At 50.5% G+C, this 71,567-nt stretch overlaps 1 protein-coding gene across 1 annotated transcript; it reads right to left on the reverse strand.

Moving 5' to 3' along the window:
• Positions 1 to 14,075: 14,075 nt before the first annotated feature.
• Positions 14,076 to 32,929, reverse strand: LOC103630320 (E3 ubiquitin-protein ligase KEG). The gene is made up of 15 exons (XM_008651385.2): positions 31,884 to 32,929; positions 29,123 to 29,470; positions 28,817 to 29,047; positions 28,444 to 28,569; positions 28,034 to 28,367; positions 27,801 to 27,958; positions 27,212 to 27,369; positions 26,918 to 27,039; positions 26,671 to 26,805; positions 25,288 to 25,412; positions 24,868 to 24,972; positions 18,255 to 18,488; positions 17,154 to 17,487; positions 16,043 to 16,231; positions 14,076 to 15,966 (listed from the first exon to the last, which is right to left on the reverse strand). Exons 1-15 carry the CDS (start codon positions 32,606 to 32,608, stop codon positions 14,407 to 14,409), a joined length of 4,884 nt encoding a protein of 1,627 aa, XP_008649607.1. The 5' UTR covers positions 32,609 to 32,929; the 3' UTR covers positions 14,076 to 14,406.
• Between the last annotated feature and the right edge of the window lie 38,638 nt (positions 32,930 to 71,567).

The raw sequence follows: 71,567 nt of genomic DNA on the forward strand, positions 1-71,567 counted from the left end.
ACTTTGAATCCATTTGCAATAAGAAAATCTCTAAGGCATTCATACCATGCTCTTGGGGCTTGCTTGAGCCCATAAAGCGCCTTAGAGAGCTTATAGACATGGTTAGGATACTCACTGTCTTCAAAGCCGGGAGGTTGCTCAACATAGACCTCTTCCTTGATTGGTCCATTGAGGAAGGCACTTTTCACGTCCATTTGATAAAGCTTAAAGCCATGGTAAGTAGCATAGGCTAATAATATGCGAATTGACTCAAGCCTAGCTACGGGTGCATAGGTTTCACCGAAATCCAAACCTTCGACTTGGGAGTATCCTTTGGCCACAAGTCGAGCTTTGTTCCTTGCCACCACACCATGCTCATCTTGCTTGTTGCGGAAGACCCATTTGGTTCCTACAACATTTTGATTAGGACGTGGAACTAAATGCCATACCTCATTCCTCGTGAAGTTGTTGAGCTCCTCTTGCATTGCCACCAACCAATCCGAATCTTGTAGTGCTTCCTCTACCCTATGTGGCTCAATAGAGGAAACAAACGAGTAATGCTCACAAAAATGTGCAACACGAGATCTAGTAGTTACCCCCTTATGAATGTCGCCGAGGATGGTGTCGACGAGGTGATCTCGTTGGATTGCTTGGTGGACTCTTGGGTGAGGCGGTCTTTGTTCCTCTTCCTCCTTGTCTTCCTCATTTGCATCTCCCCCTTGATCATTGCCATTATCTTGAGGTGGCTCATTTGCTTGATCTTCTACTTTATCAACTTGAGCTTCACCCTCATTTTGAGTTGGTGGAGATGCTTGCGTGGAGGAGGAAGGTTGATCTTGTGCATTTGGAGGCTCTTCGGATTCCTTAGGACACACATCCCCAATGGACATGTTCCTTAGCGCGATGCATGGAGCCTCTTCTTCACCTATCTCATCAAGATCAACTTGCTCTACTTGAGAGCCATTAGTCTCATCAAACACAACGTCACATGAGACTTCAACTAGTCCAGTGGACTTGTTAAAGACCCTATATGCCCTTGTGTTTGAGTCATAACCAAGTAAAAAGCCTTCTACAGTCTTAGGAGCAAATTTAGATTTTCTACCTCTTTTAACAAGAATAAAGCATTTGCTACCAAAGACTCTAAAATATGAAATGTTGGGCTTTTTACCGGTTAGGAGTTCATACGATGTCTTCTTGAGGATTCGGTGTAGATATAACCGGTTGATGGCGTAGCAAGCGGTGTTGACCGCCTCGGCCCAAAACCGATCCGAAGTCTTGTATTCATCAAGCATGGTCCTTGCCATGTCCAATAGAGTTCGATTCTTCCTCTCCACTACACCATTTTGTTGAGGTGTGTAGGGAGAAGAGAACTCATGCTTGATGCCCTCCTCCTCAAGGAATCCTTCGATTTGAGAGTTCTTGAACTCCGTTCCGTTGTCGCTTCTTATTTTCTTGATCCTTAATCCGAACTCATTTTGAGCTCGTCTCAAGAATCCCTTTAAGGTCTCTTGGGTTTGAGATTTTTCCTGCAAAAAGAATACCCAAGTGAAGCGAGAATAATCATCCACAATAACTAGACAGTACTTACTCCCGCCGATGCTTATATAAGCAATCGGGCCGAATAGATCCATGTGTAGGAGCTCCAGTGGCCTGTCGGTCGTCATTATGTTCTTATGCGGATGATGAGAGCCAACTTGCTTCCCTGCTTGGCATGCACTACAAATCCTGTCTTTCTCAAAATGAACATTTGTTAATCCTAAAATGTGTTCTCCCTTTAGAAGCTTATGAAGATTCTTCATTCCAACATGGGCAAGTCGGCGGTGCCAGAGCCAACCCATGTTAGTCTTAACAATTAAGCATGTGTCGAGTTCAGCTCTTTCAAAATCTACTAAGTATAGCTGACCCTCTAACACTCCCTTAAATGCTATTGAATCATTACTTCTTCTAAAGACAGTGACACCAACATCAGTAAAAAGACAGTTGTAACCCATTTGACATAATTGAGATACGGAAAGCAAATTGTAATCTAAAGAATCAACAAGAAAAACATTGGAAATGGAATGGTCAGGAGATATAGCAATTTTACCCAAACCTTTGACCAAACCTTGATTTCCATCCCCGAATGTGATTGCTCTTTGGGGATCTTGGTTTTTCTCATATGAGGAGAACATCCTTTTCTCCCCTGTCATGTGGTTTGTGCACCCGCTGTCGAGTATCCAACTTGAGCCCCCGGATGCATAAACCTACAAAACAAGTTTAGTTCTTGACTTTAGGTACCCAAATGGTTTTGGGTCCTTTGGCATTAGACACAAGAACTTTGGGTACCCAAACACAAGTCTTGGAGCCCTTGTGCTTGCCCCCAACATATTTGGCAACTACCTTGCCGGATTTGTTAGTCAACACATAAGATGCATCAAAAGTCTTAAATGAAATGCTATGTTCATTTGATGCATTAGGAGTTTTCTTAGGCAACTTGGCACGGGTTGGTTGCCTAGAGCTAGATGTCTCACCCTTATATATAAATGCATGATTAGGGCCAGAGTGAGACTTCCTAGAATGAATTCTCCTAATTTTGCTCTCAGGATAACCGGCAGGGTATAAAATGTAACCCTCGTTATCCTGAGGCATGGGAGCCTTGCCCTTAACAAAGTTGGACAATCTTTTAGGAGGGGTACTAATTTTGACATTGTCTTCCCTTTGGAAGCCAATGCCATCCTTAATGCCCGGGCGTCTCCCATTATAGAGCATACTTCTAGCAAATTTAAACTTTTCATTTTCTAAGTTATGCTCGGCAATTTTAGCATCTAATTTAGCTATGTGATCATTTTGTTGTTTAATTAAAGCCATATGATCATGAATAGCATTAATATCAACATCTCTACATCTAGTACAAATAGATACATGTTCAACAATAGATGTAGAGGGTTTGCAAGAATTAAATTCAACAATCTTAGCATGAAGAATATCATTTTTATCTCTAAGATTGGAGATGGTAGCATTGCAAACATCTAGTTCTTTAGCCTTAGCAATTAAATTTTCATTTTCTACCTTAAGGCTAGCAAGAGAAATGTTTAATTCTTCAATCCTAGCAAGCAAATCATCATTATTATCTCTAGGATTTGGAATTGAAACATTACAAACATGAGAATCAACCTTAGCATTTAAACTAGCATTTTCATGTCTAAGGTTGTCAATCATCTCACGGCAAGTGCTTAGCTCACTAGATAACTTTTCACATTTCTCAATTTCTAGAGCATAAGCCTTTTTAACCTTAACATGCTTCTTTTTTCCTTAATGAGGAGGTCCTCTTGAGAATCCAAGAGGTCATCTTTTTCATGAATAGCACTAACCAATTCATTTAATTTCTCCTTTTGAGCTATGTTAAGGTTGGCAAAAAGGGAACGCAAACTATCCTCCTCATCACTAGCATTATCATCACTAGAAGATTCATATTTAGTGGAGGAGTTAGATTTAACCTTTTTCCTTTTGCCGTCCTTTGCCATGAGGCACTTGTGGCCGACGTTGGGGAAGAGAAGTCCCTTGGTGACGGCGATGTTTGCGGCGTCCTCATCGTCGGAGGAGTCACTTGAGCTTTCGTCGGAGTCCCATTCCCGACAAACGTGGGCATCGCCGCCCTTCTTCTTGTAGTATCTCTTCTTCTCCTTTCTTCTCCCCTTCTTGTCGTCGCCTCGGTCACTGTCACTTGATATAGGACATTTAGCAATAAAATGACCGGGCTTACCACATTTGTAGCAAACCTTCTTGGAGCGGGACTTGTAGTCGTTCCCCCTCCTTTGCTTGAGGATTTGGCGGAAGCTCTTGATGACGAGCGCCATTTCCTCATTGTCGAGCTTGGAGGCGTCTATTGGTTGTCGACTTGGTGTAGCCTCCTCCTTCTTTTCTTCCGTCGCCTTGAATGCGACGGGTTGAGCTTCGGATGTGGTGGGTTCGTCAAGCTCGTTGATCTTTCTCGAGCCTTCGATCATGCACTCAAAACTTACAAAATGCCCGATAACTTCCTCGGGGGTCATTTTAGTATATCTAGGATTACCACGAATTAATTGAACTTGTGTAGGGTTAAGGAAAATGAGAGATCTTAGAATAACCTTAACCATTTCGTGGTCGTCCCATTTTACACTTCCGAGGTTGCGCACTTGGTTCACCAAGGTCTTGAGCCGGTTGTACATGTGTTGTGGTTCCTCCCCTTTGCGAAACCGGAACCGACCGAGCTCCCCCTCGATCGTTTCCCGCTTGGTGATCTTGGTGAGCTCATCTCCTTCGTGCGCGGTTTTGAGCACATCCCAAACCTCCTTGGCGCTCTTCAACCCTTGTACTTTGTTATACTCCTCTCTACTTAACGAGGCGAGGAGTATCGTTGTCGCTTGAGAGTTGAAGTGCTCGATTTGGGCCACCTCATCCTCGTCATAATTCTTGTCCCCTATGGATGGTACCTGTGCACCAAACTCAACAACATCCCATATACTTTTGTGGAGTGAGGTTAGATGAAATCGCATTAAATCACTCCACCTAGCATAATCTTCACCATCAAAAGTTGGTGGTTTGCCTAATGGGACGGAAAGTAAAGGTGCATGTTTAGAAATGCGAGGGTAGTGTAGAGGGATCTTACTAAACTTCTTACGCTCTTGGCGTTTAGAAGTTACGGAGGGCGCGTCGGAGCCGGAGGTTGATGTTGATGAGGTGTCGGTCTCGTAGTAGACCACTTTCCTCATTCTCTTTTGTTTGTCCCCACTCCGATGCGGCTTGTGGGAAGAAGATTTTTCCTTCTTCTCTTTGTGGTGAGAAGAAGATTTCTTCTCCTTCCCTTTGTTGGAGGAGCTCTTCTTCTTCTCCCTCCGTTTGGTGCGGGACTCTTCCGATGAAGTGCTCCCGTTGCTTGTAGTGGGCTTTTCGCCGGTCTCAATCTCCTTCTTGGCGTGATCTCCCGACATCACTTCGAGCGGTTAGGCTCTAATGAAGCACCGGGCTTTGATACCAATTGAAAGTCGCCTAGAGGGGGGGTGAATAGGGCGAAACTGAAATTTACAAATATAAACACAACTACAAGCCGGGTTAGCGTTAGTAATAAAGAAACGAGTCCGCAAGAGAGGGTGCAAAACAAATCCCAAGCGAATAAGCAAGTGAGACACGGAGATTTGTTTTACCGAGGTTCGGTTCTTGCAAACCTACTCCCCGTTGAGGAGGCCACAAAGGCCGAGTCTCTTTCAACCCTTCCCTCTCTCAAACGATCCACGGATCGAGTGAGCTTTTCTTCTTCTTAATCAAAACGGGAACAAAAAACTTCCCCGCAAGGGCCACCACACAATTGGTGCCTCTTGCCTTGGTTACAATTGAGTTTTGATCACAAGAGCAAGTGAGAAAGAAAGAAAGCGATCTAAGCGCAAGAGCTCAAAAGAACACGGCAAATCTCTCTCGCTAGTCACTAAAAGGCTTGAGTGGAATTGGAGAGGATTTGATCTCTTGGGTGTGTCTAGAATTGAATGCTAGAGCTCTTGTAGTAGTTGGGAAGTGGAAAACTTGGATGCAATGAATGGTGGGGTGGTTGGGGTATTTATAGCCCCAACCACCAAATGTGGTCGTTGCTGGAAGCTCTCTGTTCGATGGCGCACCGGACAGTCCGGTGCACACCGGACAGTCCGGTGCCTCCTGCCACGTCATCGTTGCCGTTGGATTCTGACCGTTGTAGTTCTGACTTGTGGGCCCGCCTGGGTGTCCGGTGCACACCGGACATGAACTGTTCATTGTCCGGTGCACCGGTATGGGCGCGCCTGCCGACTGCGCGCGCAGAGCGCGTATTGAATGCGCCTGCAGGTGACCGTTGGCGCGGAAGTAGCCGTTGCTCCGTGGTTCACCGGACAGTCCGGTGCACACCGGACAGTCCGATGAATTATAGCGGAGCGGCTTGAATTAAAGTCCGAGGCTGGCGAGTTCCTGAGGCCGACCTCCCATGGCGCACCGGACACTGTCCGGTGTACACCGGACAGTCCGGTGAATTATAGCGGAGTCGCCTCTGGAAATTCCCGAAGGTGGCGAGTTTGAGTCTGAGTCCTCCTGGCGCACCGGACATGTCCGGTGGCACACCGGACAGTCCGGTGCGCCAGACCAGGGGTGCCTTCGGTTGCCCCTTTGCTTCTTTGTTGAATCCAAAACTTGGTCTTTTTATTGGCTGAATGTGAACCTTTGACACCTGTATAATCTATATACTTGGGCAAACTTAGTTAGTCCAAATGTTTGTGTTGGGCAATTCAACCACCAAAATTATATAGGAACTAGGTGTAAGCCTAATTCTCTTTCAGTCATTTTTTGCAAGTTTGGTTAACTTTATAGAACACATATGACACAAAAATATTATAAAAATGTTTTATGCTGCACCTAATGACACTGGTTATAAGTACTAATATTATTTTCTATAAAATTAATTAACATAAAAATTGAGCTATGACAACTTTAAGATTTTATTTATTCAGTACATAGTTAGTATTTAATATGACGACTAGTTTGACCAGTTTTATGATATAAATAGTCCATTACTTGAACATTTTTGCTAATTTATGGTTCACATTAGATAACTATATATTTATAATTTTTAGGACATATGTATAAATACTTAAGGTGTATTTTGCACAATTATTTTGAGATTAGATCTATTCAATAATCCCTACACATGCATATGTCTAACTACAGTTCTAATTTTTATTTTAATATAGGTATTAACTTTTTACTGCTTAAATTAACTTATATAAGGAATATTTTGCTTTAGTATTCAATCTCACATGGTATATTTTTGGAATTTGACCAACTAAAAACTACTTCTATATCAGGTAGTTCACTATATAATCGGTCCACTCTAGCCTAAACGGGATATTTGCCAAGTCCGACAGGTTTTCCACTTGTTTTCTTTTCCAACAACAATGTTGCATTGTGATGCACCCGCTTCTCAAGAGATTATGTTCTACTAGAAGAGTATCATCAGGGGTTCTAGAACTATGATAAGGTCTAGGGTGATGTTATTTCTAGTGAGTTGCTGGTAGATGTCGTCTATCGTTTTTTAGTTGTCACTTGGTTACTTATGATGTCAAAACTATCCTATGAGTTTAACTGTTGTGATCTAGTCGTCTATGTAGTTACATCAATGCTTATTTCAGTTAGGTTTGTAATATAACATCTACATTTACGTGTATTTCGAGCACCGTGTTATGTGATTTTTGGCATATAGATGTTACGCACTCGGTTAGTTTTTTTAAAAAAATCAGGTATGATAAAAGTGAGACTTTAATGGTAAAGTTTATAGGTCTAAAATTTAGGGTAACGAATCAAAACAACTTAGGGGGTGTTTGGGAACAAAGTTTTTCTGCAGTTTTGGAAGAATACTGTAGTATTCTCAAATACTGCAGTATTATATACATAATGGTGTTTGGCAAGCTGCGTAAAATCTCTGTTTTCAAAACTGAAGTATTGCAAATACTATAGTTGTTTTAAGGCATTCTAAACTTAGCTCTGGACCTCAGTTTTCAAAACTGCGGTATTATAAACTACGGTATTGTCATAACTAAAGTATAGTATAGTATTTCAAAAACTGTAGTTTTCAAAAACTTTGTTCCCAAACAGGGCCTTAATTGCATTAGGGTGACCATTTTAAAACCGAGGACTAAACCCGAATAGAATAGAATGAATTGTCGGTGTTTTCAAGGGTTTGTTTCAATCTTACATAGGCTATATTTCAGGGTATCTATGGCTAGGGTTTAGTTCCTAGCCTTGAAGACCCGAATAGACCGAATATATGGAAAAGCTCTTAATGTGTTATGATATTATTTTTGTGTTTTATGAGCTTATTAGATAAAAATGATGATATCATATTAACTAATGATAAGCTATGTGTGTCATATATTCGTCAAACTTCACCCCAACTGATAAGTGTTGAACTATCTTCAAATTGCCCACCACTAATTGCGAAAACCTCGTTCAGGAAAAAAAAAGAATCTTCAAAATCCTTCGATATATAGGACGATGGAATTTGGTACCCAGGGGCGGAGCTAAGGTTGGTTGTTAGTGTCAGCTGGCACTGGTAACTTTTTTTTTGTAAAATCAATGAAATTTTCTTTTTGGTATAACTGTTCATGTATGTATATATAGCTGACATCGGTGTCTAGTGAAACTGAGGCCGGTGGCTTCTTGATGAGCTGGCTTGGACCCGGCCTGTTGGTACCGAAGGTGCCGCGTGGAGGGAGAGGGACAGACAAAAGTTGGAATGGGAATTCCAAATCAGCACGCATTTCTTCGTCGCCAGTTCCGAAACCGGCGACAGTGACAGGAAAACCTGCAGCGTGGAAGAAGCAGACATCAGCGGAGACACGGACGCCCAAAGAAAGGAATGTGGTGAGGAAAGCGGCTTTGCAACCCCCCCTAGGCCCAAAGCGCCGATGCTCTCGCGACGTTCTTGCATTGCTATTGCTTGTTGGGTGCCGTGCTAGGCGGCGTCGTACGTGCTCGCTTGCTGCTCGCCGAACGAGTGTATAGCTCGCATGCGGTTCACCGACACCTCCGTACGCTCGCTCACTGGCATAAATAAGAGCGGGTTGGTGGCCGCCGCCTACCGCCTACGTACGCCCCAAAATTCAATTTTTCGTTTCACCGTACCGCAGTGGAGTGAAGTGAACTGACACGCACACTACCGCTTCCTTCCAGCTGCGTACAGTGCATGCAGGCCCGCCCGGTCATTCAGCAAAGGGTCACGCGCTGCCTGTGCTGTGCTGTGCTGTGCACGCTAGAGAGGCAGTACTGTACTCTAGCTAGCTCAATCATCGGGGTACGGCGCGCGTGGTTCCGGCCGGGCGAGCGAACGAGCGAGACAGCGAGCGACGTTGAGCGTCTGCGCGTGCCGGAATGCCGGTAGGTATATGCCAGGTGCTCTGCTTAAGTACGGTGTTTGAGGGGTCGCGCGGTGGCAGAGGAGCTGGCTGTGGAACTGCTGGAGCGTACGTGTGCGTCTGGCCATTGCTTGGCGCCATGCATGCTTGGAGTCCGGTGGTTGCGTGCCGACAGGACGTACGGCCGGGTAGGGGTACATACATGTACATGATTTTCGCTTCGAGTGCACACCACCATCTATACCGACGCGGCGCCAGGTGGTGTGGGTTCGTGGGCGCCACGCCACGCGCACCTGGTCGGGGTTTGGCGCTTGGCTGGCGCGGTTGGCGCCGCGCGCGGACGGGTATGTGTGAGATCCATCGTCCAGCGCTTGCAGCAAGCAGCTAGGCCGCCCACGTCTCTCACTGGAGCATGGTTTTGACAATCCGGAACTTGTTACTGCCATGCCAATTCCACGTCATCTTCACCACTTTGAAGCCCACACCCGTCTGCTGATGCTGCTCGATCCACACATGCGCCGCGCCTTTTGGTGTCAGGCTGCTGCTGCTGCGGCTGCGATCTACATCTACTCTACAGTATAAGTGTATAACGGTAAAATATTCTGTCGCGCGCGCGGCGTCCCGTTCCCCTGCTACTGCTAGCTAGCTTGTCGGCTGCAGCTAGCACCCATGCACGTGCCACGCTGGCATGGCCACCCGTACGTCGCCGTCGCATGCAGGACACGATCGCACAGGCACAGGACATACTCCTATATGTACTACACCTACCACAGTAACTACTACACGACAAGGCAGGCAGGCAGCAGCTAGCTAGCTAGCACGAGGCCGAGCAGTGCGTCGCTGGCTGGCTCTGTGGCATGCATACCGGGGGCGCAGGCAGGCAGGCATGGGGATCTGCGTGCAGCGGCAGCCGTCATGCATGCACGCACGGCCAAGTGTGAGCGGCTAGCGCGCACCCAGGCCAGCTAGAGCTAGCTCCTTGGGAACAGGTCGTCGTACTACCTCACTGTCACTTTATGCTCGCGCTGTTGGCTTAACGTGATCAGTTGGTGATTATAACGATTTCATTACGCAACGCAACGGGTTGCTGTTGGGCCAGCCAATGCAGTTCACTAATTATATATATATATATATATATACAGGACATTCACAGGAGTATATATATAATTGACATCACAGCTTCATTTCGTCTTTATTTGCTGTCGAGAGTGACAACCTATGCATGTCTCGATGATGGACCAGCTGGGAGGAGTGCTAGCTCGACAGCTCATATTGATCGCGTATAAACCCATCATTTGCCATGAGCCGCCGCCGGCGGTGTTAGCGCCCGGGATTGATGGGGCCGTTGCATTGGTCACGAGTTCTCCTCACATATATAGTCCTCGAGATCGATCGATGTAAATTTTATAGAATTTAGTTAGAAAATTATAGACCGTCCTCTCAAGTGTCTTAAATATACTGCACCTCTCATAATCTAAACTTAGGTCTTTAATGTTGTAGCAGAATATTTTATTGATGCTCTAAATTCTATAAAATTTATTTAAATAATTATACGATATTTTTATAGCTAGGTCATGTTGTTAGAGATGCTCTAACGACATTTTCTTTTCTTTTCTCTCTCTCCCAATGACGATGGCTATGGCTCTTTAATTTATAAGACCACAGACGCATAGTAAATCTACATACAAGCAAATCGTGTCCAATCCCAAGGACAGAAAAAGACACCATGTTCAGGTGTCATTAGTCAAAGGTACGACTTGCAGGAATGGAATGGAGAGCAGCTGGAAAACAGTTTCAATATCCTCATGAACAAATAATACAAGTAATAATTACAGGGAACCATGTGCTGTGCTACATTGCTGGTCACGTAACGTTTTTCAGGAATCAGGATATTTATTTGTCCCCCCCCCCCCCCCCCCCCCCAAGAACCTCTTCATCGTCTCGATCGATTATTGCCGGCGTTTTCGCCACGTACTGTACAACGGCACATGTATAAGTATAATGATGAAGACCATTGGCATTTGAAAAGCAGGCAATAACAATCGTTTCTTTCTTTGGGGGGGGGGGGGGGGGGGGAGAAATAATAGTAAATGTCATCAAGAAGTGGATTATTGCCAGTAGTTTATTAGTGTAAGAATCTGTATGACACAAGCCACATTTGTGCGCTCCAGAACAGCAGCTCGGAAGGCGCATGGTATTCTCGTCCAAAGGATCTCATGTAGAAAAACCCGTGACCACCGGCCAGCTTAATTTGCACACCGCGGAGAAGTCACCACCGCCGGTGAGCAGTCACGCTCAAGGATATGCGCATGCATGCATGCACGATAACGATAACGACGACGATGGCAACGCAAGAACGGAGGGGGCGGCGATGCGTCAACTACCTCCGAGATTTTGATATTCGCCACGTACGTGTTCCAGCCAAAGGACTACCGTCTGTCCAAAAAGAGTGTGACAGGTTGTAGATTGAAGCCAAACTATTTTTTATTTAACTAGCATATATATATCTCATGTCAATGTTATGATCGCAAAGTGTGGAAGAGAGAGATCGACGGTGGTGGCGGCAGCGCAAGTGAAGAGAGGGGGATGTTGGAGTCGCGAGGGAGCGAGAGAGGGGGATAAGCGATGAAAAGAGAAATGATCCAAATAATATTGTCCATTGAATTTGAGTAAGTGTGAAGGTACGGTATTATCCAACGATCTGAACTGTAGGTTTTAACGGTGTGTTAAGTTTGAGTACAATTTGTTTGGTGGATTTAGAAGAAGTTATAGGTGTGGAGGTGATTTGGTCGGGCGGGTATTTTACAAAAGTTAAAGCGGTGGATTATGAAGTGTTATAGATTATAGATATAGATTTAGCTAGCTAAGATTATAGGAAACGATAATAAAGTTTGTGTGTCAAATATGTTTAATAATGATAGTTAATTTAACAGAGGGGTCTAGGGTTTGTAGGGGGTGGAGATGGGTTCAGTACTTGAGAGGATGAGAGGGGGTGGGAGGAGATTAGCAGGATACGACGTGGAGCGGTTGCTGAGGATGGGGAAGACGAAGATAGAGGTCAGGTGTTCATAGAGAGTGACTCGAGAACCTGACCTCATAAACATAGAGAAAACCAAGCAATTGCGTCGGAGTGTATACTCTTATAAGATAGGGTTCAGAGGAGAGCTAACTCGACTCAAGCCGGACATGCGTTCTCCATCACACACCCTTGTGCAGCCACTGGATCGAATTGTATGCTGTGCCAAAAGAAAGGACAAGTTCAAGGTCGATTGCGAGTAGCAATCATGCATTCCATGCATCAGCATGGGCGAAGCTTCTATACTCTGACCAACTACGAGATTCGATTTTTTTTCCTTCTTTTTTGTGTGCAGTTGGTGGTGTAGTGCTGGAGTAGTTGGTCTCTGCACCTTTTTTTTAATTATTTGAGGCAACAAACTATATAAGATACCTGGCCTCTAGCCTAGCTGTTCAAAGATAAGTTGGACGACGCGAATAGTTGCACATGCAAATGACCACAGAAGTAGGAATAACAGGGACACGCATGTCGACCTCAATCAGAAACCAGCAATGACGTTTTTTTTATTTTTTGACCATTTAACATTTTTATACCTTCACGATTCGTGTTTAGGCCACTTTTAATTGGGCACTGGAACCCAGATTATCTGCAGAAGTTGGTAGCCAAACATTAGGGAGCCGGACAGAAGCAGCCTGGGAACTTCTGCACATGCCAGCCCGTTCCAACCGCAGGCGTACGTCAAACCTGAAAACCCCATATATATTAGATATATATAGCGCGCTAGACGACGCTCCACCAGTTCCAGAGCATTTGGTTGGTGTGCAAGGTAAGGTACTCCTCTATCATCCGCTTGGGCGTGCATGTGCGCAGGCCATCTGTTTGCATTAGCGCAACAGAAAGGGGGGGGGGGGGGGGGGGGGGGGGGGGGTAAAATAACAGTATTACGCACCAAAAGGACGAAAGAAAAGATCAAAGGTCGTCCCAGAACAGATCAGAGCCTCAAGTAAAGCGAGGGCCTGTTTCGGATGCATGGCCAGCCCAGGTTGCTTGGGATGGCTAATCAGGCTGTGATCATTCTTTTGGCTGCAAAAGTAACGGAACGCAACGCAGTCTGTGCTGTGTTCATTGTCTTCCAACCGGCCAGCGTGCTGCTCCACTCTGCTTTCATGTTTGCCTCCATTAAGAGCGACTGAATATCTGTATAAGTTGCGCGTACATCCAGCTGCCTGGAGAGGAAAGCGAAGCCTACACTAACGAGTAAGTCTCACGTGTTTGCACTTTGCAGGATGTAATTGGATACCTTTATCTGGAGGACGCCCATTGGATGTCTCGTTTGGCATGTGAATGTGGGGTTTAAAGCTTCAAAACTTGTACCAGATCTCATGAAAAATATTGCAGAGTTTAGATATATAATAATAATAAAGTACAAAAGTCGAACAAACATGCCTCTTTTTGCAAATGAAAATGCGGTTGGTAGCCTGATCTCAACTACTGCCACAGGCACTACCAAAAGCCAGACCAGACCAGACAGAGTTGTTCATAGTATAGACCAAAGTAGTGGTGCTTGGGTGCAAACTCTTTTCTTCCAGAAAATGCATTGTGTATAGCGACAGTTGGATTGAGCAAAGGCTTAGCTCTCAGTCCTCTTGAAGCGGATATGGTTGTTTGTTGCACGCACTACAGGAGAACGCCCGTGACGTTGGTGGGGGCAGTCTGCAGTGCGAGGCTTAATCCATGTCTCAATTTATGTTTATTGTCTTTTGGACGAAAATATATTGAAAGAATAGTAGATTCAATAAAGCTGGTCTGGGGCGTGATCGAATACTGACCCGCCCTGAGGGCACGACAAGCCCGGGGTTTGACGCCAGTGGTGCACCTGCAGGATGTATGGTGTGGTGTGGTCAGTGTGGTTGTGCGTCGGTGGTGGCCATAAGATTTAACTAAAGGATATGCTGTAAAAAAATTTAGACATTTCAATAAAACATCTACCAATTTGGTTAATATGTATTGCACTATTATCATTGCACAAGACCATTGGGTTTGTGGTGTGAGGTGGGCCGAAAGATGTTTTATCACAAGACTATTGGGTTTGTATTGTCAGGTGGGTTGAAAGATGTTTTATCTAGTAAATGTCTGAAAAACGTCGAGTCCGTTGAGCTTCAGTCCACACCGAGTCGGCCCATCCGCCAATCAAGTAAACATACAAGACCACTATCAATTAAATTAATGTTCAGGTCCGAACCTGTACACTGGTATATGATACACTGAAACCCAAAAAGGTGTCAGGAGGCATAATTATACATGTAAACCAAAGAAGAAAAAACTAGGTGATGGTTACCAGCTCTACACTATCGTTGTCTTCTCATTCCCCGGTTATCAACATGAAATACACCCTGGCATGCCGATGCGATGATAGTTATGTGCAACTTGCAAGTCCACTGCAGGTTAAGATTTTGCTAAATTTGAAATGCTGCAAAATGGATGGGTGCAATATATCAGATATGGTATCGAAAGAATACCACAAGCCTATGAACAAAAAGCCAAGCCATTAGAAGCCTCCGTCAATAAGTGGACATCATCAAGAACAATATCAGCAGGGTCCCCAATCCAAAGTCTATCCCTCCACCGAAACTTTATCCTCAGCTTTCCATTTGCATCCACACCTACAACCTCGCCTTTGCTCGCGTAGGTCTCCATCCCCCAACCCCATCTGGGGGATACAAGACCAGGTCGTATCCTTACTTTGTCACCTTGTCTGAAGGGCCTCACTTTTTCCACCTCCCATGCTTTGCATAACCATAGCCTCTCGCAGAAGCAGAAAGCAATCCAGAGCTCTCCATCATCAGCCCGGTGGACCACCCCTATGCTGCTGTGGTTCACATCACCCCATTGATAAACTGGGGTTCCAACGGAGTCCTTAACCTTTACCCAATCCCCAACACAGACTTCCTCCTCCTCCACTTCTTCCACCTCTGCTGGGTCTATCAACCAAGCCCTGGCACCAGCTGGTGTATGAATCCTCAGCTTCCCATCTGCGTCAATAGATGAGATTGTCCCTATACTTGAATGATTATGGTTGGACCAACCAAATCTTGGCTGGCGGATACAGCCTCTGATTCGAACACGCTGCCCAACAACAAACTTGCTAACTCCTTCAAGCTGGCTAGAAGGCCCAATCCACCTTTCCTGCTCACCACAAAAAGCAACATGAATGGTTCCATCCCAAGCATCACCTTGATATCCCACCCCATGCACCACACCAATGCTACCAGGTTTGAGCGATCTCCATTGTTCCACATCGTTCGTCAGCCTAACCCACTCTCCAACCTCAAAGATATTCTCAATTTCAAGATCTGCAGGGTCGCCTCTCCACAATCCAGGCACACCAAAGAAGGCAACCCTTACCTCTCCATCAGCATGTACACCAGCGATGACGCCTCTAGAATCAGGGTTCGCATCTCTCCATCCCCATCTAGGCTCTGAAATTCCAGCACGGAATCGAACATGCTGACCAATTTTTAAGGTCTGCACTTTCTCAATGTCTGTATTATGGGTTAACCATTTCCCATTCCTGAAACAACCTGCTAACTCCAAGTAACCAGAGTCCTGAATGCTATGGACTACTGCAATGCTTATTCTCCCAACACTATTCCAGTCATAGGTAGGCCTGCTCCCAATACTTGGTTTCAGGCGGACCCAATCTCCAACTTCAAATGCTGAAAGCCTCTCAGCGTCACCAGGAGCAACCTTCCACAAGCCTTTTCGGCCAGAAACCTTGATATTTAAAGTCCCATCCATGTCAATCCTTGATATGGCTCCAATAGTAGCTGCAGTTTCACTTAACCACCCGAGGCGTGGCTCAGATATGGAAGGTGACACATGAACCTTCTCCCCTACTTCAAATGGCTGTGCCTTCTCGACATCTGCAACCGAGCAAAGAAAAAGCCTGCTTCTGAAGCAGAAAGCAACACCAACATCCCCATCATCTTGTAGACTATGAACAATCCCAATACTATTACGAGTCACATCCTCCCAACCATATTTGGGTGAAGGAACTGTTGCTTTGACTCTAATCCAATCGCCAACCTGCAAATAGAAATGAAAGATAAGGATCCAAAGAAAATCAATAAAAGCATTAACACGAACATTAAGAAGTTCATACCTTAAAGTTCTCAATCTTTTCCATGTCCGATGGATCTGCTTGCCATGGCGCAGCCCGATTAGGAATATCAATGATGAGCAGACCATCACTCTCGATGTCAATTATTTTCCCAACACTGTGATGAGTCTCACCACCCCATGCATATCTGGGCTCTGCAACAGACCTCTTTACACATACTTGGTCCCCAATCTGGAATTTTGTTTTGCAAAAAACAAGAACATAACTAAGAAAAAACAAACAGGCACCAAAATGCACATAAGCACAAATATATGATAGGTGACTAAGTCAGTTCCCATTGCTGTGTAACCCTATGAATCTAATTAGAATTAATAAATAAACAGTAAAATATTGATCTTTATGTTTATATAACGAGAGAGTCAAATAAACACCGCCACCGTACCAAAGGGAGCCTCATATGAATGGGATTGTAAACACATTAAGGGCCCGTTCGGTTGTACCGGAATAAGCCAGGATTCATTCCAGCTCATCAAAATCTATATAAATTAGAGAAGTAATCCGGCTAGGAATTAATCCGGGGCTCCAATCCGAAACAACCGAACAGAGCCTAACACAAGAACAAATAGATCATACACTCCCTCCGTTCCAAATTATAGTGGAGTTTGGTTTTGTCCTAAATCAAACTTTGCTAGCTTTGACCAAGGTTTTAGAAAATAATATTAAAACCTACAAGTTCAAATAAATACAGTATCAAAATATATTTTGTGGGGAATTTAATGAAACTAATACAGGATTGTTTGTATTGGACTATTGGTGCATGAGTGCATTTTTATATAAACTTGGTCAAAGTTAAAGAAGTTCGAACAAAGACAAAGCCAAAGTGAACTATAATTTGGAACAAAGTATTAAATACTACTCCATCCCAAAATAAAGTTCTTTCTAGCAATCTTAGCCCTCTTTTTTCCGTCCACATTTGAATGGATAACAATGAAGGTAGACATACATACAAACTATATTCATATGTTAATTAATGAATGTACGTTTAGTCTAAAATGAATTATATTTTGGGATGGAGTAGATAGTTAAAATAATTGAACAGAACTATAACTTACGAATAGACAGTATATTATGTGATAGACAATTCAAAAACTACCTTGAATGGGTCGACGTGTTCAACCTCCTCTGGTTCACACAGCCATGGATTGGACAAATAGCAAAGGCCCAATAGAAGACTGCTATCTGGTCTGATGGAGTATACAATCCCAACACTTCCAGGAGTAATCGACTCCATGCCATGTACAGCAACCGTCAGTGAGGGACGAATCCGAACCCAGTTACCAACCTTATATTCTTCAACCCTTTCAATTTCAGCAGGATCAGCTCTCCATCCCCTAGAAGCTCCTGGGAAACCAACCCTCAAGATTCCATCGTCATCAACACAGAGAACTGTCCCAATGCTATCCCGTGATTGACCGCGCCATCCAAATCTGACAAGAGGATATTAGCTGTTGATCCAAAATGATAATTTCATATGCCAAACAACTAATTGAAACTATAGTGCAGTTACTTTTTTTATTCAAACATTTCACAAATTGTTAGGTTACCACAATGATAGTGGACATGGCATACAAATCAATACAGATGAAAGTTCACACCAATACCATTAACATGAAAATGATAAGCACATATTCCACCATCCATAATATATTTTGAAACTCACTGTTTGTGGTAGGAAGAAACTGCAAGTTCTTTTTTTTGTAACATGCAGAAGCAAAGCACCATTTATGAGGTATCAGTATCATCAGTTGAACCACATAGGATGAACAAAGAGTACATCAGTTTAAACTTTTTCCAAGAGTTGAATGTAATTAAAAAAGAGATTGACAGGTCTCCTCTAAGTTTTGCATGACACTGAACTATACTAGCATGATCAGCTTTAGTGTAAAACCAGAACAACAGATTGAACATGTAATAAAGCATTAGGGAAAACTAAATATCTGGGGTTTCTATTTGCATCTACTGACACAATCATCTGGGCTTTCTGTTTGCATCTACTTACAAAAGACACATGGTAGATCTCCAGTTCAGTATACCTACTAATTCAATTATCTCAGCATCCAGATAAATACTAAAGCAATTGAGTGAAGACTAATGGAATGTACAGGACTAGCAAATAAGAAAAGTTCATGTGAACATATCAGGCATTGCTTTTATTTAGTTCACAGTGAGGTATTTAGGACTGAACTTGATTTACCTAGGTTCCGAAACACCAGGCTTGAGTTGCACATGTTGGCCCCTATTTAATGGAATAACTTTGATAACTTCACTTGTCAAAACATGGGCTTCTCCAGTACAAAATGACACAGCAAGGTGGTCATTGTCAACAACAGACTGGACAAAACCAATGCTTCTAGGTCCTGCACCTTGCCAGCCAAAAGCAGGTGAAGTAACAGTTCTTCTAAATTTCACCCAATCTGCAACCTCATATCTGATTACAGCATAAAGAAAATAAATTACTAAAATAATTTGTAAATAACATGACTGTTCATATTCACTTGTTATCCTGGAATGTGCAGTCAACTTCCAAATTATACTTCTAGAATTGTCATAAAAATTGAAAAGTATGTGACTGTCGGAGTGGAAATCTCCGGCCAGGTGGCGGAATGCACCCGCCCTAAATCCTTAGATGAGGAGGGGCCTAAGCGTTTTGCCTGTCTACTAAGCGATGAACGAACACAAGAACACACAAGAGTTTAGAGTGGTTTGGGCCGCCGGAGCGTAATACCCTACTCCACTGTGCGATGTATTGAGCTTGAGAGCTTGTATGAACTTGTGAGCCTGAGCTGGGTCTAAGTGTGCTTGAGTGTAAGTTGGCATTTGTTGTAACGTTGTGTGCCTCCCCTTTTCTAAGTGTGCTTGAGAGCTTCTATGTATTGAGTGTAAGTTGGCTTGAGAGCTGTTGTAACTAGAGATAGCCGCGCGGGCACCGTGCCTTCTTACTGTAGTAAGGGGTACCCCTGTTTCAGGGTACCGACAGTGACTATCATTATTTTTACTTAAAAAACCCAAACAAGGAAAAGCAACAGTCCAGATTGAACATTGGAGGCGTGTAAGAGTACATTTAAAAAAAGGTAGTATTCAAGATGTCCAGCTAGAACTTACAAATATTTTAAAAAGGTAAATAAAAGTGAGAGTACATTTCATGTAACTATCAAACTGTAACAAACCTACACTTCTACAGAAACTTTACATAAGACCCATGCATTTTGTTGCATGCCTATCAAAGGAGAAGAGAGAAGACGATTTAAAAGTTACAATTATATACAACTAAGTCTGACCAATTGGGCCCTGTTGGAGACGCCCAGGATTCACAGCTCTTGCAGCAACACAGACTCTCTTGGACAAACCTTACAAGAAGCTAGATAGCTGGTGGATACACACGCAAGATTTAGGGTGGACAAAGGAGAACACACACACGAGAATTTTGTGACGACAAATACCTCCTTTTGACTTTTATGTATTCAACTCACATGAAAAAAAACCAGAGTACATGGCTTTAAATCCCAGCTGGCACACCCTGTTCAGCAACAACTCGGTCGGGTCTCAAGCCATGCACACGCAAGCATGCATGCCATCCACTTCTGTACGAGCTGCAGACTCATGCACTACAAGTCTTAAATCTACATGAAGTGCTCCACCAACCAACCCACACTGCTCCTAAATCGTGCTCTTGCAATGCATGCAGCTACTAGCTTCTCAACATACTTGGCTTATTCCCTGATGATTCATAGTAGCACAAACTAACAAGCTAACTCTAGGTGCATGTGACTAACACATCCATGCATTGATGCACAAGCTAACCCTGGCCAGAACATGAACACAGAACGTTTCCGGCCACTTGCTCATGCACTAAAAGGTGCACTTTCTGTTGGAGTTCTTGCGGAATTCTTAAATCTCCGGGACGTCCTTTTTTCAAGTCATTTGCAGCCTGAGTCAGAAGATAAACACATATGGCGGCTTGTTGCTTCCTCTGATGACACTGCAAAGTCAGCATATGAAGTTTCTTCAAAGGAGCCATTTTATTCAGTTCATGGGAGCCTATTTGGAGAACCTGGCTCCTAAGAAATATTGCTTTTTCATGTGGTTGACCATGCACGATAAGTGCTGGACTGCAGATTGTCTTGCTCAGCGGCATCACCAGAAATGCTTGTTGTGTGATCAGGAAGAGGAAACCATCAAACACCTTTTTCATGTGGTTTGGGCTGCAGAACCTTGCTCCCCAGCCAGCTGAGCCATCCTTTGAAGTTTGGTGGTACCGATCAAAGAGATTGCCACTGGTCAAGATATGTAGGGTCTCAAATCATTAATTATTCTTGGAGCCTGGTCACTTTAGACCTATCGGAATCATTGTCTTTGATGTTGCTTCGCCTAACCTTAAGGTATCCTTGCTTCGGTCTATGAGGAAGCAAAGTTGTGGGGCCTAGTGGCCACCAAGGCCATCACCTTGTTGACTGTCCGGATACTTGGTGTCAAGGTTATACTTGGTGTCAAGGTTACAAAAGGCGCTAGGCAATCTTTTTTTTCACAAACATGTGGGAGAATTGTGCAACAGAAGAAAAGAGGTCAAGGCCCAGAAATGGACCAAAAACAAGTCATACAAAAACTGATCCATCTAACACAAAGAAACCTACTACACCTCTCTAGGTGGTGATCCTCCAGTGTTTCAGTACCCCTTTTCTTCTCAATATAAAAGATACACAGCTCTCTAGTGTGTTCAAGAAAAAAATCCAACAAAATTAGTGTGACTAACAAACCTATATGCAAAGTTTCAAAATGCAAACAGGCCCGCCCTCCTGTAAGAGACACATAGTAATACTGTCATGTGGACAAAGTGTGGCAGGTGTATAGCCTGCTGGCTGGTAGTCTGATACAAAAACGTGGGGTGGAGCAAACAGCCCTTACTCCCCTTCAATGTCATGCAGTCAAGATGACTTGTTTGGCCCACAACCTGGTGGCTCCAATTAAGGCCCGTTTTTTTCGCTCCTTCAGCCATTGTGTCTCCCAGCCGTCGTCGTCCCTCCCGGCCTCCGTCGCACGTCCGCCTAAGGCCGTCGCGCGTCCGCACATCACCTGGAAGGCCACGCCTGTTGCGTGTCTAAGTATCCGCCTGGGAGGCCGCCCACCGTCCGCATCCAGGGCACGGCGCTAGGCTGCAACTCCGCCCGTCTAGGGCGGCTCCAGCATCGTTGTCCAGCCTGTCTCAGTAAGATCTGCCGCCGTCCGCAGCCAGATCCAGTCTGCTCCATCCTGGGCGCCTGGAAGCGCTCGTCTCCCTGTTGGCGCAAACCTGTGAGGTCGTCACGCCCGCGCCTTCTTCCCCGTCGCGCTCCCGGCTGTTCATCTTCAGCAGACTGCTACTTCTACGGTTCTGCTGCAGCCCAACCAACCTGTTAACCAGCGCCCCCAGTTTGTGCTTGTGATCCGTTTTGCTATTACTCAAGTACTTCTGTTCTACCAGTTTGCTGCATCTCATATTTGTAGCAGTTCAATATGTCGATCAATGTTATTGTTATCAATATTGTGCTTGATGGTCAGAATTATCCGGAGTGGGCCTTTTGTGTTCAGACCGCACTCCGGGGTCATGGATTAATCTTCCACCTGACTGACTGATGATGCACCTATCCGACCACGCCCTATGGGGATTATCGAATCAATAGCAATAAGCCCTGTTTGAAGGAACGCCTAGAAATTATACCCGGGACAGGAGATTCAAGTAAATGAGATTCTAAAGCGACAATTTCACCTCTCCCATCAATAGATTAGCGAGAGCATTTTTAACACGATCCAAGTAAGCCTCGCTCTACGGAATTCAATAAAGCATGAGTTCGGAGTTCCTAAGTTCGTAGAACCTAGTGGAATGAATCAAGCGAGAGTACCTAGACCTGTTGATCATAAAAGAAAATAGATATTATGTATAGAAAGTGAAGTTCAGTTCCATGTCGGTATCTTCGTCGGTATCTTCCTGACTTAAAGTAGGACTATCTCCAGATAAAGTTGTTAGAGCGAGGTATTGCAAGGATGGATTCGAGAATGGTGTTCAGAATGACACTTGTCCGCCTGCTTGTGAGTCAGTTGAGTTCTGCCACTCATCACTGATGATCGGCGCAATTCTGCTGAATTCAAAACATGGCAGATTAATGATGGCAAGGTGATGGCTGACATGGTGAACAACACTAAATAGTCTATGATTATGAGCTTATCCAAATTTACAATTGCTAAGGCCATCTGGTCTCATTTGAAGGATCGCTTTGTTCAGTACAGTGGTGCTCTCTTACACTCTCATGTAGCAGACTCATGTTATTGACCAGAATGATGTCTATTGATGAGTATTGAGTACTATTCAGCTTTTGATTGAGTAATGAGTACATTGATCTCTATGGTGTCTGCTTGTACTGCTCATCCATGTCTGGCTCATAAATTTATTAAGTTCTTCACCTACAGATTTGTTATGGGCGTTAGATATGAGTTTAGTTTGACACTCTTCGTGCACGTCTGCTTCAGAGTTCTGACACTATTACCATGGCTAAGGCGTTGTCTAAATTACTTGCTGAAGAGACTCGCCTTAAGTCTTTGTCTTCTACTGGTGTGAGCTCTCACTGTGTTGGCTGCTGCTCAAAAGCCTAAGAGTTCCTCTTTACCGCCCTGTGAGCATTGCAACAAGACCAGTCATCGCTCTGAGAATTGCTTTGTTCAATTCCCGAAGAAGTTGGCTGACTTCCATGTCCATCGTGCGGCTCGTGGTCGTGGTACAGGACCACATCCTAGAGGCTCAATTGTTGTTGCTGCTACTTCATCTGTCGGTTCTTGATTCAGGAGCCTCATTTCATGTGACATTTGATCAGTCGCAGTTGGCTTCTACTATGCCTGTTACCGAGGGTACTTCTGTGCAGACTGCTGATGGTATTTTATGCCACATCTCATAAGGATTCTCTTTGTAGTCCTCATTTCATTGTTCTAATATTTTCTGTCCCTGAGCTATCTATGGATCTTCTTTCAGTACAACAAATTGCAGACCACAATTTCTTTGTTGGATTTGATGACACATCTTGTTTTGTACAGGATCTTCGCACAGGGATGTGATTGGGACTGGTCGTCGCCGAAGAGCTGCTCCTCGCCGCTACATCTTGGACACCTTACATCTTCCTTCATCCACTACATCTCCAGCTCGTGTGCTTTCCGATGCGTCCACTTCTGCTGCGTCTTTTGCCAAATAGCATCACCGTCTTGGTCATTTGTGTGGGTCTCGTTTATCTACTCTAACAAAGTCAGGTTGCTTAGGCCATACTTCTGTTGAGTCTAGTTTTCAATGTAAGGGTTGTCACCTTGCAAAACAAATACAACTTCCATATTTTACTAGTGATTCTCACTCTGAGACCCTTCGATTTGATTCACTCTGATGTTTGGGGTCCTGCACTTCTTGCTTCAAAAGGTGGCCATAAATATTATGTAATTTTTATTGATGATCATTCTCGTTATACCTGGCTTTACTTCATGAAACGCCGCTCTGAATTGATCTCTATTTACAAATCCGTTGCTCGCATGGTTCACACCCAGTTTTCTGCTCCTATTAGAATTTTTCGTTCTGATTCTAGTGGTGAATATTTATCTGATAATTTTCGCAAGTTCTTGACCTCAAAGGGTACTCTTGCTCAGCTTTCTTGCCTTGGTGCTCATGCACAAAATGGTGTGGCTAAACGCAAACACCGTCATGTCATAGAAACTGCACGCACCCTTTTGCTATCTTCTTTTGTTCCTTCACATTTTTGGGTGAAGCTGTCTCTACTGTGGTTTATCTCATCAATAGACAATCGTCATCCAAACTCTCTAGCAAAACACCTGGTGAAGTCCTTTTTGGGACTCCTCCACAATATGACCATCTTTGAGTTTTTAGATGTATGTGTTATGTCTTGTTAGCACCTAGTGAGCGAACTAAATTGACTACACAATCTGTTGAGTGTGTTTTTCTTGGACATAGTCCTGAACATAAAGGCTATCGGTGTTATGATCCGTCTTCTCGTCGCATTCGCATTTCGCGAGATGTGAGCTTCAATGAAAATCGACCCTTCCTTTACAACTCGTCCAACTCATTCTTCATCCTTTTTCACAGAGTCTGCCTCTTTCTAAGTCTTCCTCCCATCTTTGATCCTTCATCTATGTCACCATCCACGCTCGACGTCGTCATTCCCATCGCACCACCTTCCATTTTCATGCCTTCTTACTCCTCTAAACCATCTGCCACCCAGACTTACACTCGTCGTCATCTCTCTAATCCCCCGACTAGTCCTCATGATGATCATGTTGCTGAAACTTGTACTAACAATGATGAATCTCATGTTCTTAATCAGGGATATCATCTTTGTGACCGTGGCACCATTGCACTCAGATCGTTATGGGTTTCCTTAGTCCCATATTATTGTCTCTATATATCCTACAGTCCCATGGGGACTTGTCTATCATTCATCAATCCGTAAGGTACGTAACAGCTCCATATCAGCATCATGGCATACAGAGACCACTCAGGCCTGCCAATTGGCCAGAGTATGTTGTCTAAACAGAGAACTTGTTAAAAGTGTGGTTTAGCTAAACACATGTCAAATGTGTAATTTTGAAGAAGAAAAACTAGGTTTGTAGTAACCAAAGTATACAAAGTGTTTAGCCTGTTCGTTGTGGCTTTAATCCACCGGCTTCTACTTTTTCTATAGTATTTTGTCTTTATAGATTGCAGCTGCAGCAGTCTGAACAGCTGGCTTAAAGCCGCAGCGAACAAGCTTTGTAAAATTACTCGAAAAACAACATGAGTTCCTTACATGGTTGGTGAGAGATGGACTCCTTTATCTTCAAGTGTTTCCATCAATTCTTCATAAATCCATTCTCGTGGAAGCCTCTCAAGAAAGTCTCGTAGTGTCCAACCTCTGTAATATACAGTGATATTGTTCAAACTTGTTAATATATTATCACACAAACCAAGGAACTTTTTCATTCGCACAACTAAACTTGAAGGTAAAATTTCCAAACAACATTGCCAGAAGAAGGTTTCAAATATGTAAGTTGTAAGCATATTTTGTCTCATGTTGTTTGTTGTTTCCTTTGGTATCACCACACAAAAAAAGTTTGGCGTACCCTGTAGAAGGATCCTTCTAAAAAATATAGAGAACAATGCATATGCGGATTCATGCCACCATAAAAAGGGAAACAAGGAGAATTGGATTTCTTCATTAGTTGCTTACCGGTGGTTTCTCACATCAACAGCAGGTGACGGCTGTAGTAGCATTTGAGCAATCCAAGCCAGGTTTTCACGTATCATTTTTGCTGCATCAGCAGCTATGTGAAAAGCATTGTCACCATCATCATCCTGATTAAAAAAATAGCACAACACTTAAATACATAAAATAATTTAGTTGTGACATAAATAGCAGTAAAACCAGGTCGAGTAAAATAGTAAATGTGGATGAAAAATGGTACAAAAAGTAAGTCCTTTGTACAATAACTACAGACGTAAAGAAGGTCCAAGATTAAAAAAACTGAAATAAAAGAAACCAGGCAGAAGACCAACACTAAGGCCCAACTTCTAAGGGTGCAAAATTTTAATTTCAAACCCAGTAATTCTAAGAGTCACTTTCAGATCTAACAGACCCAGTGACTAGCATAGGAGTTGTCCCTCTAGAACATGAACCTCAAAAAGTCTCAGTACATCCTAATTCTTAATTGGGTAGGCATAGTATCATTGATCTTGAGCAGATCGCCAACAACTAGCACATAATTTAGAAGGTTGAACTAAATTCAAATATTAGTTATTACGTTAGCAAGTAAACATTTTTTCTAAATATCCAAATAACCACTACTAAAGGTGTTTTTGCCTGGTGGCATGGAGTCAGCCATCCCATCCCAGTTTCTATAGTGTTTGGTTTGTGTGTGGACACAAGAATGGAGCCATCCCCAGCAAGGAATATTCCTTCAAGATGCCGGAGCACTCGCTCCACTCGGATAGCGTGAACGTCGTCTTCCTCACGCACGCGCATGGCTGGGATGAGCCAGCTGATGGAGCCACAGGCAGATCCAGCGCTGCTGGATATGGAGCTAGGTCAGGTGGATCCAGCACAGCCAGCGGCAGGCAGAGATGTGGGCGGCTAGATCCAGCACTCCTGGAGACGGAGACGGCGCGGCCAGATCTAACACTGTCAGGGATGGAGTCGAGGGCCAGTGGAGCTAGCGCGACGGGAGACGAATGGAGGTGGAGCCATGGGCGAGGTTGGGGTCGCGCAATGGGCAGATGCGTGAGCTTGCACAAGCAAACGGCAGCGCAGGCTTGCACGGGGCTGCTGCAGGCACAAGCAGGCGGGGGTGCGCGCAAGGGCGGCGACGCAAGCAATGTGGGCTGGCGGTGCTAGGCAGAGAAGAAGGGGAAGAAGCTATTGTTTGTATGACATGTGGGCCCCATGGTTAACGGTGGTAACCAATCTATTATCTCATCCATGATTCATCCAATCCCTCTAACCAAACATAAAAATAGACTTGGCTTTCACAAGATTATTTTATTAGACTTGGCTTCCAAATTTACCCAGTGCTACCTACAAAAATAACATGAAGAAAAAAACAGTAACACACCAGACCTGTATGTTGCAGTTTGCACCAGCTGCTAAAAGCAAGCCAACACATGAGTTTGCACCTCTATTAAGTGCAACATGCAGTGGGGTTGTATTTTGAGCATTTCTTATATTAACATCAACTCCTGCTTCCAGTATAATCTGTCAATAGGAAGATATCGAAAGGCAAAATTAAGTCATACTGTTATCATATGGTGAGCAGAAACACCACAGAAATATGGGGGAAACAATTAAGCCACCAGATGGCATTTACCTTAACCAGCTCCACATCATCGATCATTGCTGCAGTATGTAATGCAGTTCTACAGTGTGGATCATCTTGTGCCGTAGAATCAGCACCAGCAGCAAGCAATATTCTTACTAACTCTCGACCCTCTGCAAGTAGAAGTAATTTTACTATTAGAACGAACAGGGTCTGGAATAGATGGAAGAACATGATTGTCCAGTAATCCTGGACCTTATGGAACTCTGTTATAACCAAACATACAACTGTAGATCTATGTCTTTATATCTGCTGAATCCAATAGAACCAAAAACCAGAAATTACCTTTCTCATGCTCCTTTTTAAGAGCTGCTGCCATGCATAAAGCTGTACCAACAGGGCTGGGTACATCAATCGTTTCTGCTATATCCTCTAAAGATGCAACTTCAACCCATCTTCTTACCACAGCTGTGTTCCATGTCTCAATACATAAATGCAATGGCCTACTCATCGTGAGAGTGAAATGTCACTAGAAGGAAATAAATAGGCAGATAAAACATGCAAAGGAAGAAGATTTAGGGGGTGTTTGGTTTGAGGAATCACTCCATCCAAAATGTGGTGGTGCATCATGGGTCCATTCCTCAAATTTGGTGGGATGACCCCATTTCTCATATTAGTACTAACTAACTAACTATAAGGAATGAGGTGATGATGGATCAACTCATTCCATTCCACAAACCAAACAAAAAAAGTGAGGAGTGAGAAGATGATGGACTAGCTCATTCCTCAAACCAAACAGCCTATTAATGCAGTCACAGCCTAAATAAATTGGCAAAACTTTTTCATATGGTAGACGAGCATTAAAATAGAACATGATAATAGAAGCTGATGCACTGGATTGGCTTCCACTAGGCACTAGGTGAATATTTCTTACGTTTTATGTTGAGAATTTGATATGCCCATCGATCTGCAGCCTCCATTTTCCAGTATAACAATAGCACAATCGGTATATCTCCTGGCCACGGCAATATGCAGCACAGATTCACCTTCCCCGTCTACTGCGTTAGGATCAGCTCCAGCCATCAGCAGCTCCTGCATAACACATACAGAATCTAAAAAATAGGAACCAGCAAGCTTAAACGATATGAGGTGGACATGATGACATACCTGCATGCACTCCGGCTGACCATGATGAGCACAGACATGGGCAAGAGTAGGACCCAGGCCTTCTCTAAGCCTAGAATTTATACTAGCAGACCTGCCTACAAGTGCACGAACACATCGTGGAGAGCCAGCAGCCAAAGCAAATACTATAGGAGGGTCTTCATCCTTATCTAATATATCTACATTCTCTTGGTAAGCAACAATAGCTTCCACAAGCTCTGCCGAGCCTCGGCGGCATGCTAAATGTAGGGCAGTGAGCCCATCTGTATTTTGTGCTTCTAAGAGAGAACGGATTAAACTATCGTTTCTCTCTGATGCAGCTTTTGCAAGTAGATCCCTGGTATTTGCAAAAGGTTTAGTGCGAAATATTATATGATATACATGCAACCATACAAGAGTTGCCAGAGACAAACCTAACACCAGCAGCATCTCCTTCGCATACAAGATGATGCAAGGCATTTGGATTATCATGAACCATCTCTAAGATGGAGGTTGTTGGAGGTTGCATGCCATTGGGCAAGTTTTCATTTGCAAAATCACTGCATAAGCAAGTAACTAGGTCAAAAATCAGTCGGGGAAACAATATGCAAATAGTTTCAAGAATGGTTAGCTCGAAGATATCTCAACATGTGCTGCTACACCTCCAGGTAAAGGAATCTTCAGGAATGGTTAGCTGAAAGATAATTCAGTATTTGATTCTACACCTTCAGGTAAAAGTTCTCCAAAGCTTTAAGCTTCCATGTATTATGCTTTAACATAAAGTAATACAAAATTAGATGAAATTACATTTCGGGACTAGCAGGTGGGCTCCGTGGTATGTCCAGAAGATGCCGAAGAAAAGTTTTCAGCATGTCCTGGAAGGATGGTCTTCTTGAAGCTCGGAATTGCAAGCATTCACCAATCATCTTCCACAGCTCCCCAGGAAGTCCTACACCTACTACTCTTGAATATTGAGGCGGTGGCTTCTTTTCTTTTACAACAGACTTACATATTTCCTCTGCACTCAGTCCAGCCCATCTGCATTTCAATGAGCATATAACAACACCATTCACAAAACATTAAGGACAACAAATTGAATATCATGCTACTTACGGAACAGCACCAGTACACATTTCCACAAGCGTGCAACCAAAACTCCATGCATCTGACTCTGGTGATATACCGTTTGCACTATCCCAAAACATATTCAGTGACTTCTTCAGTGGTCCCCATGCCTCAGGAGCTGTATAATTGGGGCTAAGCAGTGTAGCATCAATGCCAGCACTGGAGTCATCAGGTACTCTCCTACTAGTAAGGTTCTTCAGAATTGCTGAAAGACCGTAATCCGAAACGAATGCATGTCCATGTGCATCCAAAAGAATGTTTGACGGCTTTATGCTCATACAAACAATACCCGCTGCATGGAGTTCTGCTATTCCACGAGCAATATCTGCTCCATACCTGCAAATTCACGTGCATAAAAAATCATCGGTGGTTGGCATAGTTGAAAAACAAAGGAAATATTGAACACAGCGACACTGGTTAAGAATTCAAGAAATTGTTGAAATATGATGGGAAATGACAAAAAAATAGACTTATTAGTAAACCAGGGAACTCAAATTAAAAGGCAAAAGAAATAAATGAATATGAATGATGTTGCAAGATAACTAGTTCTACTGATGTGTAATGAGCTGTTTCATGCACTCAACATCAAAAAATCAATCCCACAGGTAGCTTTAGTAGATACTTGGAAGAATCTGTTGCTGACTAGAAAGTGTTGAAATATTAAGTCTTAAAATGCTACAAGTCTCGGTTGTATTTATATGGTTTCGTCCATCAGCTGTGAACTGTTATAAAAGGTTATAGAAGCTTTCATCAAATGTACCACAGAAACACTGCATATCTAGAACGTGTTTATGTGATTAGCTTGAGCTTGACAGTATAAGGACGAAGTTGAACCCAAGATAGTTTTGGTTAGAGCAACTCCAAGTGACTATTTATGTTAGAGTGAACGCACTAACCAGTTCAACCCAAAAGCTTAAGTTATTGAGAGAGGGTAGACAATCCACTTATACACTTCAACACCCCCACTCACGTGCAGCCAGAGAGAAAGGCGCAATCGTGGAAATAAAGGGGCGGAGACCCAAATGAAGTCTCTGTCATGATTTAAACTCCAAGGCTTGTTGCTTTGATACTATGTTAGAGTGGACACGCTAACCAGTTCAACCCAAAATCTTAAGCTATTGGGAGAAGGTAGACAATCCACTTATACACTTCAACACTCTATATTCTTTCTAGCTAATAACTTAATATGAATAGATATTTTGTAAAAAAATACCCTCCACCAGCTTGTTTAAATGGTTATAATCCAAATATAGCCATCTTCTATTCCGGGTTTCTCGCTAGCCTAAGATAGAAAACATGAATGGCTCTCTAGATTGCAAACAAGATATAGAAAAGCTGTTGGAGATTGGAAAGATATAGAAAGTGATTTTTATGCAAATGACTCTCCAAATGATAATTTAGAGAGTAAACTTAGACTCTTGGAGATGTTCTTACCTCTTACCATAAAATATCATCGTAGGGATTTCTTTTTTAGCCTATTACAACTTGCTTGTGTTTAAAAGGTTTTGCTGTTGTTTTTTGTTCGTCCACCATAGGTTGTTGAAACAAATCGTCAAGAACGCTAACATAACTAGTGTAATACATTCACTTATGTTCTACAATGTTTGTCGGTGTGGATATGGCACAATTAGTTTCACTAAATCACTACCACAATTCAATGTTGATCATGAGAGACGTCGATTCCACAGTTTGAACTGTGCTCTGAATAGGAAAATGCTCAACACTTACAATGAAATCCCATACCTAAGAAAGTGAAAATTTTGGGGAAGGTAATGAATGGGCATAAAATGACATGAAATTAATCATTGACCAAACTAAACTATAATGTACTGATAAACAGTTAGATGTATAGAAAATCTTAGAATATGAACTGCTGTTGATTTGGTTCCAGCTAAAACAAGCAATCTACTTAACCTGCTGACTGAATCGCCTTTGCTAATATAAATAGTAAGATATCCAAAAACAGTCAAAATACAGAAACAGCCTCCTTTGCAAAGAAATATAGCATAGGACCTTTGAGCCAAAGTTAGAGCTGACAATGGTTATCTCATTACATACAGCAACAAACTATCAATCTGGTGGGAATATTGCTCCAGGACTGCCATTCTGAAAACCACATGGGTCTTGCAGAGAAATATTAAATGTGTCAGTACCTAATACTTCTGTGAAAACCACAGCACTTCATAAATTTCTTGCACTGATATTAATTCTCACAGAAATTTTACTCACACAAATGCATGTCATAGGAACTTTAATGATTTCAGCATATATAAGTGTTAGTTGCCCTGTGAGATGATAATAGATAAAAGAAACGAAGCCCCACAGCTTGGTAACTTGATGGTAATTGACTCAGCAAGCAAATTGCAAGCCCAAGTTATGCTACTCACAAAATATATCATGACAGTGCGCAGAAATGGCAAGCAATATGATGAGCATTAATTGTGAGCAATCTACCTTCCTTACAACAATAGAGCATAAGCAAATGCTAGCGGCACCAACAAAATCAAACCGCATAAGGCCGTAACAAATCAATCACTTCACACCTCATGAAACAAGCTATCATACTACATAATTTGTCACCTTTAGTGAAGGTTCTAGCTAGGCATGCTTCTTACTGACTACTGAGCAACAATAAAAGTGAGCGGTATGTTGCAATGCGATATGTTTGCAGCGATTATTGGTAAGACAGCAGCATAAAGAATAACTACTCAATATTACTAAATACCGACGTTTAGATGCAATGCCACACCTGAGAATCTGCTCCAGCGTAAGGCGTCCACCATTCTGCCGCATCTCCGCCTGCACAGACCCCACATAGCGATCCATCACGAAACAGAGGTGGCCGCCCACCCTCACAGCACCATGGAATGTGCACACGTTCCGACACCATGTGGAGGCGCGCCTCAGCCGCTCCACCTCCTCTTGAACAACCTCGAGCCCGTCCCCTGCGGCCAGGGGCACCCTCTTCACTGCCACCTGGTGCTTGCACCGCTTGACCCCACCGCCACGAGACAGCGTGCCGGCCCACACCTCCTGCCCGGCGGGCCCGGGCGGGCCGCTCCCGATGCGACGGGCGAGCTTGAGGTCCGGGTGCGAGGCGAGGTCGAAGAAGCTGCATCCGGGCGGTGCGGCAGCGGGCGCGGGCGCGGGGCGGCGACTGGGGCGCGCGAAGAAGTCGTCCTCGTCTTCGGAGCCGTCAGAGGATGACCCCGAGTCGGAGTGGAGGAAAGACGGGGATGAGGGGGATGTGGAGAGGAGAGAGAGAATGGGGAAGTTCTTCCGCAGCGCAGAGACCGAGTTGCCTACGGCGGTCAGATGGCGGCATCGCGGGCACGGCAGCGTGGCTCCGGGGGCTGCCGCTAGCATGCGGGAGAGGCACGCGCGGCAGAATCCATGTCCGCAGTGGAGGAGCAGCGGCGTCCGCTCCTCCTCGTCATATCTGACGTTGCATAACGAGCAGCATGGTACTCGCATCGCGCCGGCGCCGACAGGTTCAGGCGACGCCGTGCCCTAGGGCGCGGGGCCGGAGAGGAAGCTGTAAATGGGGAGGGTAGATCTGGGCGTCGGGGTGGGGGTTTGGGGAGGGGAGACGAGAGAGCACTCAGAGCAGCGTGGGAACTTCCGAAAGATTGGTGGTGATGCCTTGATGCCGGTGGCCGGTGGGGACTGGGGAGGCTGCGGAAGGACGACAAGCAAAGCGCGCGTTGCTCTTCTCCCCGCTCCGCCCACTTTTTTCCTGGTTCGTGCGCTTGCAAATTGCAACGAGGGTGCGGCTAGAAATGGCAATGGGTACCCATTACTCGAAATCCGATGGGTTTTGCTCTATTAGGATATAGGTTTGGGTCAATTTCTTTATCTATGTGTTTATTAACGGGTTTAAATGGAAACTCAACAGGTACATGGGCATGGATGTGTTCTTCCACTACCCATACATGCAAACCCATAGGTTTTTAAAACCCGTCTTAAAATCAACATTTCTTATAAATATGTCTCATAATATTATTAATTGAATCTATTCTAATTGAAATAAACTTTATGTAACAAATTTTAGGCTAAAATTAGTTATCACGTGTTCCTTTTATGCTAGCTTATTAATGTATTGATTGTCATTTACATGATTAATTATTTTTTATGTTGATGTTAGTGGGTATGAGAAACCCGTTGGGTACCCGAAACCCGCATGGGTATGGGTTTGGGTAAAATTTTATACCCGTCATGGGTATGAGTTTTTTAGAGGGCGTATTTTTCTTCGCGGGTATGAGTTTGGGCAAGTAATACCGAGCGGGTTTTTACCCATTGCCCCGTCTCTAGGTGCGACACTGCCACGTGTGTTTGGCAGTGCGGGTATAGGTGTACATTCGGGCAGCCTGATCTGGCTCGGTCCAAGCCTAAAAAGACCCGTAATGTTTGAATTTTGGGCTGGTCCGACCCATTTGAATTTTGGGTCGGCACATGGGCCTAGCCCTCGGCCCACGGTCCGGCCCATAATTGCTTAAACGTGCCGGGCTCATTTCGGGCGGCACGGAATTATAAAAGCCCAAAATTCATATTATGGTCCGAAATTCAATTTTTGGCCCGAAATTCAGATTTTGACTCGAAATTCACATAAGAGTCCGAAATTCAAAACAAATTTAATAAAACAAATAAAAGATAAGACAAATAAATTTGACCAAAAGCAAACTTAATATTTGTATTAAGTTACCAGAGCTATGCAATGACTACCTCATTTACAAATCATTTTGTTAGAAATAAAAAGAGTGTAATGAGCTATATATAAAGTTCGTAAGTTCAATTCATTATCTAATGTTCATAACAAAAATAAAATTACATCACATACCGTAATTCAAAGTTACAAAAAACATCTAACTAATATTATCTCTAGCTTTGTGTTCTTTATCAAGTACATGAAAGAGTGGAATGAAGTGTGATTTTAATAAATATATGGCCCTTTTCGTGCTTCTATATGGGTCATTTCGTGTCTACCTTAAACGGATCATGCTCGTGTCCGCCCATGGGCCGCGACCTCGGCCCAAACCCGGCCCGATATATCGGCCCGTGCCGGCCCGATATATCGGCCCGTGCCGGCCCGACACTAAAATATTTCAGGCCTGTCGTGCCTGGGCCGTGCTTTTTTCCGTGCTTTGGACCGGTCCATCAGGCCCAGCTCAAATGTACACCTATAAGTGCGGGTGACGGTTCTCATCGGCATGTAGGGTTGTCAACTGCCGCTCACACCGTCTCACTCCTATTTTAAACATTAAGCAATGTCATCTATAGAAGTATTAGATGTGTGATCTTGCGTTGCCATAAGAGTTAAAAATTATTATAAAATATAGATACGGAACGACAAACAACACTATGATATATAAAATTTATATAGCAAAATATCACGTAACACTAATATTATATTGACGATGTAAATATGTAATATCATTATAAATACACTGACTCAAATATAATGAATTAATTTCGAACAAACATTATAAAACAATTGAACAACCATATATAAACATTTATTTATGAGTATCACCAAGTATAATTTAAGGAACCAATAATAATCTCTTCTCATAAAATGAAATCAAAAAAGAGTAACACATACAGGTATAGATACCCCGATCGAACTTCAGAAGCTGACTCCAGCTTAAACCAGCAATAGAACTACCTACCTTTCATCATGTTGATCATCGGCGATTGCCCTTTCAAACACACGTCTTTGAACCCTGTTACTACGACCCTGCAAACTAAATATGTACAATATTAGCCAATTGTATCTACCTACTACACTCTTCATATAGATAGCTCCACTCCTGGAGTATGGTCGTGTTGGAACGGTCATCTGTGGTCACATGCGCTGAAGCAGCATAAAAAGGTCTCATTTAAAATTACATAAATTAATGAACTTGATAGGTAGGTCAATTGATTTTTCAATTATTTGGTCACCTGGTTCTTCCATAATTTTGTCAACTGGCTTCTCTGTAAGTGAATTATTTTGGATTATCTAGTTTTTCCATGTGAAAAGATACCTTCCAAAGGTTGAGTCAGGTGAAAAGACAATTGAAAATTTTTCTGCAGCCTGCCACAGCTAGGTATAATTTAAGATTGTTAAAGAAGAGGTTTTTGGTTTTGGTTTGAAGAAAAAAGAAGTACCCATGGAAGGTAGCCACCAAGAGCAGGACCAATAATGAGACCTATTCCCTATGTTGTGTGACCTAAAATTACAAGAAGATGGATTTCAAAATCATTGAAATAAGAATAACACATGGTAGCAAAATCAATATAAAATCAATGGATTACAAGCGACAGTGCTAGATGTTTATGTTCAGGTCGGCAAACTTCAATGCCATAAGCCTGTAAAGAACCGTGTATCAAGTTACTAATGGTATTGTATGTCCATATCACATCTACCTATCTTCTAACACAAAAGAGCTTGCAAATTCATTATACCTTTATTGATCCAAGTAAACCATTCAAAGCACAAAGCAGAAACCAGGTAGCTATGACCATCCATTAGTTGACACTCTGACCAAACAACATGTTGAACACCATCCTAGGACATTGCAAAGAATGAGCTCAGACTAAAACGTTTGAACAAGAGAAAGGCGAGAGAAAATAGATGCACATTTAGTTGTGTTTACATAGGATCAAGGTAAGATGTTACTACCACAGATGAAATGTCAAACACGATGACAAGTTTCCTCCCAATGCAGTCTATCGCTATTCCCTAGATTGTCGAAGTCAAGCATCTACCAAACATGAACGAGGCACCTGGAAACATCCAACACATATATATGGAATTGCTCATCCGTACACATGTTTGGGATCATAATAGTTTGGTTGTCGTAGCAGCGACGCATCATACCACCAGAGGATGTAAGTGAGGACTAACCTGCAGACCGCATGGAAGAAGGCTTGTTATGACAGCAGGGTGCCTCTACAAGCCCACCGATATGGCACCGCCGCTGCTACGACAACACCACATCTCTATAACTATCGCCTTGCGCCTTTTCTCGGATAGCAACAACATTTGGATCATCTACAACAAGTATTCGACAACCTCTAGATTAAAAAATGAGGCTACATGTAGTATTCTTAATGTAGCATCACAGAGAGTTTTATGGTGAATTGTTTTGGTGAGAGTCCAATTCTATGTAGACTGTTGAACCATGCAGCACCAGACTGTTATGTTAATGGATAACATGGTGCCCAGTTGCTACAAGATTTTTTGAAGTGTTTGAACAATACTTGCTAATTAACATTGATTGAAACAGATTAGTCATATATCAGCAGCACCAAACCCGCATGAATGCAAATTTTCTGAGTTGCCCACTGTCGGCGTTTCGACCTCGGGGGGTCCCTGGACCGACGAGTAAATTGTCGCCGCGTGTCCCAGCCCAGATGGGTCGGCGCGAGACGGAGCACAAAGGGGAAACCCGCGACCTTCGTGTTGTCCTGCGCCCAGGTCGGGTGCGCTTGCAATAGGGGGTTACAAGCGTCCGCGTGGGAGAGAGCGAGAGCGAGAGAGACTGTGCGGCGGCCCGTTCTCCCGCGCGGCCAACCTCCTCGTACGAGAGCCCTGGACCTTCCTTTTATAGGCGTAAGGAGAGGGCCCAGGTGTACAATGGGGGGTGTAGCAATGCGCTAACGTGTTCGGCAGAGAGGAGCCAGAGCCCTAAGTACATGTCGTCGTGTCAGTCATAGAGGTTTTGGCGCCCTGTTCATGTGATGTCGTGGCCGTCGGAGGAGTGCTTGAGCCCTGCGGAAGTACAACTATCGGGGCTGTCGAATCCTTGCTGACGTCTCCTTGCTTCCGTAAGGGGCTGAGAGCCGCCGTCGTCATGGAGCACGCGGGGTGCCATCATTACTTGTTTACCGGGGCGAGCCAGATGGGACGCCGGTCTTGTTCCCCGTAGCCTGAGCTAGCTAGGGGTAGGGTAACGATGGCCCCCCCTGTGATGTGGTCGGTCCGAGCTCGGGGTCGGGCGAGGCGGAGGCTCCTCCGAGGTCGAGGTCGAGTCTGGGCCCGAGGGTCGGGCGAGACGGAGACCGTCGTCCGAGGTCGAGGCTAAGTCCGAGCCCTGGGGTCGGGCGAGGCGGAGTCCGTCTTCCGAGGTCGAGGCTGAGTTCGAGCCCTGGGGTCAGGCGAGGCAGAGTCCGTCGTCCGAGGTCGAGGCTGAGTCCGAGCCCTGGGGTCGGGCGAGGCGGAGTCCGTCGTCCGAGGTCGAGGCTGAGTCCGAGCCCTGGGGTCGGGCGAGGCGGAGTCCGTCGTCCGGCATCGAGGTTGAGTTCGAGCCCTGGGGTCAGGCGAGGCGGAGCTTCCTATGGCGCCCGAGGCTGGACTTAGCTGCTGTCAGCCTCACTCTGTCGAGTGGCACAACAGTCGGAGTGGGGCAGGCGGCGCTGTTTTCCTGTCAGGTCGGTCAGTGGAGCGGCGAAGTGACCGCGGTCACTTCGGCTCTATCGACTGAGGAGCGCTGTCACACCCGGTTTTAGAAGGCAAACCGAATGCGAACTATGTACGTGCCAGGATCAGAACTCACGTACACAGCGATTACATAAATGAACATCATCACACAATGCTCGAATAATAACATAAAAGAGTACTTATTACATCATAGAGTCATAGACATCCACATAGTCATTGTCTTAGCAAGTAAATCAAAGTGCTACACGAAACGTAGTAAAGATAAAGCCTCCACAGGCAGCTGACTGGGGGTTGCCGCCAACCCACACCTAGAATTCATCGTAGTCTTGAAACTCCTGGAAGTCCCCTTCCACGGCTTCGCCTTCTCCTGAGCAGTGATTACAATGCGGACAACCTGGTGTTTTGTGGTAAAGCAAGGATGAGTACACATCAACGTACTCAGCAAATGTCCCGTTTGGCTGAAGTGGACTAGCTTTATGTGGGGTTAGGCTCAAGCAGTTGCTTTTAGTTGGTCAGGTATTTATCATTAGTAGAAGCCAGATTTTAGTATTAACCAACCCGTAAACCATTTCCTCATCGAGGAACATCATCATCGTAGTCGAACCAAAACCATAACATAATCCTTGTATCTCGAACCATCTGTATCTCTAATCAAAGAGGATCCCAAGGCTGCTCTTAACCGTGAGCACGGCTGATATACCAGTTAAACTACCCTCTGCAGAGGTTGCACACTTTACCCATGAGCCATGATTCCCTTTCTACCCGGGGAGAGCTAATCCCCATTGACCACTACCTAGGTGGTCCGGCAGGGCATCACTACGTAGCTTTTACAAAGATTCCCTAGAGATCATAGCTGCCCGTTAGGTTTCTCCAGTTTGATAAACACAGTACCCCTCCCCGCAGGAGAGTGACTAACAAAGAGCAAAACGAAAGAACCTCGGCACTCAGCCTCGGCAGAGCAAGCACTATGCCTGGACCCCATTGACGGCACGACGGCTAAGCAACTACACCTCTAGCTCATCTAATTAATTAGCTAAGGGCATCCCATTTCACCCTCATGGTTGCACTGTTATCCCGGGTGGTCTCTCAACGAACCAGTCCTTACGGAGAGGTACTCAGGAAACAGCCTGAGCCCCCTAGAGTATCACAAGATCATCAACATCATCAGGATAACAGTATCACAAATAGTCACATCATGTTCATTGATTATGTTAAAGCAATAGCAAAGTGCTAACCATAATAGCCCATAAGGTCATCAAGGATAAAGTAAAATGTAAAGCTAGTCAATCCTTAGGTTTCAAGTAAGTAGTGCGGGGTAGTAAGTTATAAATGAATAGGACATAATGGGACAGAGGACACTTGCCTTCACCAAACTGCTGATCAGGGACTTCCTCTGCAACTGCCTCAGGAAACACAGACTGCTCGTTGTCTACGCAAAGCAATCATTCACACTATGCACTTGGGAAAATAACAGACAAAAACAATATACCAAACATATGCAGCAGAGAGGGGTCACAAGTTCATAACAGAAAAGGGATAGGCACTCTAAAGTTCCCTAGGTCTGGGGGTAGAGAATTACACAAAGTGATTCACTATCCACTAATCAGGTCTAAGTTGGTGGTGGGATTAAATAATTATCTGGTTTAAGTTCCTAAACTTAAGTAATCCAACTTCTATTAAAGTCTATTCATTTCCAATTATTTTAAATAAGGTTTCAATAGTCTTAATCCTATCCTAGTGATTAGCTATTAATTAATACATGGAAACAGCAGGGAAACATTGCATAAACAGATAGATAATAATATTATGAACATTTTGCAATTTGAAGCACTTAATTTGGAGTTCATATGACAAAGTTATGAATTTTACAAGTTTAGGGGTTAAAATTATACCCTAAGGACTTATTTTTAATTAAATAAAAGGGCCAGGGACTTAACTGCGAGAAACCAGGGACGGCGGGCGCAATTTCCAGAAAACAGGGGGGCTCTTTAAGAAAACGCGCGGGCGAAGGGGTATCGGGCTACTACGGCCGTCAGATCTAAAGCGAACGGCCAGGATTAGATCCTGCGGGCGGGCGCGCGAGCGCGCGGCGGCCTGGGCGACTGACAGGCGGGACCAGGCGGGCAGCGCGGGGCGCGGGCAGACTGACAGGCGGGGCCGGCGGGCAGAGCGCGCGCGGGCAGGCTGACAGGCGGGGCCGGCGGGCAGAGCGCGCGCGGGGTGTGAGGGAGGCGGCCCTGGGCCGTTGGATCTCTGGTAGGCGGCCAGGATTGGGTTTGGCCTGATTAAAACGGGGCCGCCCGATCTGGGACGGACGGTGGGGATCGGGTGGCCGGCCTGGGCTTCTCCTACGGCTAGCTGGGGCGGCGGCGCTCGTCCCCGCGGCGGAGGGCTCGCCGGAGACGAGGGGCACGGGCGACTGGCGGGGCTCTGGGGCAATCCGAGTGGTCGGGGAGGTCGGGGAGGGCGCGGGGAGTTCTCCGGTAGGGTCTGGGTCGGGGCAGAGGCACCGGAGGGGGGCGGTTCACGGCGGGGCGGCTCGGCGGCGGGGTTACTCTATTCCGGCGAGCAATCAGACGCAACAGAGAGCAAGACAAAGGGCGATAGGGGCGGGAGAGGTCCGTTACCTCAAGGCGGGCTCCGGGGACTCCTCGGCGGCGACGGAGACGCGACGGGGACCCGGGTCGACGGTGGCGGCTGCACGGCGGACGACGGGTGAGCGCGGGCAGAGAGAAATAGGGAGGGGGAGAGGGAATTGGGGCGCGTTCCGAGTTGCGGGCGTCGGGGCGGAGCTCACCGGGGCTAAGGGCGCGGCGGAGCTCCAACGGCGACGAGGAACCGAGCTCGGGACGGCGGGGGTTATGGCGGCGGTGCTCTGCGTGCGCGCAGCGAGGGGGAGAGAGGGTCTACTGGGGCGCAAATGGGGGGAGAGGGTGAGGGCGAGTGGGGTTCGGGGCTCAAGTGGCCAGGGGCGAGGTGGGGCGAGTTCCACGCGCGACGTGGGCGCGGGGAAGGCGGGCGCGAGCAGCTCGGGCGGCGGTTACGCGAGGAAGACGGGGCTGACAGCCCGGGCCCGCGAGCAGAGAGAGAGCGAGGGAGCGAGTGCGCGCGGGGAAAGCGGGCGCCGACAGGTGGGGCCGGGCGAGCAGAGAGAGAAGGGGGCGGGTGCGCGGAAGGCGGCCGCGCCGACAGGCCGGGCCCGCTGCGCAGAGAGAGGAGGGGAGGGAGGTGCGCGCGCGAGAGATGGGCCGGCTGGGCCGAAAGGCCGAGGGGGCGGCTGGGTTGGGCCTCTTTGCCTTTTTCTTTTATTCTGAATTGTTTTTCCCTTTTCTTTTATTTCTTCTATTTGATTCAAATTCAAATGAGCCCCAAATTCAAATTAGACCTTTTGAGAATTATGCACCAAACAAAAAAGTGAAATCTAGGGTTCAACATGATGCAACAACTCATACTCCCTTAGGGTTTTAACATAATAAACTATAGTTACAAGTAAAATAAGCACTTAGCTCCTATAGAAATGAGAGAGAAAAGAATTAGGAAGGATGAGAAAAGGAAGTAACACCTGAATTTGTGAATATGAGCAAAGAAATTTTATACCCCCAAATTCAGGGTGTTACAAACCTATCCCCCTTAAAAGAATCTCGCCCCGAGATTCAAGGTTGGTCAGCAAAGAGTTCAGGGTATTTGGCCTTCAGGTCATCTTCTCGTTCCCAGGTTGCTTCTTCCTCAGAGTGGTGACCCCATCTGACTTTGCACATTCTGATGGTGTTCCTCCGGGTGACTCTGTCTGCAAACTCCAGAATCTGCGTTGGCTTCTCTATGTATGTCAGATCCTCCTGGACTTCCAAACCCTCCACTGGCAACTGTTCTTCTGGTACTCGCAGACACTTCTTCAATTGCGACACATGGAACACATTGTGCACTGCTGACAAACTCTCTGGTAGGTCGAGCTGGTAGGCCACTTCTCCACGCTTGGCTTGAATCTGATATGGTCCGACGTACCGGGGTGCTAGCTTGCCTTTGACTCCGAACCTTCTGACTCCCCTGATAGGTGACACCTTCAGATAGACGTAGTCTCCCACTTCAAAACTCAGTTCTCTTCTCCTTCGGTCCGCATAGCTTCGTTGTCTTGACTGGGCTGTCTTCAGGTTCTCCCGAACCATTTTGATATTCTCTTCGGCTTCAAGCAAGATGTCGGGGCCAAACACCTGTCTCTCTCCAGGCTGGTCCCAGTGCAGCGGAGTCCTACAACTCCGTCCGTAGAGTGCCTGAAACGGTGACATCTTCAAGCTGGCTTGATAACTATTGTTGTAGGAGAATTCTGCATAAGGTAACCTTTTGTCCCATCCTGACTTGTCTTGCAACGCACAGGCTCTCAACATATCTTCTAGTATCTGATTAGTTCTTTCAGTCTGACCGTCTGTCTGCGGGTGATAAGCTGAGCTGAAGTTCAAATGGGTGCCCAAAGCTTCTTGTAGCTGCTGCCAAAAATGAGATGTGAACTGCGTTCCTCGATCTGACACTATCTTCTTCGGCACACCATGAAGGCAGACTATCCGTGACATGTATAACTCAGCTAACGTTGCTCCGGTGTATGTCGTCTTCATAGGTATGAAATGGGCCACCTTTGTTAAGCGGTCCACAACCACCCAGATGGAATCGTAGCCGGCCCGGGTACGAGGTAGGCCAACTATGAAATCCATCCCGATCTCATCCCACTTCCACTGAGGAATCCGCAATGGCTGCAACAATCCGGCAGGCATCTGATGCTCCGCTTTGGTTCTCTGACAGCTATCACAGATGGCGACATATTCTGCGATCTCCCTTTTCATACCATACCACCAAAACCTCCTTTTTAAGTCCTGGTACATCTTCTCACTCCCTGGGTGTATCGAGTAGGCTGTCTCATGAGCTTCCTTGAGGATCAATTCCCGAATAGGTTTGAGGTCAGGAACACACAATCGGTCCTTGAACCAGATTACTCCTTCTTCATCCTCTCGAAAGTCTTTGCCTCTTCCTTCTAGGATCAGCTGCCAGATCTTGTTGATGTTTTCATCATCCTTCTGCCCTTCTTTGATCTCCCGCTCTAGGGTGGGCTCTAATTCCACTGTCACTCCTTGCGTACTATTCAGGAAACCGAGGCTCAGTCTGTCAAACTCCTTGGCTAACTCATACGGCATTGGGTGCGAGGCCAACATATTGACTTGACTTTTCCTGCTCAGAGCATCTGCAACAACATTGGCTTTGCCTGGATGGTAATGTATCTCCAACTCATAGTCTTTGATCAATTCCAACCATCTTCGCTGCCTCATGTTTAACTCTGACTGGGTGAATATGTACTTCAGACTCTTATGATCTGTGTAGATGTCGCACTTCTGCCCATACAGGTAATGTCTCCAGGTCTTTAAGGCATGAACCACTGCTGCCAATTCCAGGTCATGTGTGGGGTAATTCTTCTCATGGATCTTCAGCTGTCGAGACGAGTATGCTACCACTCTCCCTTCTTGCATTAGCACACATCCCAATCCGGTGTAAGAAGCGTCGCAATACACTGAGAATGACTTGTGAACATCAGGCAGGACTAACACAGGAGCTGTAGTCAATCTATTCTTCAGTTCTTCAAATGCTTCCTGACACTTTTGAGTCCATTTAAACTCAACTTTCTTCGCTAATAACGCTGTCATCGGTCTAGCAATCTTTGAAAAGCCTTCAATGAAACGCCTGTAATACCCAGCCATTCCAATGAAACTCTTGATCCCACGAACGTCCTTCGGTGCTTTCCAGTTCAGGATATCTGCTACTTTCTTTGGATCCACTGCCAACCCATCTTGGTTTATGATGTGACCCAGAAATAAGACTTCATGAATCCAGAACTCGCATTTGCCCAACTTGGCATACAACTGATGCTCTCGAAGTCTTTGCAATACCATCTTCAAATGCTCTACATGATCTTCCTCACTTTGAGAGTATATGAGAATGTCATCGATGAACACTACCACAAACTTGTCTAGATAATCCATGAACACACTGTTCATCAGGTACATAAAGAAGGCTGGCGCATTTGTCAAACCAAAGGACATAACCGTGAACTCATATAACCCGTACTTGGTGATGAATGCCGTCTTCGGTATGTCCGAGGGTCGGATTCTGAGTTGATGGTAACCTGATCTCAGATCTATCTTCGAGAATACGCTGGCACCTCTGAGCTGGTCAAACAGATCTTCTATCCTTGGCAGGGGGTACTTGTTCTTGACAGTGACTTCATTCAGGGCTCTGTAGTCTATGCACATCCTTTTGGTACCATCTTTCTTCTCTACAAACAACACTGGAGCGGCCCAAGGCGAGGTGCTTGGCCTGATGTAACCCTTCTCTAACATCTCATCTATCTGCTTCTTGAGTTCCACCAATTCTGGTCCAGACACTCGGTAGGCTCTTTTGGAAATGGGGGCGGTACCAGGGATAAGCTCTATGGCAAATTCGACTTTTCTCTCGGGGGGCATGCCTGTTAGCTCCTCGGGAAACACATCCGGAAAGTCCGACACAACCTTGATAGCCTCGAGCGGGTTGGGCTCCTTACTATCAACTGAAATCTGGTGACAGACTCCCTCTTCTGACTTAGGCATCCTTAGCTCGGCCACTACCTCTTCTCCTGACGGGGACTTCAATGTTATGGTCCTCTTGTCACAACTAACATTTGCTTCATACTTCATCAACCAGTTCATCCCTAGAATGACATCTATCCCAGGGGTGCCTATTACTATTAAGTCACTGGGGAATCCTATCCCCCTTATTTCCACCATTATGTTTGAACATATTTTATCTGTTTGCACCTTGCCACCAACCGAATTAATCCTCATGGGTGGCATCATTGCCTCTACTGAGATGTTATGCAATTCTACCCAGGTTGCAGTGACAAATGAATGAGTTGCACCAGTATCAAATAGCACTTTTGCGGGATGAGATTCGACTGAGAACATACCTACTGCCACGTCTGGTGCATCCTGGACTGCTTCGGCCTCCAAGTGGTTCACCTTTCCACGGTTGTACGCTTGGTTACGATTGCCTGCTGCCGGCTGCAGTACACCTTGCCTTGCTGGAGCATTGGGGTTGGTCTGCTGCTGAGCCGTCTTCTTTGGGCACTGCATCGCCCAGTGGCCTTGATCTCCACAGTGGAAACATCCTCTGCCTCCTCCTTGTGCTGGGGCTGCTTGATTGTTCTGATTCGCTGCTGGGGCAGGAAGGCGAGGTGCCTGGTTGTTCTGCTTCTGATACTGATTACCTCCCTGCTGGCTGTGCTGACGATACTGCTGCTGCTGCTGCGGGTACTGTCTCTGAAACTGCTGCTGATGCGGACGCTGATTCTGATTCTGATATCCCTGTGGGTGACCAGGTCTGCCTTGCTGAGATGAACTGCCTGAGAAACGTGGACGGCTGATGCCTCCGGACTGGGGTCCACTCATCTTGCGCTTCCGATCTTCCATGTCCTTGCGCTTCTTCTCAGTCATGACTGCCCTATCGATCAGGTGCTGGAAGGTGGGGAAGGTGTGATTCATCAGCTGGTAGTGCAGGGGATCCACCAAACCTCTCATGAACCTGTACTGCCTCTTGGCATCAGTGTTGACATCCTCGGGTGCATAACGAGACAGCTGCAGAAACTTGTCTCTGTACTCACTAACAGACAGGGGTCCCTGCTTCAAAGCCAGAAACTCCTCCTTCTTCACGATCATCAGTCCCTCTGGCACATGGTATCTGCGGAAACTCTCGCTGAATTCCTCCCAGGTGATGGCTTCGGGGTCAGCATGGGTGGCGAGGTAGGACTCCCACCAGGACTGGGCTGCTCCCCTCAGCTGGCGGGGACCATACAGAACCTTCTCCCTATCGTCGCATTGGGCGGTGCGCAGCTCCCTCTCCACTGCGCGCAACCAGTCTTCTGCATCCATGGGGTCAGCAGAATGGGCGAAGGTAGGAGGGTGCCCTCTCATGAACTCACCACGCTTATCTCGTGGCATCTGGGGCATCTGCACTTGCAATTGGGGTTGGGGTTGCTGTTGAGCCTGCTGCATGGCTGCTAGAGTCTGCCCAATGGCCTGCACTGCCTGGGTCTGCATCAAGAACATCTGCTCCACTGACATCAGGGGTGGTGGGGGAGGCTGCCTCTGATTTTCCTCCTGCTGGTCATGCTGCTCCTGCTGAGCACGCCTGTTGCATCGGCGCCTGTTATCAGACATCTGTGGAAGACATTCATACATCAGCATTGATCTTACAACCCTTCAGCATAAGAAAAGAGAATACAGAATTCTTCATGACACTGAGTGAACAAAGAGCCTCACTGATCCTCATTCATGATTCAATCACAGCTTCTCAGATAAGAAAGGAAAGTAAGAGTAAATGGTTTCCCAACTAAACAACTGACTTCATTAACATTACTAGCTAAGCCAAACTGCAGGAGAAACCCACATGTTGGCTACAGTCATTACAAAGATCCAAATCCAACACAGGTTCAACATAACAAGCATGCAAACAACTGATAAGCAAACTAAACTAAATGGAAGCAACTGATAAGCAAACTAAACTGACTACCTAAGACTGAGACACCTGACTTAAGAATTATTACAAACTTCGACGCTAACGACCTAAGGATCCAAATCTATCCTGGTCTTACAGACAGGGGAACCATAAGTGTGGTGACCACGTGGCGGTGAGCGGTATGGGTGCTGAGTCCCGACAGGAGCGGGAGAACCACCCTCCTGGTGATGGCGCTCTGCCAACTCAGCACGCAACTCCGCAATCTCCGTGCGAGCCCTGCTTAGCTCGTCCAGAGAGTGATCCAGCTCCGTGTTAAGCACTGCGACTAGGTTGACTGTGCTGCTCAACCTAGGGTTAGCCTCACCAACAGGTGAAACAACCACACTCTCTGTGCTGCCAGTAGGGCGGCGGGGGTAGTACCGAAGGTTAAGACCGTCGGCCACGCCACCGAACAAAGAACAGTACTGAGAGAGTGCACGTCGTGCTGCATCCTGCATAGCCGCCTCTGCAGTGTCCCTCTCGGAGATGGAATAGTGCTCCGAAACGGCCTCCGCACCCCGGAGGTCATCCTCCGGACGGCGAACTAGGCAGGTAGCCTCCCAGCGGTCCGGGTACCTCCCGCGACTGTGCTGGTAGACTACACAACGATACTCGATCGACCAGGTGTGCCGGTCGAAAGCCTGGCGCAGCAAGGTGTCGAGTGCGTCGTGGAAGTGACAACCGCGAGCGGCGTCACGGGTGATGGGTCGGGCGACCCATCCTTCCGCCTCCTGCGGCTCAGAAGACTCCGTGCTGTGGTCTGAGTCGTCGTCGTCGGGGTCTCCTCCAGTAGCTCCTCCAACAGCTCCTCCATCAGCCGGGACGTCCCGCGGTGGAACAAGGGGCGCCTCCAGCTGGGCAACAGAGGAACGGGGCCTCACGGTCTCCACCTCCTGCTGGGGTGAGGAGGAAGAGCCCTGCTGCTCTCCGTGCTGGCGCCGGCGTTCCTGTTCCTCACGCAGGCGGTGGTGCAGCCTCTCCAGGTGACTCGACTGTCCGGACACGGTGCGGTGCAGAGGACGCTCCGCAAGTCGAGACGGCAGGAAAGGAATCACCGACTTACGTGCAGTGTGTCTAAGACGAGCCATCTACAAAAGACACCGTAAGCATAAGAGTAAGAGCAGAACTAATATGACAAGTGAATAAGCCAAAGACAGAATAAGATAAAAATTTTAACAAGGTATTGTATAGATAGATAGTAAAATATAGGGTTGGTCGAGGTGACCGACTTTTTGAAGTAACATCAGATGTCAAGGTGAGGGGAAGGGTCAATAGTCCTTAGTACGACCAGTGCTACTCTAGGTCAGCGGTCCTACAGTCAGCATGGGCTTTGATACCACTTATGTCACACCCGGTTTTAGAAGGCAAACCGAATGCGAACTATGTACGTGCCAGGATCAGAACTCACGTACACAGCGATTACATAAATGAACATCATCACACAATGCTCGAATAATAACATAAAAGAGTACTTATTACATCATAGAGTCATAGACATCCACATAGTCATTGTCTTAGCAAGTAAATCAAAGTGCTACACGAAACGTAGTAAAGATAAAGCCTCCACAGGCAGCTGACTGAGGGTTGCCGCCAACCCACACCTAGAATTCATCGTAGTCTTGAAACTCCTGGAAGTCCCCTTCCACGGCTTCGCCTTCTCCTGAGCAGTGATTACAATGCGGACAACCTGGTGTTTTGTGGTAAAGCAAGGATGAGTACACATCAACGTACTCAGCAAATGTCCCGTTTGGCTGAAGTGGACTAGCTTTATGTGGGGTTAGGCTCAAGCAGTTGCTTTTAGTTGGTCAGGTATTTATCATTAGTAGAAGCCAGATTTTAGTATTAACCAACCCGTAAACCATTTCCTCATCGAGGAACATCATCATCGTAGTCGAACCAAAACCATAACATAATCCTTGTATCTCGAACCATCTGTATCTCTAATCAAAGAGGATCCCAAGGCTGCTCTTAACCGTGAGCACGGCTGATATACCAGTTAAACTACCCTCTGCAGAGGTTGCACACTTTACCCATGAGCCATGATTCCCTTTCTACCCGGGGAGAGCTAATCCCCATTGACCACTACCTAGGTGGTCCGGCAGGGCATCACTACGTAGCTTTTACAAAGATTCCCTAGAGATCATAGCTGCCCGTTAGGTTTCTCCAGTTTGATAAACACAGTACCCCTCCCCGCAGGAGAGTGACTAACAAAGAGCAAAACGAAAGAACCTCGGCACTCAGCCTCGGCAGAGCAAGCACTGTGCCTGGACCCCATTGACGGCACGACGGCTAAGCAACTACACCTCTAGCTCATCTAATTAATTAGCTAAGGGCATCCCATTTCACCCTCATGGTTGCACTGTTATCCCGGGTGGTCTCTCAACGAACCAGTCCTTACGGAGAGGTACTCAGGAAACAGCCTGAGCCCCCTAGAGTATCACAAGATCATCAACATCATCAGGATAACAGTATCACAAATAGTCACATCATGTTCATTGATTATGTTAAAGCAATAGCAAAGTGCTAACCATAATAGCCCATAAGGTCATCAAGGATAAAGTAAAATGTAAAGCTAGTCAATCCTTAGGTTTCAAGTAAGTAGTGCGGGGTAGTAAGTTATAAATGAATAGGACATAATGGGACAGAGGACACTTGCCTTCACCAAACTGCTGATCAGGGACTTCCTCTGCAACTGCCTCAGGAAACACAGACTGCTCGTTGTCTACGCAAAGCAATCATTCACACTATGCACTTGGGAAAATAACAGACAAAAACAATATACCAAACATATGCAGCAGAGAGGGGTCACAAGTTCATAACAGAAAAGGGATAGGCACTCTAAAGTTCCCTAGGTCTGGGGGTAGAGAATTACACAAAGTGATTCACTATCCACTAATCAGGTCTAAGTTGGTGGTGGGATTAAATAATTATCTGGTTTAAGTTCCTAAACTTAAGTAATCCAACTTCTATTAAAGTCTATTCATTTCCAATTATTTTAAATAAGGTTTCAATAGTCTTAATCCTATCCTAGTGATTAGCTATTAATTAATACATGGAAACAGCAGGGAAACATTGCATAAACAGATAGATAATAATATTATGAACATTTTGCAATTTGAAGCACTTAATTTGGAGTTCATATGACAAAGTTATGAATTTTACAAGTTTAGGGGTTAAAATTATACCCTAAGGACTTATTTTTAATTAAATAAAAGGGCCAGGGACTTAACTGCGAGAAACCAGGGACGGCGGGCGCAATTTCCAGAAAACAGGGGGGCTCTTTAAGAAAACGCGCGGGCGAAGGGGTATCGGGCTACTACGGCCGTCAGATCTAAAGCGAACGGCCAGGATTAGATCCTGCGGGCGGGCGCGCGAGCGCGCGGCGGCCTGGGCGACTGACAGGCGGGACCAGGCGGGCAGCGCGGGGCGCGGGCAGACTGACAGGCGGGGCCGGCGGGCAGAGCGCGCGCGGGCAGGCTGACAGGCGGGGCCGGCGGGCAGAGCGCGCGCGGGGTGTGAGGGAGGCGGCCCTGGGCCGTTGGATCTCTGGTAGGCGGCCAGGATTGGGTTTGGCCTGATTAAAACGGGGCCGCCCGATCTGGGACGGACGGTGGGGATCGGGTGGCCGGCCTGGGCTTCTCCTACGGCTAGCTGGGGCGGCGGCGCTCGTCCCCGCGGCGGAGGGCTCGCCGGAGACGAGGGGCACGGGCGACTGGCGGGGCTCTGGGGCAATCCGAGTGGTCGGGGAGGTCGGGGAGGGCGCGGGGAGTTCTCCGGTAGGGTCTGGGTCGGGGCAGAGGCACCGGAGGGGGGCGGTTCATGGCGGGGCGGCTCGGCGGCGGGGTTACTCTATTCCGGCGAGCAATCAGACGCAACAGAGAGCAAGACAAAGGGCGATAGGGGCGGGAGAGGTCCGTTACCTCAAGGCGGGCTCCGGGGACTCCTCGGCGGCGACGGAGACGCGACGGGGACCCGGGTCGACGGTGGCGGCTGCACGGCGGACGACGGGTGAGCGCGGGCAGAGAGAAATAGGGAGGGGGAGAGGGAATTGGGGCGCGTTCCGAGTTGCGGGCGTCGGGGCGGAGCTCACCGGGGCTAAGGGCGCGGCGGAGCTCCAACGGCGACGAGGAACCGAGCTCGGGACGGCGGGGGTTATGGCGGCGGTGCTCTGCGTGCGCGCAGCGAGGGGGAGAGAGGGTCTACTGGGGCGCAAATGGGGGGAGAGGGTGAGGGCGAGTGGGGTTCGGGGCTCAAGTGGCCAGGGGCGAGGTGGGGCGAGTTCCACGCGCGACGTGGGCGCGGGGAAGGCGGGCGCGAGCAGCTCGGGCGGCGGTTACGCGAGGAAGACGGGGCTGACAGCCCGGGCCCGCGAGCAGAGAGAGAGCGAGGGAGCGAGTGCGCGCGGGGAAAGCGGGCGCCGACAGGTGGGGCCGGGCGAGCAGAGAGAGAAGGGGGCGGGTGCGCGGAAGGCGGCCGCGCCGACAGGCCGGGCCCGCTGCGCAGAGAGAGGAGGGGAGGGAGGTGCGCGCGCGAGAGATGGGCCGGCTGGGCCGAAAGGCCGAGGGGGCGGCTGGGTTGGGCCTCTTTGCCTTTTTCTTTTATTCTGAATTGTTTTTCCCTTTTCTTTTATTTCTTCTATTTGATTCAAATTCAAATGAGCCCCAAATTCAAATTAGACCTTTTGAGAATTATGCACCAAACAAAAAAGTGAAATCTAGGGTTCAACATGATGCAACAACTCATACTCCCTTAGGGTTTTAACATAATAAACTATAGTTACAAGTAAAATAAGCACTTAGCTCCTATAGAAATGAGAGAGAAAAGAATTAGGAAGGATGAGAAAAGGAAGTAACACCTGAATTTGTGAATATGAGCAAAGAAATTTTATACCCCCAAATTCAGGGTGTTACAAGCGCGCGTTAAGATAAGGTGTCAGTTAATCCTTGCATTAAATGCTCCTGCGATACGGTCGGTCGGCGTGGCGATCTGGCCAAGGTTGCTTCTCCGCGAAGCCTGTCCGAGCTGGGCCTCGGGTGAGTCGAAGGTGCGTCCGTTGCTTGAGGGGACCCTCGGGCGAGACGTGAATCCTCCTAGGTCGGCTGCCTTTGCCCGAGGCTGGGCTCGGGCGAGGCGGGATCGTGTCCCTTGAGTGGATGGAGCCTTGACCTGAATCGCGCCCATCAGGCCTTTGCAGCTTTGTGCTGATGGGGGTTTACCAGCTGAGATTAGGAGTCTTGGGGGTACCCCTAATTATGGTCCCCGACAGTAGCCCCCGAGCCTCGAAGGGAGTGTTGATACTCGCTTGGAGGCTTTTGTCACACTTTTTTGCAAGGGGACCGGCCTTTCTCGGTTGCGTTTCGTTCCGGTGGGTGCGCGCGAGCGCACCCGCCGGGTGTAGCCCCCGAGGCCTCGGAGGAGTGGTTTGACTCCTTCGAGGTCTTAGCGCATTTCGTGATGCTTTGGCCGGTCTGGTTGTTCCCTCATGCGAACTGCCCATAGCCCGGGTGCATAGTCAGGTTCCAAGTTCTCGGGCTGGTATGTTGACGCTGTCAACGGTTTGGCCGGAGCCGGGTTTGCGAGAGCAGCCCCCGAGCCTCCGCACAGAGCGAGAGGACGGTCAAGGACAGACTCAGCTTTTTTCCTACGCCCCTGCATCGCCTTTCCGCAAGGAGGAGGGGGGAAAGCGCCATGTTGCCCTCGGAGGGAGCCGAACATGGTGTCTCCAGTGAGTTGCTAACGGGTGATCCGAGTGGACGCCCATGCCCCGTTCGATAAGGGTCGGCTAGTGGCCCAGAGGCGCGCTCCAAAAGTACCTGCAGGTGATTTGCCGGACCCGGTCCCGTTTGATAGGGTCCGAGGGCTCGATGCCTCCCTCTGATGGGATTCCATTACAGAATCGCTCATGCTGGTCTCGAAAATGTCCTAGGGTACCTCGGGAGCGTAGCTCGAGCCTCGGCCATGTATCAGACGTACCCAGAGTCATCCCTCGCTCTGCGTGCTCTGAGGCGGCTGTCGAACCCTTCGGGGGCCAGCCTACGAACCCTTGATCAGTAGTGGGCGCGGAGCCCGAGTGGCCTGAGGCAGCTGTCGAACCCATCCGAGGGGCCAGCCTTTGAACCTCTGACCAGTGGTGGGCGCGGAGCCTGAGTGCTCTGAGGCGGCTGTCGAACCCTTCCAAGGGGCCAGCCTTCGAACCTCTGATCAGTAGGAGGGCTCGGGGCCCGAGTGCTCTGAGGCGGCTGTCGACCCTTCCGAGGGGCCAGCCTTCGAACCTCTGATCAGTAGGGGGCTCAGGGCCCGCTTCCTTCGCGGAGAAGGATCCTGTCGGCGTTTCGAGACAGGGGGGGTCCCTAAGCCGACGAGTGAGTGTGCTGCGTGCCCCAGCCCAGATGGGTCGAGCGCGTGGGCGAGCGCGAAGGGGGGAGAGGCGAGGTGGCCGGAGTCGAGCATGAGAGAGGTGGAAGTCCCGCGGCCTTCGTGTTCGTCCCGCGCCCAGGTCAGGTGCGCTTGCAGTAGGGGGGTTACAAGCGTCCACGCGGGTGAGGGAAGCGAGCGGCCCCAAGAGAGCGCCTGTCCCGTCCTCGGTCCCGCGCGGCCAACCTTCTCTGAGAAGGCCCTGGTCCTCCCTTTTATAGTCGTAAGGAGAGGATCCAGGTGTACAATGGGGATGTAGCAGAGTGCTACGTGTCTAGCGGAGGGAGAGCTAGCGCCCTAGGTACATGCCAATGTGGCAGCCGGAGAGATCTGGGCACCCTGCTGGCGTGATGTCGTGGCTGTCGGAGGTGCGGCGGAGCCTGGTGGAGGGACAGCTGTTGGAGCGGTCGAGTCCCTGCTGACGTCGTCCTGCTTCCGCAAGAGAGCTGGGGGCCGCCGTCGTCATAGAGCTTGTGGAGCGCCATCATTGCCCCTCCGGCGGAGCTGGCCGGATGAGACGCCGGTCTTGTTCTCCGTGACCCGAGTCGATTCGGGGTAGGATGATGATGGCGCCTCCTGTTGACGTGGCGGTCTGTGCCCTAGGCAGGGCGACGTGGGGGTTCCTCCGAAGCCGAGGTTGAGTCTGCCTTTTGTTGCCGTGGCCGAGCCCGAGCCAAGGGGTCGGGCGAGGCGGAAGTCGTTCGGCCGAGGCCAGGGCGGAGTCCGAGCCCTGGGGTCGGGCGAAGCGGAGTTTCGTCGTCTTCCGGGCGTTAGCCCGAGTCCGAGCCCTGGGGTCGGGCGGAGCGGAGTTCGCTGTCTTCCGGGCGTTAGCCCGAGTCCGAGCCCTGGGGTCGGGCGGAGCGGAGTTCGCCGTCTTCCGGGTCTTAGCCCGAGTCCGAGCCCTGGGGTCGGGCGGAGTGGAGTTCGCCGTCTTCTGGGTCTTAGCCCGAGTCCGAGCCCTGGGGTCGGGCGGAGCGGAGTTCGCCGTGGCGCCTTTGGCAAGGCCTGACTGCCTGTCAGACTCACTCTGTCGAGTGGCACTGCAGTCGGAGTGGCGCAGGCGGCACTGTCCTTCTGTCAGACTGGCTAGTGGAGCGGTGAAGTGACGGCGGTCACTTCGGCTCTGCCGGGGGCGCGTGTCAGGATAAAGGTGTCAGGCCACCTTTGCGTTAAATGCCCCTGCAGTTTGGTCAGTCGGTGTGGCGATTTAGTCAAGGTTGCTTCTGAGCGAAGCCAAGGCCTCGGGCGAGCCGGTGAGGTGTCCGCCATAAAAAGGGGGCCTCGGGCGAGACGGAAGTCTCTTGAGGTCGGCTGCCCTTGGCCGAGGCTAGGCTCGGGCGAAGCGTGATCGAGTCACTCGTGTGGACTGATCCCTGACTTAATCGTACCCATCAGGCCTTTGCAGCTTTATGCTGATGGGGGTTACCAGCTGAGAATTAGGCGTCTTGAGGGTACCCCTAATTATGGTCCCTGACAGTAGCCCCCGAGCCTCGAAGGGAGTGTTAGCACTCGCTTGGAGGCTTTTGTCGCACTTTTTTGCAAGGGGACCAGCCTTTCTCGGTTGCATTTCGTTCCGGTGGGTGCGCGCGAGCGCACCCGCCGGGTGTAGCCCCCGAGGCCTCGGAGGAGTGGTTACACTCCTTCGAGGTCTTAATACTTCGCTTAACGCTTCGGCTGGTCTGGTCGTTCCCTCATGCGAACTGGCCGTAGCCCGGGTGCACGGTCGGGGCCCAAGCTCTCGGGCTGGTATGTTGACGCTGTCAACGATTTGGCCGGAGCCGGTTTTTGCGAGAGCAGCCCCCGAGCCTCTGCACATGGCGAGAGGACGGTCAGGGACAGACTCGACTTTTTACATACGCCCCTACGTCGCCTTTCCGCAAGGAGGAGGGGGGGAGTGCGCCATGTTACCCTCGATGGGCACCGAACATGGTGTCTCCGGTGAGCTGCAAGCGGGTAATCCGAGTGGACGTCCGTGCCCCGTTCGTTGGGGGTCGGCTAGGGGCCCAGAGGCACGCCCAAAAGTACCTGCGGGTGATTTGCCGGACCCGGTCCCCTGGCGACGGGGTCCGAGGGCTCGATGCCTCCCTCCGATGGGATTCCGTTACAAGATCGTTCCCGCTGGTCTCGAAAATGTCCTAGGGTACCTCGGGAGCGCAGCCCGAGCCTTGGTTATGTATCGAACGTACCCCTGGTCATCCCTCGCTCGGTGTCTGAGGCGACTGTGAACCCTTCGGGGGCCAGCCTTCGAACCCCTGATCAGTAATGGGCGCGGAGCCCGAGTAGCCTGAGGCGGCCATGGAGCCCTTCGGGGGGCTGGCCTTCGAACCCCTGACCAGTAGTGGGTGTCGGGCCCACGCGATCTGAGGCGACTGTTGAACCCTTCGGAGGGCCAGCCTTCGAACACCTGATCAGTAATGGGGGGCTCGGAGCCCGGTTCCTTCGCGGAGAAGGATCCCTTTCGGGGTATCCCCCTTTCCCGGTCCCTGTTGCAAGAGATAGAGAAAGAGGAAAACGGAAAAGGATACGAAATCGGACGACGTGGCGTACCTTTTCTGACGCGGTCATTACGGCGAAGGTGAAGCGTCGCGCGCTCCTCCTGCCAGAGGCGCTGCGTGTCCCGCCGCGGAGTTAATGCGACGGGGCGAGTGGTTGGCGGGGCGGCCGTTGCGCGCGTGCGATCCGTTCGAGGAACGGGTCACGGGTGCACCGTCTCCACGCCGTGAGAGGAGGCTCTCTTGCTGTCTCAGGATGGGACGTGAGCCTGGCTGATGACGTGACCGCTGCGCCCGCCCGCCTGCCACCGCTATTACTGCCGGCCCACTTTCGGTCGCTTTGACCGACGCGCCAGTCTGGCGCTGTTGGGTCGCCTCGAGTCGTGGCATAGGCTTCGCAACCGAAGAGGCGCGATGGTGGCACAAGTGGCGGTGCGGTTGCTTGCATGCAGCAACTGGCGCGCCGGTTGCTCGACGCGTGGGCCTGGGTTCCCAAGCTGGCGTGTCAGAAGTCGGAGAAGCGCGTCCGTCTGGCGCGGTTGCATGCCGCCTGCATGGCTGCCCGCCCCTTCTGCCTGTTGATTATCTGAACCGCTTTACCAAGCATGAGTTGCCCCGTGTCAAGGTGACGGGTGAGGTATCCGTATCCCGGAGGCGTAGGAATCCCTCGGCCCGTTCGGCCTTGTTGTCTGGGGCTCCTCTAGCTTAGTTGAAGAGACCCCTCGGCCGCCCTTCGGTGGACCGAGGCCAGGGGTAGCGATATCAGTATGAACAGAGGCGGAGTTGGCTCGAGAATGGGAACCTGGTTGGCCGGAGCCTAGCCGTGTTGTCCGTCAGCGGAGCCGACGCCAAAGTCGATCAGTCGAGGCCTCGGGTCGGGCTGGCGCCCTTGGAAGCCGGTTGACCGAGGCCCCAGGGGTAACCGGTTGAGCCGCCTGCTCGGGCCGGATTCCCAGAGGAGTCCCTGGACCGCGTCGCCGCCCGAGGCTGGGTCGGGCTTTGCTGAAGACGTCGTCGATGCCGAGGGTGCTACGGCTCCCTTCAGCGTGAAGACCCGAGCCTGCAGGATCAGATCATCTTGTAGCGTGTGCTTTCTGCGGCCGCCGAGGCCAGAAGAACACACCCTCGCTGCACTTGCGAAGCTGCGTCTTTTTTCCTCTTGTTTCGAGCATCTGGACTCTGTCGGTAACAGGGATGTTTGTGTGAGCGAGAGTTGCTTTTCGCGGAAGGGACGAGTGAGGTATCCGTATCCCAGAGGCGTGGGAATCCCTCGGCTCGGTCGGCCTTGCCGCTTACGCGTACTTTCACCCGTCCATGAGGCCCTGTCCCCGACTTAGTCGAGAAAGCTTGAAGGACTGCTTCGGCAGGAGAGCTTCCGAACGTGATGACTCGTTCGGTCCACGGAGTCGCTTTATCCGAGCGCAAGTTACTTATCGCAGAAGGTGATGAGTGAGGTATCCGTATCCCGGAGGCGTAGGAGTCCCTCGGCTCGGTCAGCCTTGGCTGCTTACGTGTACCTCGTCGTTTCCAGGATCCGCTTTCCGAAGTAGTCAAGAAGCACGAAAGAAATCCTGCTAAAAAGAGATCCTTTTTCGAGGGAAAATTCGACGCAGAGGGGGTCTCCCCCCTTTTAGCCCCCGAGGGAGGGTCGGGCTTTGCCGAGGCTAGGCCGACCCTTCCTTGACGACTAAACTTTGCATAGGTGCGAGGTATATGAACAACTTGAAAACATCTTAAGGGTAGAAGCGACGTAGCTGTTTGATGTTCCAAGCGTTGCCGTAGATCTCGCCTTGATTGTTGGCCAGCTTGTATGTTCCGGGCTTCAGAACTTTGGCGATGACGAATGGCCCTTCCCAGGGGGGCGTGAGCTTGTGCCTCCCTCGGGCGTCTTGCCGCAGCCGAAGCACCAGGTCGCCCACCTGGAGTTCTCGGGACCGGACCCCTCGGGCGTGGTAGCGTCGCAGGGACTGTTGGTACCGCGCCGAGTGTAGTAAGGCCCTGTCCCGAGCTTCCTCCAGCTGGTCCAGCGATTCCTCTCGGCTAGCTTGGTTGCTTTGTTCGGTGTAGGCCCTCGCCCTCGGGGAGCCGTATTCCAGGTCAGTGGGCAAGATAGCTTCAGCCCCGTAGACCAGGAAAAACGGCGTGAAGCCCATGGCACGACTCGGCGTCGTCCTTAGGCTCCAGACCACCGAGGGGAGTTCCTTCATCCATCGCTTGCCGCACTTGTTGAGGTCGTTGTAGATCCGAGGCTTCAGCCCTTGTAGAATCATGCCGTTGGCACGCTCTACTTGCCCATTCGACATGGGATGAGCCACGGCGGCCCAGTCCACCCGGATATGGTGATCCTCGCAAAAATCCAAGAATTTTTTGCCGGTGAACCGGGTGCCGTTGTCGGTGATGATGGAGTTCGGGACCCCGGAGCGATGGATGATGTTGGTGAAGAATGCCACCGCCTGCTCGGACCTGATGCTGTTCAGAGGTCGGACCTCGATCCACTTGGAGAATTTGTCGATGGCGACCAGCAGGTGCGTGTAGCCCCCGGGCGCCTTCTGCAAGGGACCGACGAGGTCCAGACCCCATACAGCGAAGGGCCAGGTGATGGGTATTGTCTGCAGAGCCTGAGCGGGCAGGTGTGTCCGCTTCGCATAGAATTGGCACCCTTCGCAGGTGCGGACAATTCTAGTGGCGTCAGCCACCGCCGTTGGCCAGTAGAAGCCTTGCCGGAAAGCATTTCCGACAAGGGCTCGGGGCGCTGCGTGGTGGCCGCAAGCCCCCGAGTGTACTTCTTGCAGCAATTCCCGACCTTCGGCGATGGAGATGCATCGCTGGAGGATGCCCGAGGGGCTGCGATGGTAGAGCTCCTCTTCGTCGCCCAGCAAGACGAATGACTTGGCGCGTCGCGCTACCCGCCGAGCCTCGACTTGGTCGAGGGGTAGCTCTCCTCGACGGAGATATTGCAGGTACGGGGCCTGCCAATCTTGATCTGGTGTGGCCCCGCTCTGCCCTTCCTCGACGTTCAGTGCCCCGCCCTCGGGGGCCGAGGGTACCTCGGGCTGGGCCGAGGGTGCCTCGGGCTGAGCTGAGGGTACCTTGGGCTGAGCCGAGGGTACCTCGGGCTCGGGCGTGTCGTCGAGCTTGACGGAGGGTTGATGCAGATCCCGGGAGAAGACGTCCGGGGGGACTGTCGTTCGCCCCGAGGCTATCTTAGCCAGCTCGTCTGCGGTTTCGTTGTAGCGCCGAGCGATGTGGTTGAGCTCGAGCCCGAAGAACTTGTCTTCCAGGCGCCGAACCTCGTCGCAGTAGGCCTCCATCTTCGGGTCGCGGCAGTGGGAGTTCTTCATGACTTGGTCGATGACGAGCTGCGAATCACTGCGGGCGTCGAGGCGTCTGACCCCTAGCTCGATGGCGATCCGCAATCCGTTGACCAGAGCTTCGTACTCGGCCACATTGTTGGACGCCGGGAAGTGGAGGCGCAGCACGTAGCGCAAGTGCTTTCCGAGGGGCGAGATGAAGAGCAGGCCCGCGCCGGCCCCCGTCTTCATCGGCGACCCGTCGAAAAACATGGTCCAGAGCTCCGGTTGGATCGGAGTCGTTGGCAGCTAGGTGTCGACCCATTCGGCCATGAAATCCGCCAACACTTGGGACTTGATGGCCTTCCGAGGGGCGAACGAGATCGTTTCGCCCATGATTTCCACCGCCCACTTCGCGATCCTGCCCGAGGCCTCTCGGCACTGGATGATCTCCCCCAGGGGGAAGGATGACACCACAGTTACCGGATGGGACTCGAAGTAGTGTCGCAGCTTCCGCCTTGTCAGGATCACAGCATACAGCAGCTTTTGAACTTGTGGGTAGCGGATCTTAGTCTCGGACAGCACTTCGCTGATGAAGTAGACCGGCCTCTGAACGGGCAATGTATGCCCTTCCTCTTGCCTTTCGACCACAATCGCGGCGCTAACCACCTGAGTGGTCGCGGCGACGTAGACCAAGAGGGCTTCTCCGTCCACCGGCGGCACCAAGACAGGCGCCTTTGTAAGGAGCGCCTTCAGGTTGCCGAGGGCTTCCTCGGCCTCAGGGGTCCAAGCGAAACACTCGGCCTTCCTTAAGAGGCGGTACAGAGGCAGACCTCTTTCGCCGAGGCGTGAGATGAAGCGGCTCAGGGCCGCGAGGCATCCCATGACCCTCTGTACCCCTTTTAAGTCCTTGATGGGTCCCATGCTGGTGATGGCCGCAATCTTCTCCGGGTTGGCTTCGATGCCTCGCTCGGAGACGATGAACCCTAGGAGCATGCCTCGGGGCACCCCGAAGACACACTTCTCAGGATTAAGCTTGACTCCTTTCGCCTTGAGACACCGGAATGTCACTTCAAGGTCGGAGAGGAGGTCGGAAGCCTTCCGTGTCTTGACTACGATGTCATCGACGTAGGCCTCGACTGTGCGACCGATGTGTTCGCCGAACACATGGTTCATGCACCGCTGGTACGTCGCGCCCGCATTCCTCAAACCGAACGGCATGGTGACATAGCAGTACATGCCGAACGGCGTGATGAAAGAAGTCGCGAGCTGGTCGGACTCTTTCATCCAGATCTGGTGATACCCTGAGTAGGCATCGAGGAAGGACAGGGTTTCGCACCCAGCGGTGGAATCCACGATCTGGTCGATGCGAGGAAGAGGGTAGGGAACCTTCGGACATGCTTTGTTGAGACCGGTGTAGTCTACACACATCCGCCATTTCCCCCCTTTCTTCCTCACAAGCACAGGGTTGGCAAGCCATTCGGGATGGAATACCTCTTTGATGAACCCTGCTGCCATTAGCTTGTGGATCTCTTCGCCAATCACTCTGCGCTTCTCCTCGTCGAATCGGCGCAGAGGCTGCCTGACGGGTCGGGCTCCGGCCCAAATATCCAGCGAGTGCTCGGCGACATCCCTCGGTATGCCGGGCATGTCCGAGGGACTCCACGCAAAGACGTCGGCGTTTGCGGGGAGAAAGTCGACGAGCACTGCTTCCTATTTGGGGTCGAGCCCGGAACCGATCCGGATCTGCTTGGTGGTGTCGCCACTGGGGTCGAGGGGGACGGCCTTGACCGTCTCCGCTGGCTCGAAGTTGCCGGCATGGCGCTTCACGTCTGGCACCTCCTTGGAGAGGTTTTCCAGGTCGGCGGTGAGGGCCTCGGACTCGGCGAGGGCCTCGGCGTACTCCACGCACTCCACGTCGCATTCGAACGCGTGTTTGTACGTGGGGCCGACGGTGATGACCCCGTTGGGGCCCGGCATCTTGAGCTTCAGGTAGGTGTAGTTGGGGACGGCCATGAACTTCGCGTAGCATGGCCTCCCTAGCACGGCGTGGTAGGTTCCTCGGAACCCGACCACTTCGAACGTCAGGGTCTCCCTTCGGAAGTTGGAGGGTGTCCCGAAGCAGACGGGGAGGTCGAGTCGCCCGAGGGGCTGGACGCGCTTCCCAGGGATGATCCCGTGGAAGGGCGCAGCGCCTGCTCGGACGGAGGACGGATCGACGCGCAGGAGCTTGAGGGTCTCGGCGTAGATGATGTTGAGGCAGCTGCCCCCATCCATCAGGACCTTGGTGAGCCTGACATCGCCGACAACGGAGTCGACGACGAGCGGGTATTTCCCCGGGCTCGGCACATGGTCGGGGTGGTCGGCCCGGTCGAAAGTGATGGGCTTGTCGGACCAGTCTAGGTAGACTGGCGCCGCCACCTTCACCGAGCAGACCTCCCGGCGCTCTTGCTTGCGGTGCCGAGCCGAGGTATTCGCCGCATGCCCTCCATAGATCATGAAGCAGTCGCGGACCTCGGGGAACTCCCCTGCTGGGTGATCTTCGTTCTTGTCGTCGTCGCGGGCCCTGCCACCCTCGGCGGGTGGCCCGGCCCTGTGGAAATGACGCCGAAGCATAACGCACTCCTCGAGGGTGTGCTTGACGGGCCCCTGATGGTAGGGGCACGGCTCCTTGAGCATCTTGTCGAAGAGGTTTGCACCTCCGGGGGGCTTCCGAGGGTTCTTATACTCGGCGGCGGTGACAAGGTCCGCGTCAGCGGCGTCGCGTTTCGATTGCGACTTCTTCTTGCCTTTCTTCTTGGCGCCGCGCGGAGCAGACGCCTCGGGAGCTTCTTCCGATGGGCGGCCCTGGGGCTGTTTGTCCTTTCGGAAGATAGCTTCGACCGCCTCCTGGCCAGAGGCGAACTTGGTGGCGATGTCCATCAGCTCGCTCGCCCTGGTGGGGGTTTTGCGACCCAGCTTGCTCACCAGGTCGCGGCAAGTGGTGCCGGCGAGGAACGCGCCGATGACATCCGAGTCGGTGATGTTGGGCAGCTCGGTGCGCTGCTTCGAGAATCGCCGGATGTAGTCCCGGAGCGACTCCCCCGGCTGTTGCCGGCAGCTTCGAAGGTCCCAGGAATTCCCGGGGCGCACATATGTGCCCTGGAAATTGCTAGCGAAGGCTTGGACCAAGTCGTCCCAATTGGAGATCTGCCCCGGAGGCAGGTGCTCCAACCAGGCGCGAGCAGTGTCGGAGAGGAACAGGGGGAGGTTACGGATGATGAGGTTGTCGTCGTCCGTTCCACCCAGTTGGCAGGCAAGGCGGTAGTCCGCGAGCCACAGTTCCGGCCTCGTTTCCCCCGAGTACTTTGTGATAGTAGTCGGGGGTCGGAACCGGGTCGGGAATGGCGCCCGTCGGATGGCCCGACTGAAGGCCTGCGGACCGGGTGGTTCGGGCGAGGGACTCCGATCCTCCCCGCTGTCGTAGCGCCCCCCACGCCTGGGGTGGTAGCCTCGGCGCACCCTTTCGTCGAGGTGAGCCCGACGGTCGCGTCGATGGTGCTCGTTGCCGAGGTGGCCCGGGGCCGCAGGCGCGGTGTTGCGCGTGCGCCCGGTGTAGACCGAGGCTTCCCGCATGAATCGGGAAGTCGCGGCATGAGGTTCCGAGGGATATCCTTGCCTTCGGGATGCAGTGCTCTCGGCCCGCCGGGCCGCGGCGCCTTCCAGGAGATTCTTGAGTTCTCCCTGGATTCGCCGACCCTCGGTGGTTGACGGCTCCGGCATCGCGCGGATGAGCATTGCTGCGGTTGCCAGGTTCTGACCAACCCCACTGGATGCGGGCGGCGGCCTGATCCTGACATCGTTGGCGACGCGGTGCTGGAGACCTTGGGGCAGATGACGTATTTCTCCGGCCAGGGGTTGGCCCACACATGCCTGTCCGACGTCCCGACGGATCGGCTCAAGCGCTCCTGTTCCCTCGTTGAGCCTGGCCTGCGCCTCGCGGACTTGCTCGAGTTGTGGGTCGTAACCCCCCGCCGGAGCGGGGACCACAGCTAGCTCCCGTGGGATGTCGGCGCGAGGCACCGGCCTAGGGAGATCACCATCCTCCGGCATGCCAAGATGGTTGCCTTCGGTGGGATCCCCTAGCTTGATGTGGAAACATTCGCGGCTTGGGCCGTAGCTCTCGTCGCCAAGGCTGCGGCTTCCATCGGAACAGTCGGATAGGCAGTAGTCACATGCGGTCATGAAGTCCCGCACGGCACTGGGGTTGCCAAGTCCGGAGAAATCCCAACCGATGCTGGGATCGTCATCTTCCTCGGACCCAGAGGGCCCGTAGGTCGAGACGTCCGTCAGTCGGTCCCAAGGCGACCGCACACGGAACCTCAGTGGGGTTGCACTCGCCTCAATGAGAGCGCCCGCCAAAACGAGGTCGTTTGGCGGGTTGAGGCCGAGTCGAAATGACGCAAGATGGGAGTTAGTCGGTACCTTTTGGTCGACGAGGAGCGACGTAGTCACATCGGGGACTGGTTGCACCGTCATCTCTGGTTCGAGGGCGACGTCCTGCAGGCTTTCCGCGAGCGCGCCGGCGTCGTCTTCTTGCTCAGGGTCAGCGTGCCGCGGGGGGACGGCGCTTGCCTCCGTCTTGAACGCGAGGTCGACGTCCGGCGTGCCTTCCGTCGGGGCGTCGGGGGCGTCGATTCGCTCGACGGCCGATGAAGCGCGGCCTCCCGCCTGGCCTTGACGGCCCCGCCTCCTCCTCCGTTGGCGGGGGAGAGAACGAAGCGAGCCCGAATGTTGCTCTTCCACCACGCGGGGAAGACGTCGTCGATTCCGCCGCCGGCGGGCGGGTTGTCGGCCGCCATTGTCGTAGTCGCGCGGCGGTGGAAGAAGTATCATGTCGTAGCTGCCGTCGAAGGACATGAACTCAAGAGTCCCGAAACGAAGCATCGTCCCGGGCCGGAGAGGTTGCTGGAGACTGCCCATCTGGAGCTTGACGGGGAGCTGTTCGTCAGCACGCAGCAGGCCCCTACCTGGCGCGCCAACTGTCGGCGTTTCGAGACAGGGGGTCCCTAAGCCGACGAGTGAGTGTGCTGCGTGCCCCAGCCCAGATGGGTCGAGCGCGTGGGCGAGCGCGAAGGGGGAGAGGCGAGGTGGCCGGAGTCGAGCGTGAGAGAGGTGGAAGTCCCGCGGCCTTCGTGTTCGTCCCGCGCCCAGGCCAGGTGCGCTTGCAGTAGGGGGGTTACAAGCGTCCACGCGGGTGAGGGAAGCGAGCGGCCCCAAGAGAGCGCCTGTCCCGTCCTCGGTCCCGCGCGGCCAACCTTCTCTGAGAAGGCCCTGGTCCTCCCTTTTATAGTCGTAAGGAGAGGATCCAGGTGTACAATGGGGATGTAGCAGAGTGCTACGTGTCTAGCGGAGGGAGAGCTAGCGCCCTAGGTACATGCCAATGTGGCAGCCGGAGAGATCTGGGCACCCTGCTGGCGTGATGTCGTGGCTGTCGGAGGTGCGGCGGAGCCTGGTGGAGGGACAGCTGTTGGAGCGGTCGAGTCCCTGCTGACGTCGTCCTGCTTCCGTAAGAGAGCTGGGGGCCGCCGTCGTCATAGAGCTTGTGGAGCGCCATCATTGCCCCTCCGGCGGAGCTGGCCGGATGAGACGCCGGTCTTGTTCTCCGTGACCCGAGTCGATTCGGGGTAGGATGATGATGGCGCCTCCTGTTGACGTGGCGGTCTGTGCCCTAGGCAGGGCGACGTGGGGGTTCCTCCGAAGCCGAGGTTGAGTCTGCCTTTTGTTGCCGTGGCCGAGCCCGAGCCAAGGGGTCGGGCGAGGCGGAAGTCGTTCGGCCGAGGCCAGGGCGGAGTCCGAGCCCTGGGGTCGGGCGAAGCGGAGTTTCGTCGTCTTCCGGGCGTTAGCCCGAGTCCAAGCCCTGGGGTCGGGCGGAGCGGAGTTCGCCGTCTTCCGGGCGTTAGCCCGAGTCCGAGCCCTGGGGTCGGGCGGAGCGGAGTTCGCCGTCTTCCGGGTCTTAGCCCGAGTCCGAGCCCTGGGGTCGGGCGGAGCGGAGTTCGCCGTCTTCCGGGTCTTAGCCCGAGTCCGAGCCCTGGGGTCGGGCGGAGCGGAGTTCGCCGTGGCGCCTTTGGCAAGGCCTGACTGCCTGTCAGACTCACTCTGTCGAGTGGCACTGCAGTCGGAGTGGCGCAGGCGGCGCTGTCCTTCTGTCAGACTGGCCAGTGGAGCGGTGAAGTGACGGCGGTCACTTCGGCTCTGCCGGGGGCGCGTGTCAGGATAAAGGTGTCAGGCCACCTTTGCGTTAAATGCCCCTGCAGTTTGGTCAGTCGGTGTGGCGATTTAGTCAAGGTTGCTTCTGAGCGAAGCCAAGGCCTCGGGCGAGCCGGTGAGGTGTCCGCCATAAAAAGGGGGCCTCGGGCGAGACGGAAGTCTCTCGAGGTCGGCTGCACTTGGCCGACGCTAGGCTCGGGCGAAGCGTGATCGATTCACTCGTGTGGACTGATCCCTGACTTAATCGTACCCATCAGGCCTTTGCAGCTTTATGCTGATGGGGGTTACCAGCTGAGAATTAGGCGTCTTGAGGGTACCCCTAATTATGGTCCCCGACAGATCCCTTTCGGAGTATCCCCTTTCGCGGTCCCTGTAGCAAGAGAGAGAAAGGGGAAGAGAAGAAGGGATATGAATTTGAACGACGTGGCGTACCTTTTTTACGCGGTCATCATGGCGGAGGTGAAGCGTCGCCTGCTTCGCCTGCCAAAGGTGCCGCCTGTCCTGCTGCAGAGTTAATGCGACGGGACGAGTGGTTCGCGGGGCAGCCGATGTGCGTGCGCGAGCCGTTCGAGGAACGGAACACGGGCGCGTCGTCTTCACACCATGGGAGAGGGCTCTCTCGCTGTCCCAGGAGGGGACGTGAGCCTGCAGACGACTTGACTGCTGCTTCCGTCCGCCTGCCGCCGCCATTACTGTCGGCCCACTTTTGGTCATGTTGATCGTCGCGCCTTCTCCCGCGGCTGACTGAACCGTGATCGATTGCTCGGTTGGCACTGTTAGGCCATGCGCAGGGTCGCCTCGAGTCGCGGCACTGATTCCGCAGTCAAGAAGGCGAGGTACTGGCGCAAGTGGCGGTGCAGTTTCCCGCACGTAGTAACCGGCGCGCCGGTTACATGACGTGTGGGCCTGGGCCCCCATGCTGGACGCGTCGGAGTCGAAAGGGTGCGCCCCCTTGGTACGGTTGCATGCCGCCTACATGGCGGTCCGCCCTTTCACCCGCTGGTCTGGGCGAAAGTGGAGGAGCGCTTGTAACCGCTGGGCAGTTACGCGGACCGCGCGCGGCGGTTTGGCCTCTTCTGTCCTGGGCCAGCTTGCATGACGCGTGGGACCCAGCCCCCGTGTCATAGGGGGAGGACCTTGGAGCGTGTTGGCGAAGACTCAGTCCGCGACGGCTGAGGACGCAAGTGGGGAGAGTCGCCTTTAAAAGGAGGGCGACCCCCTTGGACGACAACCATGTCTTCGCACTCTCCCCATGCATCGCGTCCTTCCACCTTCCGAGCCCCCGGATGGGGAACGCTCGCGTTGCTTTCGTCTTGTCGTCGTTGGAGGAACGCAACTTCGCGGAAGTTGGTACCTTTCAGCCATCGTTCGGCTTCAAGGATTTTCATCAGGCAGCCCGGCTGCATCCCCTCGCCGGTGGTCACCCAAGACTGTGACCACCAGTTCGATGGTGGGGAGAAGCAAGCCGGGCTGCGGGCTCTGCCCCGCCCTCAGCTTCAAGGATCTTCATCATCCTGGCTGGGACAGAGGCCGGGCTGAGCCGGCGCTCTACCTCCGAGCGGGCAGCGGCCCGCTCCTTCCCTCAGTGATCGGGGGGAAGGGCGTTCGCCGTTCGTGGCGCTGGCAGCTGCCGCGTGTCTGGCTCTCTGGCCTGAGCGGCTCCGGCGTTGCTTCCGGTGCCACCTCCCACCGAGGCAGCCGGAAGAGGTTTCTCTGCCGACGAGATAGTCGGAGCCACCCGCGGACTGACCTCCAACTCTACGGCCTTCTGCTTGTCCTCGCCCCTCAAGTGGGGACGTGGGCGAGGGCCTTGTCGCAGCAGCGTCTGCCCTGAGGTCATCGCTGTTGTTGTTTGGTCGCCCGGAGCGGAGGTCGTTGTCGCTGCTGCCGGAGTGGGCGGCAGCGAGCCACCTGGGGTTTTGTCGCCCCGCAGGCCCTCCAATGTGGGGGGTTGTTCGTACCTGCGGGGGCGGAACCGGAGTTCCGTTTGTAATGGCACCTTGAGTGCTGGTGTTTGTTCATTGTGGCTGTCGAGGCCTGAACATGTATGTATTTTGGCGTAAAGCCGTGTTTCTTCCTCATTTCGAGCACTAGGACTCGCCTGTCGGCTAGCTGGACCGCTTAACCAAGTGTGAGTTGCCTCGTGCGAAAGGTGACGAGTGAGGTATCCATATCCCGGAGGCGTACGAGTCCCTCGGCTCGGTCGGCCTTGCCGCCCGAGGATTCTCTTGCTTAGTTAAAGAAACCCTTGGCCACTCTGCGATGAGCCGGAGCCGGAGGCAGCGGTGCCAGCACGGACAGAGGCAGAGTTGGCTCGAAAAGAAGCTTCGTCGGCCAGAGCTTGGCCGGGCCGTCCACTGGCGGACTGACGCCAGAGTCGGGTTACCGAGGCCATGAGCCGGGCTGATGTCCTCGGGGGACAGCTGGCTGAGGCTACGGAGCGGCTGGTCGAGCCGTCTGCTTGGGCCGGGTTCCCGGAGGAGACCCCAGCGACGATGGCCCAGGCGTAGTGCCGACAGGTTCCTTCGAGGTGGAGATCCTTCGATCGTGTCGTCGTCCGAGGCCGGGTCGGATTCCGCCGAAGGTGGAGTCGACGCCGAGGGTGCTGCTGCTCCCCCACTGATGTCTGATCCTGCAGGAGCAGTTTATCTTGTAGTGTGCGTATGTTTTTTGCGGCCGCCGAGGCCCAAACATATCATCATCGTGTTGTAAAGCCGTGTTTCTTTTCCTCTTGTCTCGAGTATTTGGACTTATTTGTCGGTAACAGAATTGTTTGTCCGAGCGAGAGTTACTTTTCACGGAAGGTGATGAGTGAGGTATCCGTATCCCGAAGGCGTAGGAGTCCCTCGGCTTGATCGGCCTTGCCAATTACGTGTACTCTTACTCGTCCGTAGGATTCTGTTATCGATATAGTCGAGAAGGCACGAAAAATCGTTTCGGCATAAAAGTTTTCGAGCATTAAGACTTGTTCGGTTAGCGGAACCGCTTATCCGAGCTTCAGTTACTTATCGCAGAAGGTGATGAGTGAGGTATCCGTATCCCGGAGGCGTAGGAGTCCCTCGGCTCGGTTGGCCTTGCCTGCTTACGTGTACTCCGTCGTTTTCAGGATCCCACTTTCGAAGTAGTCGAAAAGCACGAAAGACGTTCTGGTAGAAAGACTTTTTCCGAGGAAAATTTTGACGTAGAGGGGGTTCCCCCCCTTCTAGCCCCCGAGGGAGGGTCGGGCTTTGCCGAGGCAAGGCTGACCCTTCCTTGACGGTTAGACTTTGTTGGCATACGTAAACGAGGTGTATGTACGACTTGAAAACATCTTAAGGGTAGAAGCGACGTAGCTGTCGGATGTTCCAAGCGTTGTTGTAGACCTCGCCTTGACTGTTGGCCAGCTTGTATGTTCCGGGCTTCAAAATCTTGGCGATGATGAATGGCCCTTCCCAGGGAGGCGTGAGCTTGTGGCGCCCTCGGGCGTCTTGTCGTAGCCGAAGCACCAAATCGCCCACCTGGAGGTCTCGGGACCGAACCCCTCGGGCGTGGTAGCGTCGCAGGGACTGCTGATACCGCGCCGAGTGTAGTAAGGCCATGTCCCGAGCCTCTTCCAGCTGGTCTAGTGAGTCTTCTCGGTTGGTTTGATTGCTTCGGTCATCGTACACCCTCGTCCTCGGGGAACAGTATTCTAAGTCTGTGGGCAAGATGGCCTCGGCCCCATAGACTAGAAAAAACGGCGTGAAGCCCGTGGCTCGGCGTTGTCCTCAGACTCCAGACCACCGATGGGAGTTCCTTCATACATCGCCTGCCGAACTTGTTGAGGTCGTTGTAGATCCGTGGCTTGAGTCCTTGCAGAATCATGTCGTTGGCACGCTCTACTTGCCCATTCGTCATGGGGTGAGCTACGGCGGCCCAGTCCACCCGGATGTGGTGATCCTCGCAGAAGTCCAGGAACATTCTGCCGGTGAACTGGGTACCGTTGTCGGTGATGATGGAGTTCAGGACCCCAAAGCGATGGATGATGTCGGTGAAGAACGCCACCGCCTGTTCGGACCTGATGCTGTTTAGGGGTCGGACCTCGGTCCACTTGGAGAATTTGTCGATAGCGACCAGCAGGTGCGTGTAGCCCTCGGGTGCCTTATGCAAGGGACCGACGAGGTCCAGACCCCACACAACGAACGACCAGGTGATGGGTATTGTCTGCAGAGCCTGAGCGGGCAGGTGGGTCTGCTTTGCGTAGAATTGACACCCTTGGCAGGTGCGTACAATCCTAGTGGCGTCGGCCACCGTGGTTGGCCAGTAGAAACCCTGTCGGAAGGCATTTCCAACGAGGGATCGAGGTGCTACGTGGTGACCGCAAGCCCCCGAGTGTATTTCTTGTAATAACTTCTGACCTTCGGCGATGGGTATGCATCGCTGGAGGATGCCTGAGGGGCTGCGGTGGTAGAGCTCCTTCCCGTCACCCAGCAAGACGAACGTCTTGGCGCACCGCACCAGTCGCCGAGCTTCGGCTCTGTCGAGGGGTAGCTCTCCTTGGTGGAGATATTGCAGGTACGGGGTCTGCCAGTTTCGGTTAGGCGTGACCCCATTCCGCTCTTCCTCGACGCGCAGTGCCTCACCCTCGGGGGCCGAGGGTGCCTCAGGCTAAGCCGAGGGCACCTCGGGCAGGGCCGAGACCTTCTCGGGCTCGGGCATGTCGTCGGTCTTGACTGAGGGTTGATGTAGGTCTCGGGAGAAGACGTTGGGAGGGACTGTTGTCCGCCCCGAGGCTATCTTAGCCAGCTCATCCGCAGTCTCGTTGTATCGTCGAGCGACGTGATTGAGTTCGAGCCCAAAGAACTTGTCCTCCAGGCGCCGAACCTCATCGCAATAGGCTTCCATCTCCGGGTCGCGGCAATGGGAGTTCTTCATGACTTGGTCGATGACAAGCTGCGAGTCACCACGAGCGTCGAGGTGTCGGACCCCTAGCTCGACGGCAATGCGCAACCCGTTAACCAGAGCCTCATACTCGGCCACATTGTTGGACGCCGGGAAATGGAGGCGCAACACGTAGCGGAGGTGCTTCCCGAGGGGTGAGACGAAGAGCAGGCCCGCGCCCGCTCCTGTTTTCATCAACGACCCGTCGAAAAACATGGTCCAGAGTTCCGGTTGGATCGGAGCTGCTAGAAGCTGGGTGTCGACCCATTCAACCACAAAGTCCGCCAAGACTTGGGACTTGATGGCCTTCCAAGGGGCGAACGAGATAGTCTCGCCCATGATCTCCACCGCCCACTTTGTAATCCTACCCGAGGCCTCTCGGCACTGGATGATCTCCCCCAGGGGGAAGGATGACACCACAGTCACCGGATGAGACTTGAAGTAGTGTCGCAACTTTCACCGCGTCAGAATTACCGCGTACAGTAGCTTCTGGATTTACGGGTAGCAGATTTTGGTCTCGGACAGTACTTCACTGATGAAGTAGACCGGCCTCTAGATGGGCAATGCGTGCCCCTCTTCTCGTCTCTCGACCACGATCACGACGCTGACCACCTGAGTAGTAGCGGCGACATAGATCAAGAGGGCTTCTCCGGCAGCGGGGGGCACCAAGATGGGCGCGCTGGTAAGGAGCGCCTTTAGGTTCCCGAGGGCTTCCTCGGCCTCGGAGGTCCAAGTGAAGCGCTTGGTCATCCTCAAGAGGCGGTACAGAGGTAGGCCTCTTTTGCCGAGGCGTGAGATGAACGGCTTAGAGCCGCAAGGCATCCCATGACCCTCTGTACTCCTTTCAAGTCCTTGATGGGCCCCATGTTGGTGATGGCCGCGATTTTCTCCGGGTTGGCCTCGATGCCCCGCTCGGAGACGATGAACCCCAGGAGCATGCCTCGGGGGACTCCGAAGACACACTTCTCAGGATTGAGTTTTACGCCTTTCGCCTCAAGACACCGGAATGTCATTTCAAGGTTGGAGAGGAGGTCGGAGGCTTTCCTCGTTTTGACTACGATGTCATCAACGTAAGCCTCAACCGTTCGACCAATGTGCTCTCCGAACACGTGGTTCCTGCACCTTTGGTATGTCGCACCCGCATTCCTCAAACCGAATGGCATAGTAACGTTGCAGTACATGCCAAAGGGTGTGATGAAAGAAGTCGCGAGCTGGTCGGACTCTTTCATCCTGATTTGGTGATACCCTGAGTAGGCATCGAGGAAAGTCAGGGTTTTGCACCCAGCAGTGGAATCCACGATTTGATCGATGCGAGGCAGAGGGTAGGGAACCTTCGGACATGCTTTATTTAGACCAGTATAGTCTACACACATCTGCCATTTCCCTCCTTTCTTTCTCACAAGCACAGGGTTGGCAAGCCATTCGGGATGGAATACCTCTTTGATGAACCCTGCAGCCATCAGCTTGTGGATCTCCTCGCCTATGGCTCTGCGCTTTTCTTCGTCGAATCGGCGCAGAGGCTGCTTCACGGGTCGGGCTCCAGCTCGGATATCCAGCGAGTGCTCGGCGACATCCCTCGGTATGCCAGGCATGTCCAAGGGACTCCACGCAAAAACTTCAGCGTTCGCGTGGAGAAAGTCGACGAGCACTGCTTCCTATTTGGGGTCGAGCTCGGAGCCGATCCGGATCTGCTTGGAGGCGTCGTTGCTGGGGTCGAGAGGGACGGACTTAACCGTCTCAGCTGGCTCGAAGTTGCCTGCGTGGCGCTTCGCATCTGGTGCCTCCTTGGAGAGGCTCTCCTGGTCGGCGATGAGGGCCTCGGATTCGGCGAGGGCCTCGGCATACTCCACGCACTCCACATCGCATTCGTACGCGTGTCAGTACGTGGAGCCGACGGTGATGACCCCGTTGGGGCCCGACATCTTGAGCTTGAGGTAGGTGTAGTTGGGGACGACCATGAACTTGGTGTAGCATGGTCTCCCCAGCACTGCGTGGTAGGTTCCTTGGAACCCGACCACCTCGAACGTGAGGGTTTCCTTTCGGAAGTTGGAGGGAGTGCCGAAGCAGACGGACAGATCGAGTTGTCCTAGGGGTTGGACGCG

Source organism: Zea mays, chromosome 6 (assembly GCF_902167145.1).
Source record: "Zea mays cultivar B73 chromosome 6, Zm-B73-REFERENCE-NAM-5.0, whole genome shotgun sequence".
Taxonomy (NCBI): domain Eukaryota; kingdom Viridiplantae; phylum Streptophyta; class Magnoliopsida; order Poales; family Poaceae; genus Zea; species Zea mays.

Coding starts and splice junctions, on each gene's coding strand:
- LOC103630320 (XM_008651385.2), bottom strand. CDS start 32,608: ATGCGAGTACCATGCTGCTCGTTATGCAACGTCAGATATGACGAGGAG. Junction 27,040..27,211: donor TAAAAAGGAGCATGAGAAAG/GTAATTTCTGGT, acceptor TTCTACTTGCAG/AGGGTCGAGAGTTAGTAAGA. Junction 25,413..26,670: donor GTGCAAACTGCAACATACAG/GTCTGGTGTGTT, acceptor TTTTTTAATCAG/GATGATGATGGTGACAATGC.